The 71,873-nt window shown below is 45.3% G+C and overlaps 2 protein-coding genes across 3 annotated transcripts in view; both read left to right on the top strand.

Annotated features, from left to right (window-relative positions):
• CBY1 (chibby 1, beta catenin antagonist) overlaps positions 1 to 6,790 on the top strand; it is a 28,181-nt gene extending 21,391 nt beyond the window's left edge. For both annotated transcript variants that reach the window (XM_073592525.1, XM_073592526.1), the window contains exons 4-5: positions 2,861 to 2,973; positions 3,890 to 6,790. In XM_073592525.1, the coding sequence (XP_073448626.1) occupies positions 2,861 to 2,973; positions 3,890 to 3,970 (194 nt within the window). In that variant the 3' untranslated portion in view covers positions 3,971 to 6,790. The remainder of the gene's footprint in view (positions 1 to 2,860; positions 2,974 to 3,889) is intronic.
• A 15,728-nt stretch (positions 6,791 to 22,518) lies between these two features.
• On the top strand, positions 22,519 to 63,427 carry TOMM22 (translocase of outer mitochondrial membrane 22). The gene is made up of 4 exons (XM_073592524.1): positions 22,519 to 22,693; positions 35,473 to 35,591; positions 53,575 to 53,692; positions 62,513 to 63,427. Exons 1-4 carry the CDS (start codon positions 22,604 to 22,606, stop codon positions 62,573 to 62,575), a joined length of 390 nt encoding a protein of 129 aa, XP_073448625.1. The 5' UTR covers positions 22,519 to 22,603; the 3' UTR covers positions 62,576 to 63,427.
• Positions 63,428 to 71,873: the final 8,446 nt, after the last annotated feature.

Here is a 71,873-nt window from a genome sequence, read left to right as displayed (position 1 = left end):
TGAACTAGGAGGTGCTGAAACAAGGCGTTTCAGGAGGTAGTAAAGCAGTCGATGCTTTCAGGCAGCAAAGCACCGTGGGATATGTAGCCCTTAAAGATTGAAAGTTGAAGAGGAGAAGCTGCAAAGCATGCAGGGAATCCATAAAGTTGATGAAAAAGATGGCCAGCATACAAGCAGTACTCATAAATGATTTTTCAAGAAAGCTTATTTTGAATTTTCAAACCTAGCTAACATTGCTATTACAATGCTGATAGTATAAAATGAAAGTGTATGCTGTGACCATAGATTTCCTTTAAGTGTATTTAAATTGAAAAAAATAAAATATAAAATAAAAGATTTGCATTGTATTCAATGTGTAGGATTGTAAAAAGTACAGAAATAGTTAAAGTGGTGTTCCGACCGAAATTATACTTTTTAAATAAAAATACCCCTATAATACACGAGCTTAATGTATTCTAGTAAAGTTAGTCTGTAAACTAAGGTCTGTTTTGTTAGTTTATAGCAGTAGTTTGTTATTTTATAAACTTACAGCAGGCTGTGGCCATCTTAAGTGTGGGCATCTGAAGCCAGACTGTATTTCTTCCTGGATCACAAGCAGTGTAATAGGTTTCAGGTCAGGTTTCCATAGCAACGGCAGTGTCAGAGGAAGTTGCCGCCCCTTCCCAGAAGGCATTGCAAACAGGAAATGATGCAATGGGCCACGGCCAGGGAGGAGGAAGTGAAAAATGAATACAGTAGATATACAGTAGGTGCTGAGAAAAATTTTAAAATATCCAATTCGTTTACAGTGCACAGTTTAGTGAGGGATGCTGAAGAGTTGTAAAAGTGGGTGGAACTCCACTTTAAGTGCTGGGGTTTTGAACAGTTTGAATATCTATTGGCTAAAGGCAATCACATTTTGGTCAATGTTTTAAAATGATTGTGAGATACGTAAATTTAAATCGTAAAGCTCAACTCTGGGAATTACAAAAAATGTACCTCTGTACAACCACCCTGTTGGATTTTCCCCAATGGATCAGCGCTGCAGGCTGCTGGTTGAACAAAAAAACTGACTCGTCTATCAGTTATTTCTTGCTCCAACAGGCTCCCTCTATGTGTGGCACTGGTCCCCCAAAGCCTCTTCTATAAGGTGTTGTGGTCACACAATTATATTATCATGTACAATGCAGGACCCGTAGCCCTGAAGTGTACGTGGGGGCCTGCACAAGCCAGTGTCCTATTGTAATTGAATGTTATTAAAAATTACCTTTCCTTTTCAATCTGCAGCGCTGTAGTTTTTTATAAATTGCAATGTAATTTTTTTTTTTTTCCTTTCTTTCTTTCTCTCTTTCTTTTTTTGTATACAGATGGTGTACAGAACACCCTTGAAACTTTATCTAGCACACAGCAGCGCTTTAGTAATTCACATACTATTACCCCTGAAAATGTAATTTGCTGCTTGTGTGATTGATGTACTGATTTCCCCATAATTCTGCACTAAGATCAGATTTTATGGCATCCCGTACATCCTGCACTACTTTGGTCCGACTTTGATCCTACTTCAGCCCATTGAATATCATTGAAGTTGTATCATCGTCTTAACTGATCTGACTTTGGAATGCGACTTGTGCTCTGTGTGTGTATCTTGAAGGGGAACCCCACGCCAAAAAAAAAAAAAAAAAACGGCATAGAGTTTCCCCTCCAACACCATACCAGACCGAAGGGTATGGATTTTAAGGGGAATCCCCATGCCAAAAAAAGGGGGGGTTCCCCCAAAATCCATACCAGTCCCTTAACATACCAGCCCTGCGCTCCCCTACACCAAAGCATCTTGCCCCCATGTTGATGGGGACAAGGGCCTCTCCCCGACAACCCTGGCCGGTGGTTGTCGGGGTCTGCGGGTGGGGAGCTTATCGGAATCTGAAAGCCCCCTTTAGCAAGCAAGGGGGCCTCCAGATCCTGACAAACCCCCCCCCCCCACACACACACACACACCCTATGTGAATGAGTATGGGGTACCCATTCACCAAAAAAAAATGTCAAAAATATAAACATTACACAGGTTTTTGACAAACTAATTTATTAAAGCAGCTCCGGCGTCTCTTCTCCTTCTGATTTCTTCTCCCCTCTGGAAATGTCTTCATCCTCCCGGTTCTTCTCCCTCTGCTGATATCTTCCTCTGGTTCTTCTTTCACTGCCGGTTCTCTCCTCTGCTGTCTTCTCCCTCTGCCGGTCCTCTTCTCTCCTCTGCTGTCTTCTCCCTCTGCCGGTTCTCTTCTCTCCTCTGCTGTCTTCTCCCTCTGCCGGTTCTCTTCTCTCCTCTGCTGTCTTCTCCCTCTGCCGGTTCTCTTCTCTCCTCTGCTGTCTTCTCCCTCTGCCGGTTCTCTTCTCTCCTCTGCTGTCTTCTCTCTCTGATGGTTCTCTTCTCTCCTCTGCTGTCGTAATCTGTTCTTCCTCCGATCTTCTCCCGACTCTCTCTCCCACTGTATTGCTAGGTCCGTTGTGTGCCATAACTTAGCCATGGGGCGTGGCCACCTGGTGACATCATTCGGAGGCCCCGCCCCATGTAACGTCACTATGCATCGGGCGGTGACGTCACAAGGGGGGCCTCCAGATGATGTCACCGGGTGGCCAAACCCATGGCTATATAAGTAATGGCTTACGACAGCATTACAGCAGGAGTGAGCGTCAGGAGAAGATCGGAGGAAGAACAGAGGGAGAAGACAGCTGAGAAAAAGTGCCCGGTATTGAAGTAGTTAAGAGTACAAGACCATGAAGTTGATAGATTATACATGCAGTTTACACTGTTTTCTAGAATTTACTTTCTCCCTGCTGATTAGCTTTGTTCTCTTTTTAGTCTTCTAATATATTCTTATTACAGAATCGGGTGGAACTGGGTCGCAGAAAGAACTCCAACGTCTTCGAAAAAGAAATCTACAGCTGGAGGAAGAAAATAACTTGCTTCGCCTGAAAGTAGACATCTTACTAGACATGGTAAGAGACCGAAAAAAAACCTAAAACATATTTTACATATGTTAGTTCATTTTCCATATCAGACATCTGACCAGTGAATTCACCCACAATTTCAAGGATATGAAGTGCAAAAAATGGTCCTTCTTGCCTTTTACCCTAAGTTTATTTTTGTCCCTGAGGACATGCTTGGCAGGAACTTGGTGTTGTGCTAGTTGTATTCCAGAATGTAGGAAGTGCACTCCTTGCAGTCTTATTGGCATAGTGCATATTGAGTGGCTAATGAAAATATTGGATGCCTGAAAAATACATGTTTCTGTAGGAAAACCAGGATTGCAGCACCTTGATACTGCAGAGGAGGCTGTAGAAATTGACTTTGCAGTAGGAGAGTGAGAGAAGTTCCAGTGTGAACTATTAAATTGTAGTGAGCCAGTCTACTGAACATGCATGATCATGCTTCAGAAGGCGAGGGACCTGGGATACTATTTTCAGCCACAGCCTGAGAAGGCAGGAAATTGGGATCTAGCTTTAAAGGGAAACTTTGGAGGCTGCCACTGTGAAATTCACCCTCTGACAAAGGCTTTAGTAATTTCTGATGCAGACACCTGAAACAAGTATGCAAATTACAAGTTCCTACATCAAATCCTAACTTCCTGATCAGTGTGTTTGTTTTCTGGGGCAGCAACTCAGAAAGTTTTGAAGTCAAGAGATGCTAGAGAACTTTTTTTTTTTTTTTTTTTTTTTTTTTTTTTGGAAGGATAATTTGTCATTTCTATCAATTTTTTTTAGAATATATCTGCACAAGCATTTGAGCGTTCACTGCGATTAATTAACCAGATTTTGAAATGCCAATGTTCTGATCCTTGTGACAATGTCTTCATTTGAGAAAAACGTTACATTTCACAGATTATCTATGTGTGTTATGTCTCTTTTCTAACAGCTCTCCGAGACCACTGCAGAATCGCATCTTAAGGAAAAAGAGCTAGAAGAACTGAAAAGCCTGAGTGGGCGAAGAAAATAAGTAATATGCTGAGAAGATGCCCAAGTGATCAAATTGCATTTGCCATCAGTTAATGTCTGTGTAGCTGGCAAATATGGCATAGTGGACCCACTTTTTATCAGCTTTCTGTCTCAAATATCTTTTTTTTTTTTTTATATATAAAGTTTTCTACAGATTGAACTTCATTTGAAAATGCTAGTTTACACTAGATTTTTTTTTTTTTTTTTTAATTATTTTTTAAAAGAAAATATTTAATGTAAGAATTCTATCGTGTCAAATTCATTCAAGTGTAAGTTCAACTTCAGCAATGTTTTCCAAAAAGCCCCCTATGCAATTCCATGTTCCCCGAATATAAAATCCCAGCACTCTTTAAAATGCTTCACCTGCTCCATTCCACATACAGCTGTAAAATAACGATGACCGCTCAAACTCTGGGCTGTTCAAACTGCAAGCATTTGCAGTTGTGAGTTCCCTCCTTCTCTGGCTCAGTTTAGCTGCTACAGCCAGAGAGGAAGAGAGTGCACTACACTTTTTGTAAAATGTTGATGAAGGTGAACTTGTACTTTTAAGTTTGTCAACTATTTTACACTTTTCTACTCCATGAGAAATCGTCAATAGCAAAAATTGCAGGACATGGGACAATTATGGACAGGAAAAGAGTGGCGCAATATTAACACCTCTAAGACGCCACAATACACACTTTTTGCAGCTCCTTCTACATGTACAAGTTCTATGCTCTTGTTCATATGGACAATTGGCATTAGGTTCTGACTCTTCTCCTGTACCCTTCCATGAATGGTAGTGTACTTGGTCAGTCATCCTTTTGGTGGGCCTGCCTTTGCATTGCGTAGGCCCAAGTGTTGGCTACAATCTTTAGGCAGTGCCTGGCTATTCATTTCTATTGCCTTCTTCATACTTTGAATGCAGATCCAATAACATGGGTACTGGATGGTTTTCTGCATGCAGTGCCTGTGCAAACAAGACTGTAGCCTTTTTAGGCCTTTTGTAATCTTGAGGGGGAGGGGGGTTAAATCAGATGTCAGTGTTTATTATAGGCTATACAAAAGTATAAAATACAAACTAACAATAGCCAAACCACCCCACCCCTTTACCCTTCAAATTGATAGCAAACAGGTATAGCGCCATAAACCTGTCCTTTTTATAGAGCATGTAAACCACAGGTAATTCCAATACCTTGTTGTTGAGGACTAACAAGGAAAGTCGCATACAAAAATATATTGCTCTTATACCCATGTGTATGTAAAAATATCAATGTTGAACCCTTGCACTATTTAGGGGAAAATTAAGACTACTGCACCTTTGGTACACCCCCCTAGTCTGATATTTACCACTGCTGTTATTGCAGCGATCCTCACTGTGCAGCCCTGCTCAGCTGCACGTCCTTTCTTCAGAAAGTATCCTCACTTCATACGTTTCACCCTGTGCCTTTGTGCTGTGGCCCTATTCATTCCCATGGGGACCTGTTCTCATTGTAGTCAACAGCAGTCCTGCAGAATACAGCTCTCACCATAGGAATAATTATGGCCACTGAGTGCATTCGTAAGATCATAAAAGAGTGTGGTGGAAGCTCTTTTTGAAGGATGGTGGTGTTGCTGCAAGCAGGGCTGCCTTAAGGACAAAGTTCATATACTTACCCGTATAGTGGCATTTCGGTATTTGCCTGTAAAGTCTTGCTGTACTGTATATCTGCAGCAGAAAAAAATGTGTTTTAATGTTTTACTTTCTGGACAAAATCACTTATTTCATAAGGCAGTACAAACAGTGGTGGTGTGCTACACATAGTTGTCATATTTCCCTTCGCTGTAGTCAGATCACGCTAAATGGGTTATCTTACTTTCCATCTTCTTTGTTCTTTGGATTCCTTTTCGGAATACATTTAACAGAGATTTTTCCACTTGCTTCATTAGACATTGTAGAGCTTAAAAATAAGTTTTTGCATTTGAACATCTGTTGTATGTATAGCTACTCGTATTGTTTCAGTTAAAAAGCAATTTTTTAATTAAAAATACACTGACCCTGATTTCCTAATGGAGTAGTGCTTGTTTGTTTTGCAAAATAGCTTTTCGCTTATCTTGATGAATAAGGCAAAACAAGGTGAGAATTCTCATTACAAAAAATACACGATCATGTACAAGGAATAGGATTTGCATAGGATTGGATGATTGAAGTCAGCACATGACATGTAAATAAAATTTTTTTTTTATTAAATTTTTGTACATGATTGCATATTCTTTGCAAATTGAATTTTTTAAATTTTGTTTTACCTCATTCACAAAAGTAAACAAAAGTTTCTTTTGCAAATAAAAATTAATTTTAAAAAGTTAACATGCCCTACCCTTTTAATAAAGCCCCTCTGTCTGCTTTGGTTATGAAAGTCAAAGTGTCTTTGCAAAGAGCCTCCCTGACCCCCTTATACACACTTTGCCTCTGTTCTTTTAGCGGTCCTTCCTCTGTCTCAGTCTACCCTAAAAGTGTGGTGACCCAGGGAAGAAGTAAAGTCACTCCCTCAGTCATATGACAGTTGTTCTATTGATTGGCTGCTAGTTCCAAGCAGTGCCAGAGGGCAGGAGCTGACTTGCTCCCCCTTGCCCAGAAGTGCTAGGCAGTGTTGCTGCTGAATTCAACGCATAAAGGGTCAGCAAGAGTGCTCAGGCAAGGTGAGCATGGTGAAGGGGGGGGTGTTTGTGGCGACTGTCAATTTGCTGTGCATAGGCAAGGTGACAGAGTCTCCTTGATGTTTACATTTATTTTTTTTAAAAAGTTTCACGTGTCTATGTATTTATTTTCTGTATACTACTTTTAATATAATGATTGGAATAATATTGTCTGTCTTCCTTTTCATTGTTTTTGTCCTTTTTTTTAATGAGATATCATTCTAGTTGCATTTGAGTTGGTTTATGCAGAACACAAATAAGACTATTTTAGCTGTATATTCCTTGCTATTACCATGACCCACCAGCAAAAAAACACTAAAATTTGTTGTTTTTATCTGTAGTAGGGCCAAGAAACAATAGTGCATGTTTGTTTGTTTTTTTGTTTTTTTAATCCTACCTAAAAAAAACAGTGACCCTGACACTAACCTAGCTTAAACTCTAATCTAGCTATTTTTCTTATTTTATTTTTTTCATACACACTACTAAACTAGAGCAAATAAATGGATCTGGTTACTGGATTCATCCACTGTGTGTTATGTACTCCATTTAACACAACATCTCACATTGCACCCATAACAAAGCCTCATCCAGGGGCGAAACATGTTGGGCTGAGGGATTTTTTTTTTTTTTTTGCTTCTGATTTATTATATTTTATTTTTGTTTCTCATTTTGAACAAGCAATTTTTCATTGGGGAGAAGCAGGCTATGCTGCAGGAGGCTTAAGGGAGATACTTATGTTTTGGCAGAGGTAGTGGACAGCAGGATAGGACAGTATTGCTACCAAGCTGGAATGGGCACTGTGGCATGTTGGGCTTCAGGTAGGCAGTCAAGCCTTCCAGTAGCTACATTAGTTACTTTTTAGGACTAGTCCAAGCCTGTAGTTAGTGGGGGTAGGTGAATACATTGTAATTGTCAACAGCAGCAGAAAACACATATGCTGGCTTGTGATATGTTTTGCTATCTCCCTCTGGATGGAGACACTAGTGCATAACCTCCACTATTATAATATCATGCCCCTGCACTAGACCCATACTTCCCTATAACACACCTGGCAGTTTGGTTTTTTTTTTTACTTCTCTATGCTTCTTATACTATGTGTTTTTATATAGATTCTTAATAAAAGTTTCATGTTTTAGGCCTTGGTGAGTCTGATGCGTGGGTTCTTCACATCCCTGCTGGTTGAGATGTGATGCCGCTCCAGGCATAATGTCCCAAAAGAACGCCCGCCCCACTCAAACCTTCAGGTGCAGGCTCTGCAATCGTGTAGACAATCAAGGAAAATAGCTGAACAGCCGCACTACGAATATACACCTTTTATTTGTGGCAAAACAGAGTTAAAAAAAATCCAAAGCTGTCATGTCATGGTTGTAGTTGGTACAGAAGAAAAGGCTAATGCATTTCACATCATGGTAGATGCTTAGTCATAGCTAGTAACCATAATTTGACTAGAAAGATATATATATATATATAGTGAGATAAAACCAATTGAGGAGACAAAACACTCCCCAAAACGTTTCCCATATCTAATCAAGCTAAACTGGGAACTTGGTGTGCAGAAACATGGACAGCATTTAAAGACAGAGAAATACAGAGTATCAGACTCTGGATTTATGACATATTACTTTTGATCAGGTCAATAAAACTGTTTCACTGTAATAACATGCTGTCTCCTAGCAGATGTAATTGCTGTAAAGTGTTCTAATATAGACTCAATATACACAGTAAAAACATAAAAATACCCTGAACAATGCATTTGAATGTATCTGCAAAGCTTTGTGCAATCAAAATGCCACAGACAACAATAGAGAGAGACGATCACTACAAATTTTTAATAACTGAAGTTCATTTTTGTGATATGAATGTTTGTGGAAATTTGTATCATAGTGTATATATATATATATCTGTATATATACACACTATATATAGTATACGCCAAATATACATGGATATCCTGCCCCAAATACACACATATCACATGCATGAACAACAGCGGTATAGATAGCCACAGCTATCCACGCTCATCAATGCAATATTACATCACATAAAATGAAAAATATGAATAAATGAATAGGGCACCAATATCAATTCAATCCACTTCAATGAAAACTATTCATAAAAATAAGAAATGTCCCAATCAACATTTAAGCCTGCTGGTTTTCTTGTGTGTAAAGTGAATATCCAGTAAACTTACTTTCTACACAAGATGCCAAACTTGTCACCAGCTCTGGGCGTACTTATTTTCTCCATGACAATGCCATGAATGACAAGGCTGGATGTATTTTTATTATGGTGTTGAACTCATTAACTGGCCACGTTGGTAGAGTGGTCTTTTTCTATATCATGTAGGTGATCATATAGACGGTCGCTCAGACTTTGGGTTGTCCTTCCTACATTCTGAATCTGGCATGCGGTGCATGTAATGACATACACCACATAATGTGTATTACAGTTAATAAAGGATCCAATCCCAAAAGATTTGCCTGTGGACAACGAAGTTACATGATCACCTCTTTTAAATCGCGCCACATTTAAAGAGCCCTTAAACTGTAACCAGTGCATGGGTGGTCGCTCACTAGTATACAGGCTAGGTGACAACCATCTGCCTAAAGTGGGCGCTCTTCTTGAAACAACCTGTATCCCATTAGATGAGATCTGTGCATATATGGGGTCATTGGTCAGGACTGGAAGATATTTCTTGATAACTTTTTTTTTATTTTCTCAAACTCTATACTATAGGGGGTTGAAAATACAGGAGTACTAGAGAACTGTGAAGTTTTGAGCATACAACGTTTGTTGCCCGGAGATTTGTTATTCATTAAAATATCCCGTGGGGTGTTCTCAGCAGTGTCTAAGGCCCTGTTGATGATAGAACTGGGATATCCTTTTTCCTTCTGGAGGTCATAAGAATGGCCTCCCTTTTTAAAATCTGATTCTTTGCTGTATAGATGTTTTAGTCTACAGAACTGTCTGACTGGTATGCTCCTAATAGTATGACCTGGATGATTTGAGTCAGCTCTTAGGAGAGTGTTCCCTGCACAGGGCTTCCTATATAGGCTGGACACTATTCGATCTCCATCGGCCGTGAGCATAACATCCAAGAATTCAATCGCTGAGAAATCACTGTGGCCCATGAACCGGAGATTAAGCTGGTTATCATTCATGAAATCCAACCATGTCTCCAAAGTAAAATGTTGCCCAGAAGCAATAAACAACAAGTCGTCTATGTAGCAACAGTATAGCACAGTGCTCGGCGGGGACTATCAGCCCCAAATATGCAGGACCCTTCCCACCATCCCATCTATAAATTGGCAAGGGATGGTGAGAACTTAGCTCCCCTGGAGGCCCCTCACATGTAGAGATAGAAGTCCCTGTCGAACATAAAAAAATTGTGAGGTAAAAGAAACTCTAAACTCCTAATGTTCTTCCTGTGCCTGCGTGAGTTTCCTCCGGGTACTCCAGTTTCCTCCCACAATCCAAAGACATGCTGGTAGGTTAATTGGCTTCTGTCTAAATTGGCCTTAGTATATGAATGTGAGTTAGGGACCTTAGATTGTAAGCTCCTTGAGGGTAGGGACCAATGTGAATGTACAATGTATATGTAAAGCGCTGCTTAAAATTGACGGCGCTATATAAGTACCTTAATAATAATAATAAAAATGAATTCCTGGAGGAAAAGAGAGAATTCACTCGACCTCTTGAGAAAAAAGGACACTGCTTGTAAGCCTAGAGTGTGTGGAATGGAGGAGTAGAGATTGGACACGTTGCAAGTAATCCATCTGTAGTTCTCCTTCCACACAAAATCTCTTAACTGGGATAAAAGATGAGTGGTGTCTTTGAGGAAACCCAGCAGTTCAACAACTAAGGGCTGTAGTTGCTGATCCACCCAGTGGCTTATATGTTCATTAAGAGACCTGATCCCAGCCACAATGGGTCTGCCTGTAAGAGGACTTAACCCTTTATGTACCTTGGGTAGGTGATGAAATACAGGCATGACTGGGAAATCTGGAATTAACATTTCTTTCTCTTTAATTCAATCTTATTTTATTGATAGGCAAAGTATCATTGAAAAAATGTACAGTATACAAATATGTCGTTCAATAACACATAACAAGGATATACATTCGTATATTCGTAAACATTCGTGCAACACTGGTGTCGTACCGTCTCATGGTTTAGATAATTTGTGAGCTTTGGTTGATTGATATAGTATATAAGCCTGTATACCTACAGCGTCTAACCTGGCTTAGTAAGATTAAGTGAGCACCACTATCTACTCAACAAGCGGTGCCCACTCATTACAAGTAGGCTAGGGCTTTTACTTCTGCGCTGAGCACGTTTTCTCTGAGGGGGAAGCTCTGTGTGTGCCACCGTTCCGGTCTAATGAGACTAGAGATTATGATTTAGGTGAGCGTGTAATGCAAACATTTAAAGGGAAAAGAGAAGGGGAAAAAAAGGGAGAGTGGGGATGGAAGGGTCAAGGCAGTAAGGGATGTAGAAATTGAGAGAGAAATTTTCCACTGTGGCTATACAGGTGCGTCGGTGGATTCCTCTGAGGCCCATGAAATAAATTCTGAGGAGTAGCGAAACATAGACCATGAGGTCCAGGTCTTGAAGAATTGCTCCTCCTTACCCATTTCATGCGACAACATTCGTTCCAATCTGTTAATTTGGTCCACTTCAATTGCCCAATCCCCCAGGGAAGGCATGCTCGTCGACTTCCAATGTCTGGGCAGAACTGTTCTAGCAGCCGCCAGAAAGTGACACAAAACGTCTTTTTTGACCGATTTAATCGGTCCAGGGAGCAAAGATAGCAGAACTACCTCAGGAGAGGGTGTGATTGAGGTCGTCATGAGTCTGCAGTACAAGTCGAGGATCTTATGCCAGAACCTCCGCACAGGGGGGCATTCCCACCAAATGTGGAGTAAGGTTCCCTTGGATGCCAAGCAACGCCAGCAGGTATCCGGGAGTGCCGGGTTTATCCAGTGCAAAGTCGAGGGGCATCTGTACCAACGGGTCAACAACTTAAATCCTTTTTCTTGGGCTTTGGAGGCTAAGGATATTTTGTGAGTCAGAATGAAGCACTTTTGCCAGTCTACAGGTGAAATGGGGTGACCCAGATCTTCCTTCCAGGCCTGTGTGTATGGGGGAAGGTCAGGATTATACACCATATGTATGAGAGAATATAGTTGAGAGACCACATGTGTGGGGGGGGGCAGTCTGGAGCAGCATGCTCTCAAAGTCTGTTAAGTCAGCAAGTATATCAGGCAGGGATGGGAAGGTGCGAATGAAGGATATCACCTGTTGCCTCTGCAGCCAATGCGTTGAGGTATGGGAAGATGGGCCGGAGGGCATGTCATGAGTCAGGGAAGAGTCTGATCGCAGGACTTGGGCAAGTTGTCTGTGGTCCTCCTTACACCAAGGTTCAAAACTTGCTCCCTGTAGGGCCGGAGGAAAAGCCGGGGTCCCAAACAGTGGAGTCATGGGTCCTTTCAGAGGAGATAGGGTCTTGGAGGAATTCATTCGGGTCCAAATTTGTATGGTTTGTTGTGTAAGGTCGCTCAGAGGTATCCCTCCTTTCAGGAATTCGGTAGGTTCCACGGTAAGGCGCGGAGATCTATCGAATTGATATGGCTCTCTATTTGTACCCATAATTTGGTGGAGGAATGATGGAACCAGTTAAGTATACGCGTGAGTACTGCTGACTTATAGTATATAGAGGCATCTGGAGCTCCAGCTCCGCCACGAATCTTGGGGAGTGAGAGAGTCTCATAGCGTATCTGAGGACGTGCCCCTCCCCATATAAAGGAGGAGAATAGTTGGCGGAGCTTCTTAAAGAACCAGGAGGGTATGGATATGGGAATTGTCTGAAACAAATAGAGAAACCGAGGGAGAACGTCCATTTTTAGGGCATTCACCCGGCCTAGCCAGGAAAGGCGCTTCTTCGTGTAGTCTGAGAGATCCGTCTTGGTTCTAAGTAGAAGGGGAGCATAGTTCAGAGAGAATAATTGGGATCCTTCTGTGGGTATTTGGATTCCGAGGTAACAGATGGAAGTGGAACCTGTTTTAAAAGGATACTTAGTGGAGACTTGGCAGAGGGCCTCCTGGGACAGTGAGATGTTCAGGATTTCTGACTTAGTATGGTTCACTTTGAAATTGCTCAGCTTCCCAAACCTCGTGAATTCCCGCATTATATGTGGTAAGGATATATGGGGTTGGGTTACAAACATTAGCAGGTCATCCGCAAAGAGAGACAGTTTGGAATGAGTGGGGCCTATTGATACACCTGAAATGTTAGGGTTATTGCGCAAGGCAATTGCCAGGTGTTCCATGACCAGGACATAGAGAAGGGGAGATAGAGGACAGCCTTGTCGTGTCCCGTTGTGGATGGAAAATGTAGGTGACAATGAACCATTCACCCGAATTCTAGCAGAGGGAGAGGAGTAAAGGGACATAATTCGGGATATCATTTTGGGGCCCAGACCTATCTGCTTCAGGGACAGCTGGAGGAATTGCCAGTCGACCCGGTCAAATGCTTTTTCGGCGTCAACCGTCAAAAGGCATAAAGGGACATCGTGGGTGCGGGCATAGTCGATAAGAAGCAGGGTTTTTAGGGTGTTGTCCCTTGCCTCGCTACCACTAACAAAACCCACCTGGTCCAGGTGTATGAGGCGGGGGAGGAGCGGCTGCAATCTAGTGGCTAAAATTTTGGCATATAATTTCAAGTCCACTCCAATTAACGATATGGGCCTATAATTAGCACACAAAGTAGGGTCCTTATCTGGTTTTGGGATAATGGTAATGTGGGCTTCGGGTGTTTGTGGAGGAAACGCTGAGCCTTCCGATAGGGTGTTGAACACCTTAACCAAGAAGGGGGTCAGTTGGGGAGCAAATGTTTTGTAAAATTTAGGGGTGAATCCGTCGGGACCCAGGCTTTTACCGGACGGGGTGGCCGCTATCGCTCCCATTACCTCATCCGCTGTAATTACTTGCTCCAGCTCTTCTACAGTATCGCCATCCAAAGTAGGGAGCTCTGTTTCCTCAATATAAGACAGTCTATCAGGTTCAGGGGCAAGGGTTGGGCCAGGAGAGACGCCAGGCGGTAGATTGTAAAGTGTTTTGGTAGAAATCTCGGAATGTTTGTGATATCTTAGAGGGCTCACTAAGCATTTCTCCAGAAGGGGCCCGAATATGAGGTATGAATGTGGAAGACGTGTTTGGCTGGAGGGTGCGAGCTAACGGTCTACCGCATTTACCTCTAAATCGGTACTGATGTAAGGCAAGTCTGTCCGCATAGGTACGAGCTGAGGCCTCATACAGGTCCTTAAGTTGGGATCGAGCCGTTGAGACCTCTATGAGGGTCTCCACAGTTGGGGCTCGTTTATGTTGTGTCTCAAGGTCTCGAAGCTTTTGAATTGCTGATGTTATTGCAGCTGATCGAGCCTTTTTCACGCGGGTTCCCATCTGAATAAAGATACCTCGCAGGACTGCTTTAAGCGCCTCCCATTGTAAGGGTAGTGAGGTAGTGTCCGAGGCATGGTCTATGAAAAAATTAGAAATTGTTTCTGAAACCTTGTGGGAACAATCAGGTTCCATAAGAAGGGAATCATTCAGCCTCCACGTCCATTCTCTCACCGGCGTGGAAGGGATTGATAGTGTCAAATAGATAGGTGAGTGATCGGACCAGACCATTGAGTCTATCTCGCATTCAGGTGACCAATCCAAGCAGCTATGGTCAAGAAGGCAGTAGTCAATACGACTATAAGAGTGGTGGACCTGTGAGAAGTGGGTATAGTTGCGATTTGTTGGAAACAGAACCCGCCAAATGTCGATTAAACGGAGATCGTAGATAGCCCATTTGAATGCCCTTAGCTTAGTAAAGGAGATGGATGAGCGAGAGGTTGATGAGTCTAAGAGGGGATCCAGAGGGGCGTTAAAATCCCCGCCTATGATTAGTTTACCTTCTGCAAATTCTGACAAAATCCTCATGTACCGCAGAGCAGACGATATTTGATTAGTGTTTGGTAGGTAAAGGTTGGCAATAATGAATTTTGTGCCCCATAAGGAGAACTTTACGAACACATACCTTCCCTGGGGGTCCGAGAGCTGGTCTATCAGGTCAATCGGAAGCGTTTTGTGGAAGGCAATAGATACGCCTTTGGTTTTCTGGGAGGGATTTGTACTGTGGAACCATCTATTAAAGTACCTATTGGAGCAGGAAGGGGTGGAGTTTGTGTGGAAATGAGTTTCCTGTAACAGTAACACATTGACCTGTTGTTTATGCATTTGGTAGAGGATTTGCCCTCTCTTGGATGCAATATTGAGGCCATTTACATTGTATGAACAAGATTTCAGGCGAGGACGAGATAGCACTGTATGAGCCATAGTGGAACGAGAAAAAGAAAGTCAGATTGTAGAGAATAGAGGGGGGAGGAAGAGTGGGGGGAGGGAAAGCTTGTAAGGTAGCAAAGATATACCAGGACAAAAAGGTAGGGAGGACACCTGAATAAGGAGCCTAACAAATCTAAGGGGTCCACTGATACGGGACTCCACGTGAGAAATCACGTAAGAAGGCACAATTCGTGCCCAGCCTATTGGGGGTGGAGGGTTGAGGTGGAGAATCTGAGCCGTGAGCCCAGTAGCAGAACAGGCATATATAGCTTAATTGAGGCACATCAGTGTAACAAAACATTTAAACAGCAGAACACACATCAGATCATCTGTGAAGGAGGGAGGCGGTCTGCGTGGGCAAATATCTCCATACAAGCCCACCCTCCCTCCTCTACAGCGGAGATATCAACCCGTGAGATAATATCATGGGGGGGAAGCATTTCTTTCTCTTTTATAGAAAAAATGCCCACTGAAACTGCTGTCTAAAAGGTTTGAAAGCTCCTTTTTGAAAGGTGAAGTAGGGTCTTTGAGTCTACGATATGTATTAATGTCAGATAGCTGATGTAAAGCCTCATTTTTATATGTAGTAGAATCAAGGACCACTACAGCACCTCCCTTATCTGCATTTCTAACGACTATGGTAGTGTCATTATTCAAACTTTTCAATGACTCCCTTTCTTCAGATGTAAGGTTATCAAGCCCTTTATTAAATGTATGAGTATGTGTTAGGTGTGTTAGATCCCCCTCAACCAATTTCTGGAATAAATCCATATCCTTTCCCCTTGAGGATAAAAAACAGATTTTAATTTAAATGATACCGCTAATGGTTTAGAATATGGGTCAATGGGGAGAGGATTAGATTCATGGACTAGATCTTCAAGATCATAAAGAGCACAGACATCAGAAAAAGATTGAGGAAAGAGAGCTTACTCACCCAGTGTAGTTGATATTGTTCTAATGGTACGGTCTGTTGTATCATCTGGTACTTTAAAATAATGCTTCCTTAAACTTAGGGCTCTTGAAAATTTGTATACATCCAATATTGTGCCAAATAAGCCCTGGTTCACACCTATGCGAATTAGATGTGGCTTACACCGCATCCAAGTCGCAGGACATGTTAAAATACATTCATGTGAATGTATCTGGTTCACATATGTGCGTTGCATTCGCACTGAGCATTGCACAAAAAAGTGTGCGTTTTTTAGGCATTGCGGTGCGAATTACAAGCCCATTACCTCCTATGGGAACGCATCTGATTCGCAGATGCATTACGTTCTGAACAAGGATTTTCTCCTTCTCCTCACTACACCTTCTTCTTTCTCTTTCTCATTACTGTTTCTTTTATTACGGGTCTTTTTCTCTACCACAGACATGGCAGATGGTAGAATGATCGCATGTTTTTTGTAATATTAAACATCATTCCATTTAATTGTAAATTAAATATGTTTGACACAGTATGTATTATGATACGAATTTCCACAAACATTCATATCACAAAAATGAACTTTGGTTATTCGAAATTTGTAGTGATCGTCTCTTTCTATTGTTGTCTGTGGCATTTTGATTGCACAAAGCTTTGCAGATATATTCAAATGCATTGTTCAGTGCAGGGCTTTTTTTCTCAGAGAATAGGTGCAGGAACTCACCCCTTATGAGTCACCCTTCGTCTATGCCCCCCTACCCACTTCCAAGCACTGTCTCTTGGCTCCACCCCCAACCCACCTCCCAGTAACACCCCTTTTTAGAGAATACAGAACCAAGTATCATTTTGTGCTACTAAATTGTATGGAATTTGATAGACCCCACCCAAGCAGCAACAGACCCCACCACAGCAACAATAGATCCCCCCACACACAACGACAGACCTCCCCACAGCAACAATGTATGCCCCGCAATAAAATACCACCCCAGCAACAATAGACCCCCACTAAAAAATAGATCCCCAGTGACAATAGATCCCCCAGCAGTCAGCATCAATTGACTCTCCAGCACACTTTGCCATAGAATGCATTTAGTGTTGGAGGTGCCGGAACTGCATTCCCTCACGTTCCCGCTGAAAAAAATCCCTGGTTCAGTGTATTGTTATGTTTTTATGGTGTATATTGAGTCTATATTAGAACACTTTACAGAAATTACATCTGCTAGGAGACAGCATGTTATTACAGTGAAACAGTTTTATTGACCTGATCAAATTTATTATGTCATATATCCAGACTTTGATACTCTGCATTTCTCTGTCTTTCTGTGCTGTCCATGTTTCTGCACACCAGGTTTCCATTTTAGCTTGATTAGATATTGGAGGAGTTTTGGGGAGTATTTTGTTTCCTCAATTGGTTTTATCTCACTATATATATATATTTCTAGTCAAATTATGCTAGCTGCTCACATTTTGGTAAATTCCCTTCACTACTTCACTATATCTTTTTCTTCTTTCAGAGGAGAAAGAGAGAGTAAAGGGGTGGGTTTTACAGAGAAATCACTGTGATGGACAATTACATGATTTGGAGCTGGTCCTTTCTCCTCTTAATTATGGTATGACCCGCAGCAGGTGACAACTGCTCAGTCTCTGTGATGGGTACATACTACGGATTGCACTTCCTGCACAAACACAGATGTGCTTACAGGGGTTGGACAAAAATATGGAAACCACATGATTTTAAGGTGTGAAAGTGGCGACGTTGAAAGCGGAAGTGATGTAACATGGGGCGACAGGCAGAATAAACTCCAAACATAAAAAGAACACTAGACACACACAATTAACAATGGCCATGGCCATGTTTATTGTTTTTCACAAATATAAACAATGAACAATTCACCATAACTCTTTTAATCAATAAATCCTTAAAAACTGTGAACAAAATTAGTGAGGCGCTCTTCAAATATCCCTCTGGCGGAAGCCCCCCTCAGCTTCCTGCTTAAATAGGGGTCCTGGTATTTTCTGGAATGTTCAGGGGGGTCAGGTGACCTTACATGACCTATCCCAGAGGACCCCCCCACAACATTCCCAATCTGCTGACTTTTTGTGACCTGTCACAAAACATTTACAATCTGCAGCTGAATTTGCATGACAGGAGAGTGTGACCAACTCTCAATGGAACCAGTTCACACAACTTCGGGGCGGCCATGGTCCGCATTAAAGAAGGGTCCTGTGCGTCTTCTGGTCTGCTTCAGGTGCAAGTTCAGTGAACAGGGATGCACCGGACCCCTTGCTGTGAACCGTGAACAAACTGAAGCCTGTGTGAAACAGAACTCAGTCTCTCTAATTAGTCTGATCACCAATGTCACCAGAAGAGAATGTGTGGATAAATCAAAAATTTGGAGCTGCCATAACAAATCAAATGGTAAAAAATAACTGACAACGATTTTCAAGTTGTTCCAAAGGGAAAGATTTTTTACTTTAATGCATTCCCTGCATAAGTTAAAAAAGTTCCAGTACTTGTACTGCTCCCTCAAACCCCTAAATACAATATCTCACAAAAAACGAAATTACACTTTGCTACAATTTAAAGTAGTGAGTGTACAGCTTGTATAACAGTGTAAATTTGCTGTCCCCTCAAAATAACTCAGCACACAGCCATTACTGTCTAAACCGCTGGCAACAAAGGTGAGTACTCCCCTAAGTGAAAATGTCCACATTGGGCCCAAAGTGTCAATATTTTGTGTGGCCACCTTCATTTTCCAGCACTGACTTAACCCTCTTGCGCATGAAGTTCACCAGAGCTTCACAGGTTGCCACTGGAGTCCTCTTCCACTCCTCCATGACGACATCATGGAGCTGGTGGATGTTAGAGATGCCCCACAGATGCTCAAGAGCGTTTAGGTCTGGAGACATGCTTGGCCAGTCCATCACCTTTACCCTCAGCTTCTTTAGCAAGGCAGTGGTTATCTTGGAAGTGTGTTTGGGATCGTTATCATGTTGGAATATTGCCCTGCGGCCCAGTCTCCGAAGGGAGGGGATCATGCTCTGCTTCAGGATCTCACAGTACATGTTGACATACATGGTTCCCTCAATGAACCCCAGTGCCAGCAGCACTCATGCAGCCCCAGACCTTGACACTCCCACCACCATGTTTGACTGTAGGCAAGACACACTTGTCTTTGTACTTCTCACCTGCTTGACACCATCTGAACCAAATAAGTTTATGCTGGTCTCATCAGACCACAGGGCATGGTTCCAGTAATCCATGTCCTTAGTCTGCTTGTCTTCAGCAAACTGTTTGCAGGCTTTCTTGTGCATCATCTTTAGAAGAGGCTTCCTTCTGGGACGACAGCAATGCAGACCAATTTGATTCAGTGTGTGGCGTATGGTCTGAGCACTGACAGGCTGACCCCAACCCCTTCAACCTCTGCAGCAATGCTGGCAGCACTCATACCTCTATTTCCCAAAGACAATCTCTGGATATGATGCTGAGCACGTGCACACAACTTCTTTGGTCGACCATGACGAGGCCTGTTCTGAGTGGAACCTGTCCTGTTAAACTGCTGTATGTTCTTGGCCACCATGCTGCAGCTCAGTTTCAGGGTCTTGGCAATCTTCTTATAGCCTAGGCCATCTTTATGTAGAGCAAGAATTCTTTTTTTCAGAACCTCAGAGAGTTCTTTGCCATGAGGTGCCATGTTGAACTTCCAGTGACCAGTATGAGAGAGTAATGCCGCGTACACACGAGCGGACTTTACGGCAGACTTTGCCCGGCGGACTTTTCGATGGACTTTACAACGGACTTTCTAAATGAAAGGACTTGCCTACACACGATCACACCAAAGTCCGTCGAATTCGTACGTGATGACGTACGACCGGACTAAAATAAGGAAGTTCATAGCCAGCAGCCAATAGCCGCCCTAGCGTGGCTTTTTGTCCATCTAACTAGCATACAAACAAGCGGACTTTTCAACCGGACTCGATTCCGTCGGATAGATTTGAAACATGTTTCAAATCTAAGTCCGTCCAACTTTTGAGAAAACAAAGTCCGCTGGAGCCCACACACGATCGAATTGTACAACGAAATCCCCTCCGCCGGGCAAAGTCTGCCGTAAAGTCCGCTCGTGTGTACGCGGCATAAGAGCGATAACATCAAATTTAACACACCTTCTCCCCATTTACACCTGAGACCTTGTAACACTAACGAGTCACATGACACCGGGGAGGGAAAATGGCTAATTGGGCCCAATGTTGACATTTTCACTTAGGGGTGTACTCACTTTTGTTGCCAGTGGTTTAGACATTAAAGTGATTGTAAAGGTAAAATTAAAAAAAAAAAAAAATAACAAACATATACTTACCTACACTGTGCAGCTCGTTTTGCACAGAGTGGCCCCGAACCTCGTCTTCTGGGGTCCCTCGGCAGCTCTCGCGGCTCCTCCCCACATCTGATAACCCCCTTTGGAGAAGCGCTTCCCCCGAGGGGGTTAACTTGCGGGCGCGCTTTCGAGGATTTGATTGACAGCAGCGGGAGCCAATGGCTGCGCTGCTACCAATCTATCCAATCAACAGCCGAGAAACCCGGGCAGAGAGACAGTGCGTCCCCGTGGGTCAAGTTTGAGGGGTCAGGTAAGTAAAACAAAGGGCCGGTCACTGACAGGTGTTTTTTCACCTTAATGCATGGGATGCATTAAGGTGAAAAAACATGAACCTTTACAACCCCTTTAATGGCTGTGTATTCAGTTATTTTGAGGGGACAGCAAATTTACACTGTTATGCAAGCTGTACACTCACTACTTTACATTGCAGCAAAGTGTCATTTCTTCAGTGTTGTCACATGAAAAGATATAATAAAATATTTACAAAAATGTGAGCGGTGTACTCACTTTTGTGAGACACTGTACTTACCTGAGTTCTCACTCGATCCAGTGCTGTGCCCATCTGCAGCGGTTCTCTCTTCTCTCTCACAGGATAGAGAGGCAGCAGGAGGAGCCATTGGCTCCCACTGCTGTGAATCAAATCCTGTGAGCAGGGGGTGGGGCAGGGCCGAGCTGCACTGTGTGTGTCTATGTGGACACACAGAACAGGAATCAGGAGAGCAGCCGCGCATGCACCACCATAGAAAGTTGACTCTTATGGTGGTGCATGCTGAAGAGGAGGAGCCTAGAGCACCATTGGGGGACCTCAGAAGAGGACGATCGGGGCCAATCTGTGCAAAACCATTGTAAAGAGCAGGTACATATAAACCGGTTTATTATTTTCATTTATTTATGTAGCGCTGGTAGATTTTTATCTACTACTGATAGGTAAATTTAGTGGGTCGCTTATTATAGGAAGTTAGATTTGCCTCTGTTCCAGCTTGGCTGACGTTGCATGCGGTTCCACATTGTGCCGGTGGGTGTCGTTGTCGCCATTGGCAGGTGTTGGAAAAGCAACGTGTTGAAGCGAATGAGTGCTCCTCTGTCCCGGAGATAACTCGGTGGAGGTGGTCTTCCGAGTTGCATTCTGGGAGAGGGTATTTATGGGACAGACGTCATGTTTTAGGGGTCGTCTTTCAGCCACCTGCTGGCCCTCCTGGCCGACGGGTATGCACTAGGAATACCACCTCGTGGTCCTCCGTTCCGGAGGCCCACGTTGCTGCGGCGTGTGGGTGGGCCCAGAAGCCTGTCTGGGGCCTACCACAGCAGCGGAGGAATGGTCCTGACCTGTTTATCCTGAGTGAAGAAGCTGGACAACCTGAGAAGATCCCAGGGGAGGACCCGTCATGGAAGGATCATGCAGAGTGCTGGTCTGGAGAGGGGCCTGGTGACTCGGTTGGAGGACGCATTCCGAAGTAATCTTACAGTATAGTACTGCCGGGTTGGCTTAAATTACTGTATCTGACATTCATCACAAACCAATACATCCTGTGGCAGAGGATCGTACGGGTTTTATTCCAGATAAGTCTGTGGCAGAGACTTTTGTTCGTGCTGCGTGCTGGCTGCTAGGCAAGTGAGAGATCTCTATCCAGGTGGGCAAAGATTAAATCCTACGAAAGGGGGACTATTCAATTACAAGTCTTCAATTGCAAAGAATGTTCTGCAGAAATACAACAGAAAGGTATTTGAGCTTCCCTGCAGCTTTCCTACTACCTCTTTCCTGCTACTTCCCTTGTTCGTTTTATTAAAGCATTGGAAAACCTACTTAAGTGTTTGGTGCTTATATCGTCCAGAGGTAAACTCAACGGAACCCTAGACCCGGTGCCGGTGAAACAGGTATCGAGAGTGAAGGTAACAAGCCCACTTAAACCAGCAGCTCCACCGAGAGTTATTGCTACATTTAAAAAAAAGAAAGTTTACAACCCCCTAACCCTTCAATATGCTTTCCAAAATTTTAAAAAAAGGCGCTTTTGATATACTATATCTACGATCTGATTGAAAAACCCTGCAAAAGAGCTGGAATTGAGGACCAAACTGGAAAATGTACACATACAGTACTTCAAACCAAAAATAAAGTTAATTTCTGACAGATGCAGCGGAGTTGTTCTGCGCACACAGCAGCAGTAGAGGGCGCTACTCTCTCTCTTCTTCGCTCTCTCCCTATGTATTCTGCCTCTATAGTGTTGTGCCTGGCGCTTCCGGTGACGTAGTTCCTGGTGGGTGACCCCTGTGTGTGCCCGCACGTTGGGAAGTCATGTCACTGTCCGACGCTCCCCTGGAAAGCGCTCTCAGCGCGGCTGGAAACCCGGAGATTGAGGATGAGGAAGATGATGATGACGATGAGGTGATTTTCGTTTCAGCAGCTTAGTAGTGGAATTGATGTTTTTCAGTTTACATTGCAGATAGAGCACACTGATCACACCCTGCACCATCCTCCATAGCTGCAGTGGGACCGTAGAAGTATACGTGCTGAGACTTGTTGTTCCACAGCAGATGTAAGACAGAGGAAAGCTGTCTAGTATCTACCCACTTGTCTGAATAAAGCGCACCTGTTAGTGCCATGTAGGCAGAGATCAGGCTGCTGCAGTACATTGAAGGGTGCTGCTCTCCAGCATTGAACGTTGAAGGGGACTTTCGATCGGTCATGCTGGTCTACCTCCCTGGCTCCCAACCCCCTCCTTCTGCAGTTTGTTCCTGAGCAAGAATGACCTGTCCTGCTCTCACAGCACCCTGGCATATCGACATCACCTATCCCAGGAGGCGAACAAACAGCAGAGTAGGAGGAGGGTTACTGGGACCCAGAAGAGGGAGCCCATTCACCATAACACAGGTGGACCAAAATGGTGACGCAGGTCTCGGGCTGTGACCCCTGAGCAGCGGATCGCAGTAGGGCAATGTGGAATCTGTTTGGAAGGTGAGTATGTCAATCGAGGACAATACTACATGACAAGTAAGAGAGGTTAAAAAAAAAGTCTTTAAAGTATCTATACCTTAAAGTGTAAGTTCAACTTTACAAAAAAATCTGTAAGGTGAACTTACACTGGACCCCCAGTCCCGCTGACCTGGAGTCCCGTGATTATCCGCTGTGACACATCGGGTCGCTCATTACCGGTCCAAGGATTTGAAGTCCCCGCGGCTTTCTCTCCTCTTCTCCAGGGCTGACAGGATGGGCTAGGAGGGTCCTGAATGGTCAGCGCCAACCAATTAGGATGCCTCCTATATGTACCTTTACAAGGTATGTTTAGGAGATTAAGTTGCTGGGATTTCACACACCCCGGACCGGTGAAGCAGCGACCCGGTGTGTCCCAGCAGGTCAGCGGGACCAAGGGGGTCCAGTGTAAGTTCACCTTACAGATTTTCTCTCAAGGTGAACTTACCCTTTATTCTAACAAAAAAGTTTAGAGAAGAGCTGTATGATTCTGGACAAAATGAGAATCACAATATTTTTGCTTAGAATAAAGATCATGTTTCTTGCATAACAGCATCTTTCATATTATACAAAAAAAAAAAATGGTCTAACTTTACTGTTTAGTTTTTATTTTTAATTCATCTTTTTTCCAAAAAAAATTGCATTTGAAAGACCGCTGCGCAAATACAGTGTGACATAAAATATTGCAACAGCCTCCATTTTATTCTCTAGGGCCTCTGCTTTAAAAAAAAAAAAAAAAAAACGTAATGTTTGCGGGTTCTAAGTAATTTTCTAGCAAAAAAAAAAAATGATTTCAACTTTGAAACCAACAAGTGTCAAAGGTTTAGTCTTTGAAGTGGTTAAACTTCCCTCATTTACAGACCAAAGTTCATTCCTGTGATCTAAAGAACAAACTGTTACAATGTTTATAGTTAGCTCAGGCTGAGAAATATTGTGAAACTTGGCAGACTGCCTGTTCCTTTTTTTTTTTTTTTTTTTGACAGCTGTCAGCTGAGCAGAGAACTCTGCATAGAATCAGGAAAATGCCTTGTTAAGATCACAAAGGGGGAAAAATCTCAATCCTTAACGATTAATCATGTAGCTCTAGAATAGAGAGAGATTCACTTCCTGTCTGTTAAAAATTGTCTCCAGGACAGAAATCTCTTTAAAACTGAAAATTAGTGGTGCACCGAAATGAAAATTTCAGTACCGAAAATTCAGGATGCACAATATATATTTTAAAAATAATTGTATTATATTCAACTTTTTAATTCATGAATTTAAATTAATATGAATTTATTGTTGGCCATTATCGGCACCTTCTGATGCAGTGTTAAAAATCCTGCTTGCTGCATTTTTGGAACATATTTCGTAAACCACACAAAAAACGCATCTCCCATCGAAAAGCATTAAAGACGTAGGAAGAACGCATAAAAAAATGCAGCCGTGTTGTGTTTTTTGATGCGTTTTTTTTTGAGTCACGTGAACCTATGAAGAACACCCCATAAGCAAGGTAAAATCATGGGCGTTTTCGGCAGCCGTTATCGGCACTATTTTTTTTTTTTGGCTCAACGCAGAAAACCCTATTTTAGGCTTGGCTAAAATTTCGGTGCTTCACTACAAAAAATGCGTTTTTTAAAGTAATAAAAAATAAGAATGAGCTCCAGCATGTTCGCACAGCCCACATACAGAGCCCGCCAGGAAGTCGGCGCTGCGCTAATCACAGACAGTGAGACATTTCCCAATCTCTGCAGCCGCGCATCGGAAAATGTCTCACTGCCTGTGATTAGGGCAGCGCAGTGCCGACTTCCTAGCGGGCTCTGCACGTGGTGTGTGCGAACACGCCGGAGCTCATCCTTAATAAAAAAAAATAACTGCAGTGTAATAAGTTATGTGTTCAGATCTGTATGTCACTTTTAAAGCTGGCCATAGACAGATCAAAATTCAGCCGGCTTCTACTGATCCGTGTATGGGCAGGCTGGTTTTACTGAACTTGATCTGTCAATTGACTTCAGTGCAACCAGCCTGTCTGTTTTTTTTTTAATCACTGCCGGCAGCTGTAGCTGCCTGCAAGCAGTGATCATTTTATTTTGGAGGCTGGGAAACCTCCCGTTGTCAGAGTACAGTAGTTACATGTACATACATACAGTAGTTCCTTCAGCTTGTGGTTAAAGGAAAGAAAATTGCATAATGTATGGCCTGCCTAAGAATGTTTGATTACTGTATTTACACTCATTCAGTGGAAGAACAACTGTGAGTTCTAATACATGGAAGCTGCAGTGTTTGCTGCTCTCTTCCACTGCTTGTTTACCGGACACTTTGCGGAAGATTTACTAAACTGGTGTGCACAGAATCCTCCTCTCCTCCTAGCCTCACGAGTGTCATGAGATGCAGCCTCACCAGTGACTGGTAGCGCAATCTCACGTTTTGACACAGAACTGGATCTAAATCGCCGTGCAGCCGCTGTAACTATGTCCCTCTTCCTAGACCCCCTGTTGTGATAAACGGCACACTGATCCGATTGTCGGGAATCACTGTGCCGTGTGACATCGTTACAAAGGCTGCACGGTGATTCAGATCCACCTCTGTGACACAGCGTGAGATCGCGCTACCAGGCACTGGCGGGCTGCACCTGATGGGCACTGGCGGGGCTGCATCACATGGGCACTGATGAGGCTGCATTGATCTCTTGTACCGTGTCTGCTAGAGGTGCACCAAATGGAAATTTTGCTAATACTATTAGCAATATGTTTAAGTTTAGGTAAGAGATTGCAGACATGATGCAAGAGATGGTCAGAGACGGCAGACTGCATTTTTCTTGAACTTTTCTTGCACTAAAGGTGCCAATAATAGCCAACAATAAATGCATATTAATTGAAATTGATATTAATTAAAAGTGGCATATAATACAATTATATAAAAATATAAATATTAACTGTCATTTTCGGTTTCGGCAACGTGCATCCTGCATGTTCGGTTTTGGCACCAAAATTTCCATTCAGTGCACTCCTAATAATAACCAATCGGCTTCTAACTTCAGCTTGTTCAATTTAAAGTAGAACTATAGGCAACACTTTCTTCTGTTTTTATATTTTGGATAGAGCAAGGGAGGGTGACAACCACTTTCAGGTTCTATTTTGCCATCTGTGTCCCATTGGGGGGGATTTAACTTCACTTCCTGTCCCATAGCCAAACAGGAAGTGAGGAAATCCCTACAAATTAAGGAAATCCCACCAGAACCAGTGTCCCCATTGGAAGAGATCCCCTCTATTACTTTTCTGGGGAAGACCCAAAATTTGGGACTTTCTTTTACTGTTTTCAATGATAATGGTAAACAGACCAAATAGAGAGGGTGAATCTCCGTAATGGGGCACAGACAGCCATAAAAACCTGACAGGTGTTCTAACCCCTCTCCTCTCTATCCAAGACTAAAAAAAAGTTTTGCCCTTAGTTATACTTTAAGCTATGATAAAGTAACCAATCAGCTTCAAAGTTTTAATGCACAGCTGCAACAGATTCTCTGTGCACCAGTGTTAGATCAATTGGCTCCTGCTGCTGTCAATCACAGCCAATGAGCCAATCAGGAGATGGGGGGGGGAGCCACAGCTCCATGTGTGACTGGACACAGAGCAGCGGCTCAGCTCGGGTGCCCCTATAGCAAGCTGCTTGCTGTGGGGGCACCCAGCAGGAGGGAGGGGCCAGGAGCACCAGCGTGGGACCTGAGAAGAGGAGGATCTGGGCTGCTCTGGGCAAAACCACTGCACAGAGCAGCAGAGTATAACATTTTTGTTATTTTTTTTTTAAATAGAAAACAAGACTTTAATATCTGGTACATGATTGGTCTTCAAGTGGTTGTACTGGGATGATGCCTGCAGCTGCAGACATCGCACCGCTACTGTTTTTTAGAGTTGGCAGATGGCTCTCTTGTAATAGCAATCAGAGCAGTTAACTAGCCGCTCAATTGCTATTACAAGCAGCGGGAGGGGACGTGTTCCCAGATTTAAAAAGGGCCATTTTTAACTACTTGCCGCCAGCACTATAGCAGAAAGATGGCTGCAGCGTGGGCCTTAATTGCTGGGAGGGCGTCCATGGGCGTCCTCCCGAGCAGGTGCGCGACCTGCTCTGTGATCACCGAGTCTGAGACTCGGCTGATCACAGATCTGAGTAAGGCCCCTTTCACACTTATACGACTTGTCCCACGATTTTGTACTGCAAAATCGTATGACAAGTCATTCTCCATGATTTTCAATGACTACCATTCATATTGGCACGACTTTTAGCCTGGTTTCACACATATGCGGTGCGAATTGAAGCTCAGGTTTCACTGGGGAGATAATAATCTCCCGTTCAACGGATTCATTGCGTTTTTGCTCAGGATTAGAGAGCAGGGAGAGGGGGAGGGAGGGGGGGGGGGAGAGGGGGAGGTGTAGTGAGGAGAAAGAGAAAATCCTTGTTCAGAACGCAATGCATCTGCGAATCAGATGCGTTCCCATAGGAGATAATAGGCTTGTAGTTCGCACCGCAATGCCCAAAAAACGCACACGTTTTTTGTGCAATGCGCAGTGCGAATGCAACGCACATATGTGAACCAGATACATTCATATGAATGTATTTTAAAATGTCCTGCGAATTAGATGCGGTGTAAGCCGCATCTAATTCGCATAGGTGTGAACCTGGGCTTAAGTCGTGCCGACTTGAAAGTAGTCCCTGCATTACTTTGTTCCAACTTCTATGCGAGTTGTACTCCATAGACCTCAATGTTAAACCCTCAAGTAGCATGCAAATCGTGCCTGAATAATATAGACACGATTTCAGTACGACTTTGTAAGCACAAGCCTGGCTCGCTGATCGGGAAAGGAAAACTTTTTTTCCTTTCGCGATGAGCGACAGGCAGTGCTGACAGCTGTCTGGTATGAATCCTGAGGGGGAACGCTGCGCCAAGTTTTAAATGAAAAAACCGGCGTGGGTTCCCCCCCAGGGGCATGCCAGGCCCTTAGGTCTGGTGTGGATCAAAGGGGATCCCCCTACGCCGAAAAATCGGCGTGGGGTCCCCCCAAAAATCCATACCAGACCCTTATCCGAGCCCGCAGCCCGGCCAGTCAGGAATGGGGGTGGGGACGAGCGAGCGCCCCCCCCCCCCCTCCTGGACCGTACCAGGCCGCATGCCCTCAACATGGGGGGTGGGTGCTTTGGGGCATGGGGGGCGCCCACCCCAAAGCACCTTGTCCCCATGTTGATGAGGACAAGGGCCTCTTCCCAACAACCCTGGCCGTTGGTTGTCGGGGTCTGCGGGCGGGGGGCTTATCGGAATCCGGGAGCCCCCAGATCCCGGCCCCCCACCCTATGTGAACGAGTATGGGGTACATGGTACCCCTACCCATTCACCTAGGGAAAAAAGTGTCAATAAAAAACACAGTACACACGTTTTAAAGTAATTTATTAGGCAGCTCCGGGGTCTGGTATGGATTTTGGGGGGACCCCCACGCTGATTTTTCGGCGTAGGGGGTTCCCCTTACAATCCATACCAGACCTAAGGGCCTGGTCTGCCCCTGGGGGGGAACCCACGCCAGTTTTTTTATTTAAAACTTGGCGTGGAGTTCCCCCTTATGATTCATACCAACTACTGTATGTTTTCATTTGTTAATGCCAAAAATGTGGCAAAGTCGTACAAAGTAGTACTGCTCCCAAATCGCGGCAAATCGCGCGACTTTGAAGTCGTATAAGTGTGAAAGGGGCCTAAGGGGTCGATCCCGGCCACGTGATCAGCTGTCAGCCAATGACAGCTGGTCACGTGATGTAAACAGAAGCTCGGTAATCTGCTTTTTTTTTTCCCCTCGTGCTGAAAGCATGAGGAAAAAATGCTGATCACCGGCTTCTGTCAGAGGGACATCGGTCCCTGACTCATAAAGCCCACTGTGCCACCCATCAATGTCCATCAGTGTCTAATAATCAGTGCCATCTCTCAGTGCCGCCTCATGAGTGCCCATCAGCGCACATCAGTGAAGGAGAAAAAAATTACCTGTTTTCAAAATTTTATAACCAACTATGAAAGTTTTTTGTTTTTTTTTTTTTTTCAAAATTTTGGTCCTTTTTTGTTTTATTTAGCAAAAAAAAAAAAAAAAAACCCAGCAGCAATTAAATGCCACCAAAAGAAAGCTCTATCTGTGTGAAAAAAAATGATAAAAACTTCATTTGGGTAAACTGTAGCATGACCGCGCAATTGTCATTTAAAGAGTGACAGCGCTGAAAGCTGAAAATTGGTCTGGGCAGGAAGGGTAAGTGCTCAGTAAGCAAGTGGTTAAAAACTCAAACGCTTTTAAAAATACAGATCTTGGTGTTTTTAATGCTTTTAAGGAGGAGGAATTTGGGGTCTTAAGCCCAGATCCCTCCATAAAGAGTAATAAGTGAAAAATCTGTTCTGCCCTATGCGGAGGGCCTAGATACAAATGTGTTGTACTTCCTGGTCGGATATTGCACGCCCGCTGCTGCAGCCAACTTGGGGGAGTTCAAAGACCTAAAGCAAGGAAAGAAAGAGAAAGGTGCGTGGCCTGGTGCAATATCCTTGGTGAAAAGTTTTTTTAAAAAACAGAAGTAGGTGGAGTACTCACATTTAGTAACTTATATGTAATGTCATGTATGCTTATCCCCTTCTCTTCAATATATCTTATTTATTTTTGTATAGAAATCTCTCTTGCTTAATACTCACCCCTGAGTAAGGAGATACGTGTACTCCGAAACGCATTGGGTGCAATAGTACTCTGTACTATATGTACACTGGTGGTGATGTTGTAAATGCACTCCCTATGCTACATGTTTTATACTACATATTTAATAAAATAAACTATTTTTGTATTCAAAATACTTTATCTTGTACGTGCCTTAAAAGTCCACCACTAGGGGTTTTGTCTTTTTAGTTTCAAATACTGGATGTGGCACTAAAAAATGCATAAAATTGCCGTTCTACATAAATTTCTTTTAAAGAACTCTTAGAAGAACTATATGATCTTATTCAAGTTACTAAATGTGAGTACTCCACCTACTTCTGTTTTTTAGTAAAACTTTTCACCAAGAATAATGCACCAGGCTATGTGCCTTTCTCTTTCTTTCCTTGCTTTCCCTCCATAAAGAGTACCTGTCGCATGCCTAGTGCTGTCACAAGGATGTTAACATTTCTTGTGACAGCAATAAAAGTGATTAAAAAAATGAAAGCAACAGTGTAAAATTTAAATAAATGAATAATTAAAAAAAAAAAAATTGAAATGTCCCGTTCTTGAGCGCAAAGGTGAACCCATGCGTTGGTTCCATACATATACATAGGTTGAAAAAAGACACCAGTCCATCCAGTTCAAACTGAGTGAGTGTGTCTACAATTGTCCCTATCCCTAAAGATGCTCATCTATTATGTTATTATTTATTTAAGGTACCCATATAGCGCTGTCAATTTTACGCAGCGCTCCACACATATATTGCACACTAGCATCAGTCCCTACCCCGAAGGAGCCCACAATCCAAGGTCCCCAACTCGCATTCATATACTAGGGTCAATTTTGGACAGAAGCCAATTAACCTACCAGCATGTCTTTGAAATGTGGGAGGAAACTGGAGTACCCGGAGGAAACCCACGCAGGCACAGGGAGAACATGCAAACTCCAGGCAGGTAATGTCGTGGTTGGGATTCGAACCAGCAACCCTTTTTACTGACAGGGGAGAGTGCTATCCACTACACCACTGTTCCGCACACAAGCAAGCAGTGGTCAACCCACACACATGAGGTATCACTGTGAGCATCAGATAATGGGCAGTAATTCTAGCACTAGACCTGATCTGTACATCTAAAGTAATAACCGTAATGGTTTTTAAAGTGTTGCCTATGGATAGTAAAATTTTGTCATTTGTTGCCGCTGCACAGGCGTGCCCAATTTTAAAGCATGACGTGTTTGATATCTATTTACTAGGCGTAAAATCATCTTTTATATTTTACAAAATAAATTGGATTATGTATTGTGTTTGGTTTTTTTATTTTTTTTATTTTTTTTTGCATTAAATGTAAAATTTTTTATTTTTCCCCAAAAAATGGGTTTGAAAAACCGCTGCGTAAATACTGTGTGACATAACAAAAATTGCAAAAGCCACCAATTTATTCTCTAGTGCCTCTGCTTTAAAAAAAAAAAATATGTATAATGTTTGGGGGTTCTAGCAAAACTGATTGTTACATGTACACAAAGTACCAGAAAAAGCCTGGTCCTTATGTGGTTAAATAGGATAACACTAGTAGCTCTGTCAGATTTGTATTGTGTTTTTCCCTGTTGCAGATTTTCTCACATTTCCTGTCTGGTAAAAGGTTGTCCCTAGACCAGAAAGTAAGGAGAAATCTGTCGGTGCCCCAGATAGCAGTAAGGTCTGACAAGGGGTACTAACCTTTCTATCCAAAACCCATTTTAATATATCTGTTTTATATTACTGATAGGTTTTCTTTGACAGGTACCTGTCCCCATGATGGAAGTTGCTTTGTATGTTAATCCTTTTCATTCTGGCAACAATGAACACTGATATGTCATATGACAATGATTATTCTTATTCTCACTAGATTAGCAGTTTAAATATTGGCTAAGCCTAGGAGACTACACTATAATCTGCTATGAACAATGTGAGTGTTTAAAGCAATGATTGTGTACCATCATAGTTTTTTCTAGGGTTGCACCGATACCGAGCGTTTGCATGAGTACTTGTACCTGTGCAAATGCTCCGATGCTTAATCCGATATCGGTGTGGCGATGGGGGGCAGTTATAAGCACCAATCTCCCTGTATAGCTTTTAATAAAGCAGTTGACAGCCGCTTCACCTCCTCTCCCTCCCGCGGCTGTCAGCTGCTTTATTGAAAGCTATACAGGGAGATTGGTGCTTATAACTGCTCCCGCCACCGCACTGATCACCCCCGGCTGTCCCCCCGTGTCCTTCTCTGGCTTCCGGTGTCTTCTGGTCCCCCCCACCTCCCAGATGGATGGAGAGCGGAGGAAGTAGTTGGTATATATGTCATTTACTGGCCCCTTCCTTTGCTGAATGAACAGTCAGTGATCACTGACTGTCCATTCATAACTGAGCATCGTAAACTGTGTAAACAATGCTTCACTTTATGAATGAACAGACGCCTCTGTCTTTGTACATTCGTCTTCATTACAGCTGAGGCTGCAGAGAAAGGGACTGGGGAGTCTGTGTCCTCAATCCCTTTCCCTGTCTCAAAAGGGAGATATCAGGGGTCTGTTTAAAAAAACACTGATGCTGTCCACTACCCCCCCCCCCCCCCCCCCAAAAAAAAGTTGTATAAAATAATTACATAAAAAAATGTACACTTAACCGCTTCCCGACCGTCTCGCGCAGATATACTGCGGCAGAAGGGCACGTACAAGCAGATTAACGTACCTTTTATGTTGCCCTTTAAGAGGCAGCTTGTGGGCGTGTGTGCCCCCGCAGGGAGCACCGTGATTGCGGGTCCCACGGACTCGATGTCCATGGGGATACCCGCGATCGTCTCAGTGAGGAAGAACGAGGAGATGCTAATGTAAACAAGCATCTCCCCGTTCTGCCTAATGACACTGTCACTGATCACCGCTCCCTGTAATCAGGAGCGGTGATCAGAGTCATGTCACACACAGCCCCTCCCCCCACAGTTAGAATCACTCCCTAGGACACACTTAACCCCTGCAGCGCCACTTAGTGGTTAACCCCTTCACTGCCAGTCACATTTACACAGTAATCAATGCATTTTTTATCGCACTGATCGCTGTATAAATGTGAATGGTCCCAAAATAGCACCAAAAGTGTCAGATTTGTCCTCCATAATGTCGCAGTCACGATGAAAATCACTGATCGCCACCATTACTAGTAAAAAATAAAATCTATAAAAATGCCATAAAACTATCCCCTATTTTGTAGACGCTATAACTTTTGTGCAAACCAATCAATAAACGCTTATTGTGGTTTTTGTTTTTTTTTTGTTTTTTTTTTTTGTTTTTTTACCAAAATTATGTAGAAGAATACGCATCGGCCTAAACTGAGGAAAAAAGCGTTTCTTTATATATTTTTTGGGGATATTTATTATAGCAAGAATTAAAAAATAATGCATTTTTTCAAAATTGTCGCTATTTTTTTGTTTATAGTGCAAAAAATAAAAACCGCAGAGGTGATCAAATACCACCAAAACAAAGCTCTATTTGTGGGAAAAAAAAGGACGTCAATTTTGTTTGGGAGCCAGGTCGCATGACCGCGCAATTGTCAGTTAAAGCGATGCAGCGCCGAATCACAAAAAGTGCTCTGATCTTTGACCAGCCAAATGGTCCGGGGCTTAAGTGGTTAAAATATCGTGCAACCCTAGTTTTTTCTTTACTATTCCAATGCATTTTTGAAGTTGAAGCTGTTTGAAGCTGTAAGCTGTTACGCATACCATAGACCATTTATTTTGAATGTTTTCAGGTAGATGTAAACCCTGACTGAATGGCATTTAGTGTACTAAAGCCCTGCGTATTGTAACCAGTTTCCGTTTTTTTTTTTTTGTAATTGTTTCACCTTTTTCATATTGCGTTGTTTCTTAGTGCTGCTGAGCTCCTGTAGCCTTTTTGCAGCCACTTCCTGGTTACGTATACCCTGCATAGTATTTACATAGTTAGTAAGGTTGAATAAAGACACCAGTCCATCCAGTTCAACCTAAGTGAGTGTGGGTGTGTGTGTCTACAATTATCCCTATTTTTATTTTAAGGTACTACCCATATAGTGCTGTCAATTTACATAGCGCTCCACACATACATCGCACACTCACATTGGTCCCGACCCTCAAGGAGCCCACAATCCAAGGTTCCCAACTCACATTTATATACTTTTGGACAGAAGCCAATTAACCTACCAGCATGTCTTTGGAGTGTGGGAGGAAACCGGAGTACCCCAAGGAAACCCACGCAAGCACAGGGAGAACATGCAAAGTGTTCGTGGTTGGGATTCAAACCAGCGACCCTTTTTACTGCTAGGCGAGAGTGCTATCCACTACACCACTGTGCCGCCCATCAGGGTGGGTTTTGTGATGTGACAACAGTGTGCATAATATGTGTTGAAAAGACCACTTGTAGTCACTATCTGAAGCCACTGTGACAGGGTAACAAAACTGGAACGCAGTTGAGAAACAGTGTGTCATCACATTATAATTGTAAGTTCCCTTTGGGCAGGATCCCCAGCTATTATTTTATTAAAAGCAGAAGGTTCAGACATAAATACCATATTTATCGGCGTATAACACGCACATTCATTTTAAGAGGGAAGTTTAAGGAAAAAAACTTAAATTTTAAATAAGCACTTTGAAGCAAAATAAGGATCAGTGCCCATCTGCAGCTTCATCATTGCCATCAATGCAGCCTGTTCAGTGCCCATCTGCAGCCTCACAAGTGCCATCAATGCAGCCTCATCAGTCCACATCAAAGCAGCCTCACCATTGCCATCAATGCAGTAGCTTCACCATTGCCTTCAATGCAGCCTGATCAATGCCCATCTGCAGCCTCACAAGTGCCATCAATGCAGCAGCCTCACCATTGCCTTCAATGCAGCCTGATCGATGCCTATCTGCAGCCTACAGGGGACAGGGAGGAGGTGGGATGAGCGCCGACAGATTACATACAGTGAGAATCTCCTATAATAGACAGGACAGTGGTCCAATGGCGGCCCAGGAGACGGGACTTCCTATTACAGAGGCCGCTAAGTAAACAGGAGATTCTCACTGTATGTAATCTGACGTCGCTCATCCTGCCCCGCTCCCTGTCCCCTCTGAGGCAGCTAAAATTGAAGTATTGGCGTATAACAGGCACACGCTATTTGCACCCGATTTTCATGGTGAAAAAGTGAGTGTTATACGCCAATAAATACAGTAATTTTGAAGTGCAAATTTCAGTATGAACTAAATGCTGAGAGTGAGTATCATCCAAAATGGTGTCTGTTCATACCTGTGAAAGACAAAGATCTCTGCTAGACCCCACAGAGTTTGCAGATAGTGACTCCTTGAAAGTCAACTTGCATATTATTAGCAATGTACCCCAGCTGATGCTGCTAATGCAAACAGCTCTGTCACCTTGTAGGGATGAGTACCATCTTTCCCCAAACAGTCTTGGTGGTCAGTTGAGTCACTTTAGAGAATTTTAATCTCATTGTCTTAACTACCGGTAATTGTATTTTTCTAGTTGGATGAGACTTTATCAGAAAGACTTTGGGGGCTGACCGAAATGTTTCCTGACCGTCTGCGTACTGCTTCTGGTGTAACCCTTGACTTCTCCATTTGTGCAGCCAAGAAGCTATATAGGTGGGTAACCAATGTTATAACATAGTAAATCTAGGTGTTTCACAAAGAAAACAGTAAATACTACATGTTGAAGTCTGCATCCAGAATATGTGTGTTAGACTAATTTTATGTTTTTTTCTAGACATTGTTTCATTTAGAAATAGATTTCTTCTAAAAGATTATCAGCTATAAATAAAAGAAAAACATAACTGGAGTAGTTACTGCTGGGACTTTTTATGCTGGTACTATAGACAATTATGGCAGTCCACACTAGTCTCCTGTTATTTATTAACAGTTCATGTTCTTACATACCAAGCCCTCTGTTTTGAATTAAATTAGAACACAGTGTAAGGCTGCATTGGCTCTAGGTGGTCCACACTGCCTAGAAGAATACTGCCTAGAAGAATAATTTGTTTTATGGGGGGGGGGGGGTTATGGGGGGAGAATTAAAGTTCTACTTTAATTTTGGTGAAAGGTTTTGATGGCAAACCAAAACAGTTAAAGATGATGTATGACCATATAACATCCAGTATACTACTTCTTTATTTATTTTAGGGTGAATATAGAAAAAGAAAATGGAGTACAGAATAAATGCCCCTTTAAAATCGCCTTATGAGTTTCTAATGGCCAATAGCAAACTTTACCAAATCTGCCCAGTACAGTTCTTCAGGGGACCCTCCTATATAATGAGGTTCCTCTATGATCCTGGGTAATGCTGCCCTGTCCAACCTGTTCACTTGTAGATTTTCAAGTCTGATCACTATTGTTAAACCTAGACAGACAGGCTTTTGTCATTAGGGTGCTTAAATGCTATATTAAATTTATTATGGCTTGATCCTAAAGACCGCTTTAAAATTCATAATCCCATAACTAAACACTTCTTATCTCTCTGGGATAAACTAAAAACCAAATATCAGTTACAATCTCCACACAATCCTCTCCTTTCTTTTATCAGAAATCCGGCCTTTTATCCGGCATGGATCTACCCAAATTCTTTTAAAGCTTGGACAACATCAGGCATTCAGACACTAAGAGCCCTTGCACACTGGGGCGGGGGGGCGGCGTCGGCGGAAAAACGCCGCTATTATTAGCGGCGTTTTACCGTCGGTATGCGGCCGCTAGCGGGGTTGTTTTACCCCCCGCTAGCGGCCGAGAAAGGGTTAAATACCACCGCAAAGCGCCTCTGCAGAGGCGCATTGCTGGTGGTATAGCCGCGCCGTCCCATTGATTTCAATGGGCAGGAGCGGTAAAGGAGCGGTATACACACCGCTCCGAAGATGCTGCTGGCAGGACTTTTTTTACCGTCCTGCCAGCGCATCGCTCCAGTGTGCAAGCCCTCGGGGCTTTCACACTGGGATGACAGCAGCGGCACTTTCGGGGAGGTTTGCAGGCGCTATTATTAGCGCAATAGCGCCTGCAAACCGCCCCAGTGTGCAAGGGCTCTAAATGACTTCATAGCATCTAAATCATTCCTTTCATTCCCATCGCTTAGAGAAAAATATGATCTACCAAACTCTGAGATATTTAGATATCTCCAAATCAAAAATTTCTATACACCATTCCTAAAGGGGGATGCACCATTATCCCAATTATCCATTTTTGAATCAATCTGTACAAAAGATCCATTTGCTAAAGGTACAATTTCATCACTTTATAATCAATTATATGGAGTAGCAAATCTTAATAGACCCTCTTATGTTCAGAGGTGGGAGGAGGACCTGGGACGAACTTTAGAAGACACGGACTGGTCTAACATATGGCTCACATCTAAGTCATCTTCACCCAACATCTTAGCACTGGAGACAAATTATAAAGTCCTAACTCGCTGGTACCTTGTACCCGCTAGAGTGGCAAAATATTCACCTAATACCTCAGCTCTTTGTTTTCGAGGATGCCCAGAAATAGGCACATATTTACACATATGGTGGACGTGCCCAGTAATCCAAACCTTCTGGAAGGAAGTCTTCGTGATTGCATCTAAAATATTTAAAAAAATAATACAACCAGATCCATATTTAACTTTACTTAATCTAAAACCGGAATGGTTAACACTCTCTCAATTCAAACTTATGATCCAACTAATAACGGCTGCAAAACAAACAGTGGCCAAGGCATGGAAATCTCCTACATTGGTACTAGCAGAAACAATTCACAGAATGAATAATACAATGTCCCATGCTAAGATGGTAGCCATCGATCAAAATCCAAAATTTGAAAAACTTTGGCATCCTTGGATAAAACAACAGTTCCTGTCAAACTTCAATGACTCTGTCCTGTTGCTATGGTAACAGATTAAATGACTTACAGAGACACCCATTCTAAGGCTTCAAAGAGAACTAAAAAGAATAATAAACTGATGAGCGGAACAACCTTGTGGACCATACCTCTACCTTTCAACCCTTTTTCTTCTTTCTCTTTCCTTTTCTCCACCTTACGATTAAAGCTCATTATCAGAATTTATTTGACCTATATACACTCTACTTGTAAACAATATGTATAGTAGGTATAAATCATTTAAATACCTACAAAAGTAACTAAGGAAATGATATATATCTTTAATTTAGGTTTACGTGAACCCAATGTTTAATATTTGAAATTTCATTATATTTACCTATATAAACCCTACTGTAAAACAATGAGCTTACTTTATAGATCCTTGTAAACTTACTTTATGTATCTTTATAACATTGTATACTCAATAAACTTCTTTTGACAAGGAAAATGCTATATTAAAATATTGAACTTTAGGCAGATATTAATTGGCACAAATACTGAATTTTAATGATTTCTGCTTCTTGTCTCACCTTTAGAGCAGCACAAAAAAATGGGAAATTCAGGGACATTACCTTGGGGTAAATCAGATGTCTTGCTTAAGTGTGTTAACACCAGGCTGGTTTTGCTATGAGGTAGGGCTGTGTACATTTAAGGGCTTGATGGACAGAAATGCACATGCTTTTTCTGGTACACCAATTCCCAAATAAATATACATTGTTCCTGTGTGCCTGAAGTTTAGCTTTAAATTGGTAGTAAACGGCAAAAAGAATAAAATAAAAAAAGGGCCCCTGCAGAATGCCAACACTGACAAGACTTCCGTCTTGACCCGGTCTTCATTCCAGGTTCGCAGGCTCCAGCCATTTGGGTGGGCGAGCTACGATGACGTCACTCCTGCCCATGCGCTTGGAGTTACTGGCGCGGCATAGCACATTTTGTCCATTGAGTGCGTTTGTGCCGGTAAAGTCACCGGCTGCTACTAAAGTAAATATGCGCCGTTTAGGATATTTACTGTACCTACAGGTAAACCTTATTATATATGTTTTATATTACCTGTAGGTATAAATCATAACCCATTAAAGGAAACGTTTTAGCTGCAATATTCACATCAAAACTAAAGCTGTCCCCCCCCAGCATACTTACAACATACCCACCCAAACCTGTGACTGGACAGTGAAGCACAGTAATGAGCTCACTTTGCTGTCATTCTGCTTTTTCCTCCTATCTCTATGTTCTTGTAAGTGAACAGATCGGTTGGTTGCTTGCTTGCTTATTTCTCTTACACTCCATCCCTCCTGTACATGGACTGCAAGAGGTCAAATTAGGTCAAATCTTGGTACCTACACTGATTGCATTAAAAAAAAAAAAAAAAAAAAAAATATATAGCGAGAGAGATATATATACATACACACACATACAGTTGTGCTTATAAGTTTACATACCCTGGCAGAATTTATGATTTCTTAGCCATTTTTCTGAGAATATTAATGATAACACAAACTTTTTTTTTTTCACTTGTTAATGTTTGGCTGAAGCCATTTATTATCAATCAACTGTGTTTACTCTTTTTAAATCATATTCACAACAGAAACATACCCCAGTTCTTTATACTTTGTATTACCCACTTTAACATCAATGACAGCTTAAAGTCTTTTGTGCTATTTGTGGATGAGGCTCTTTATCTACTCAGATGGTAAAGCTGCCCATTCCTCTTGCTTAAAAGCCTCCAGTTCCTGTAAACTCTTGGGCTGTCTTGTATGAACTGCACGTTTGAGATCTCCCCAGAGTGTCTCAATGATATTGAGGTCAGGAGACTGAGATGGCCACTCCAGAACCTTCACTTTATTCTGATGTAGCCAATGACAGGTCGACTTGGCCTTGTGTTTTGGTTTGTCATGTTGGAATGTCCAAGTACATCCCATGCGCAGCTTCCTGGCTGATGAATGCAAATGTTCCTCCAGTATTTTTTGATAACATACTGCATTCATCTTACCATCAATTTTGACCAAATTTCCTGCACCTTTGTAGCTCACACATCCCCAAAACATCAGCGATCCACCTCTGTGTTTCACAGTAGGAATGGTGTACCTTTTCACCATAAGCCTTGTTGACTCCTCTCCAAATGAAGCGTTTATGGTTGTGGCCAAAAAGCTCAATTTTGGTCTCATCACTCCAAATGACTTTGTTCCAGAAGGTTTAAGGCTTGTCTCTGTGCTGTTTGGCGTATTGTAAGCGGGATACTTTGTGGCATTTGCGTAGTAAAGGCTTTCTTTTGGCTACTCGACCATGCAGCCCATCTTTTTTTCAAGTGCCTCCTTACTGTGCATCAGAAACAGCCACACCACATGTTTTCAGAGAGTCCTGTATTTCACCTGAAGTTATTTGTGGGTTTTTCTTTGAATCTCAAACAATTTTCCTGGCAGTTGTGGCTAAAACTTAAGTTGGTCTACCTAACCGTGGTTTGGTTTCAGCAGAACCCCTCATTTTCCACTTCTTCTTGATTAGCGTTTTGAATGCTGCTGATTGGCATTCTCAATTCCTTGGATATCTTTTATGATCCCTTTCCTGTTTTATACAGATCAACTACCTTTTCCCGTGGATTCTTTGACAATTCGTTTGCTTTCCCCCATGACTCAGAATCCAGAAACGTCAGTGCAGCACTGGATGAAAGATGCAAGGGTCTGTCAGGAGTCCAGAAACGTATTGACCTTTTATACACACACACACACACACACACACACACTAATTACAAGTAAACAGATCACACGTGAGGATGGTTACTTTTTAATAGCCATTCAAACCCCTTTGTGTCAACTTGTGTGCATGTTATTAGGCCAAAATCACCAGGGTATGTAAACTGATAATAAATGGCTTCAGCCAAACACTAACCATGAGTGAAAGAAAAGTTTTTGTGTTCATATTCATATTATCTGAAAAATGGCCACAACTGTGTGTGTGTATGTATGTGTGTGTATGTATGTATATATAATATTATGGCAGGAAAGTTTTCAAACCCCCTTAAATTTTTCTCTCTGTTATATTGCAGCCATTTGCTAAAATCATTTAAGTTCATTTTTTTTCCTCAATGTACACACAGCACCCCATATTGACAGAAAAACACAGAATTGTTGACATTTTTGCAGATTTATTAAAAAAGAGAGACTGAAATATCACATGGTCCTAAGTATTCAGACCCTTTGCTGTGACACTCATATTTAACTCAGGTGCTGTCCATTTCTTCTGATCATCCTTGAGATGGTTCTACACCTTCATTTGAGTCCAGCTGTGTTTGATTATACTGATTGGACTTGATTAGGAAAGCCACACATCTGTCTATATAAGACCTTACAGCTCACAGTGCATGTCAGAGCAAATGAGAATCATGAGGTCAAAGGAACTGCCTGAAGGGCTCAGAAACAGAATTGTGGCATGGCAAGGCACAGATCTGGCCAAGGGTACAAAGCACAGTGGCCTCCAGAACCCTTCCTAGTAGTGGCCGTCCGGCCAAACTGAGCTATTGGTGGAGAAGAGCCTTGGTAAGAGAGGTGAAGAAGAACCCAAAGATCACTGTGGCTGAGCTCCAGAGATGCAGTTGGGAGATGGGAGAAAGTTGTAGAAATTCAACCATCACGGCAGCCCTCCATCAGTCGGGGCTTTATGGCAGAGTGGCCCGATGGAAGCCTCTCCTCAGTGCAAGACACATGAAAGCCCGCATGGAATTTGCTAAAAAAAAAACACCTGAAGGACTCCAAGATGGTGAGAAATAAGATTCTCTGGTCTGATGAGACCAAGATAGAACTTTTTGGCCTTAATTCTAAGCGGTATGTGTGGAGAAAACCAGGCACTGCTCATCACCTGTCCAATACAGTCCCAACAGTGAAGCATGGTGGTGGCAGCATCATGCTGTGGGGGGTGTTTTTCTCCAGAGTGCTCAGGACCTCAGACTGGGCTGAAGGTTTACCTTCCAACAAGACAATGACCCTAAGCACACAGCTAAAATAACTAAGGAGTGGTTTCACAACAACTCAGTGACTGTTCTTGAATGGCCCAGCCAGAGCCGTGACTTAAACCAGTTTGAGCATCTCTGGAGAGACCTAAAATCCCCAAAACCAGGTGTGAAAAACTTGTTGCATCTTTCCCAAAAAGACTCATGGCTGTATTAGATCAAAAGGGTGCTTCTACTAAATACTGAGCAAAGGGTCTGAATACTTAGGACCATGTGATATTTCAGATTTTTTTTTTCAATAAATCTGCAAAAATGTCAACAATTCTGTGTTTTTCTGTCAATATGGGGTGCTGTGTGTACATTAATGAGGAAAAAAATTAACTTAAATGATTTTAGCAAATGGCTGCAATATAACAAAGAGTGAAACATTTAAGGGGGTCTGAATACTTTCCATCCCCACTGTGTGTGTATGTGTAATAAAAAAAAAAAAATATATATATATATATATATATATATATATATATATATAATTTTTTTTTTTTTTTATTACACATACACACACACAGTGGGGATGGAAAGTATTCAGACCCCCTTAAATTTTATATATATATATATATATATATATATATATATATATATATATATATAGTTCCATTCAGAGGAAGCCTTGAATAGGAAAAAACAGTGCACTGCCAAACAACCTGTGTTTGATAAACGAATGAATCCAACAGCTGCTGCAATCACAGAAAATGTGTGTTCCTCACATCAACTAACATATGTGACGTGCTGCTGTATGAATAAATGTGCAATAAAGAAATTTTGAACTGTGCATCAACAAAAAAAAATATAACAGACTTAAAGGTGACCAGATATCCTCTTAAATGAATGCGAGTAAAGATCCAGATGATGACACATAGGTTGGACTTGTGTCTTTTTTCAACCTCACCTACTATGTAACTACGACTGTCAACACAAACATAGATTTGAATCCTTCCAATGTTCTGTCAATTGACAATTCACAGTGTAATGCAAATTCCTACAATAGCGCTATCCTTATCCTTCAAGGTTATATGCATGCAGATAAACTTATTGGTGGTATAAAGCACCCAAGTCCCCAGTGCTGCAAATAAAAATGGTCTTTTTCACTGTTCCACCACACAGTGAGTTTAGAATGTATCCGTACCTGATTCATAGACCTAGATGATGATGATGATTAGACAGGATTTATATAGTGCCAACAGTTTACGCAGCGCTTTACAACATGAGGCAGACAGTACTCAGTTACAATACAATTGTTCCCCGATATTGGGGGTGATCTGATGTCTGTGATCTTCACCTATAAATATCTCCTTTTGTTCCAGCAGTCACACCCGCTTGTAAATAAGTTCTGTAGATAAGGGCTCAAAACCACAAATAGACCACCATGGTGTAGTATGTTAAAAGACAACCGATTTTATTAAAGGTAAAATATTGCACTCGCATAGCTATCACTTGTACATTGCATTCAGATGAGCAACAATAAATCCAGCATGTAGCATGATCAAACTTGCTGCTATTATTATTCGTCCATGATGTCATCTGGCTCCTACCCACGCGTATCGTCACTAACCACGTGATGTATGTATTGGTAAAGGAAATGGTTCATTTGGTCCAGCTTGGCCCAAACAAACTATTTGAAGTGATAGCAAAGCTGGAGTTAGACTTTAATGCGTGTCTCTTATATCTTCCTAAAGTTTGGCTCACACGTGAGCACTATACTGTCAACAGACTTTCCACTGGACAGTGCAGTTAACAAACTGAAAAACTGAAATTGGCTATTTATATGTGGTAGCTGTGACCAGTCACAGCATCACACAATGTAATCAATGGTTCCAGCTAGCAGCCAGCTTTTACTTCTCACACACCGATCAGTGTGAGAGAGGAAAGGGAGCTTCCTGATCGCTGAACCCAGTGTAAACTGGTGCTTGTGTCATCTAGCCCTCTACAGCCGGGGTCGGCAACCTGTCGATAACGGGCTACCTGTCAACCGTGGGTAGGTGACAGGTAGACCGGGAACAGGTCTCCGCCACCAACCCCCGCCTTCTCTCGCTGCCCTCAGCCTCTCTTGCCGTGCCTTCGGTCCTCCTTTTTCTCCCCATCTGCCTCTGATGCTGTCATCTGAACAGTGGTGAGAGAGCAAGCACAGCTCAGGACGGAGGGTAGGGAGAGGAGCTGGCCAAGTTAACTTTTCATGTTAACCTGCAGATGATGAGTTGCTAGGTCCTAAGCAACCAATCACCAGCTTGTTTATATGAAAAGTCACTCTGCCAGCTCCTGCCCCCTGTGCTGCCTCTCGGTCTCCTGTGTACACAGGTAGGATGCAATGGGAAGGAAGCGGGGGGTTGTGTAAAGGGGGCAGTGGCCACCCCCATAGTGCCCAACCTTATAGCAGTGTCCTCTACCACCCTTCGCATCACCCGAATCCCCCATAACCCCCCCTCGTTCCAAATCCCTGTGTCCACTGCATTTTGTGGTCTTTATTTGGGGTTAACAATGTATCATCACCCTCAGTAGATCATGAAAGGCAGTACGTTTTGAACACGGTGCAGAAAACGCACGTGGAACATGCCTTTCTGGCAATGCATTCTTTGTGAACCGCCCCTTTACGGGACACCGTGCCCGGTGATCTTTGACTTCATCAATGTTCAAGTAAATCTCTCTAAGGTTGCCTACCCCTGCTCTACAGTATATGTTGGCTCCATCCTGTCTCTGATCTGACCTGTATATAACCCTCTCACCACCTTTAGCACATTTAACTTATTCATCTCTATCCTTCTCGCTGTATGTGACATTTACATTAAAGTGTATGTAAACCCGAAATTTTTTTTTTATCATACTGTAGAGTATAAGATTTCCTATCATTTGAGCCCAGTCTTGCCACACAGAGTTAATCCATCTCTGAGCAATCCACTTTTATTGTTCAGTGAGAAAAATCTTGACAAAGGGAGAAAAACTTTGTCAAATACTCCCCCTTGCTGTGAGTGACAGCCTAAGACACAGGCAGTATTTTTTAATTCCCTCCCCCACTCCTTTCTTCAGCAGCTCTGCCAGGATTGGCTGTTCCACACCTCAGCATGATTTGGCATGCTGAAGTCATGTGGTTATTTTCCTGTCTTTTCACTGCATGTTAGAGATCATAGCAGAAGTTCAGTGTTAGAAATACACAGGGGAGTGTAGAGGTGGGCGGGGAGTCTACTGACATCACGACTTCACCCAATGAGCTCCAGACAACAGACCCACCCACAGAATATGCAGTTTTTCGGGTCTAATAACAGACAGAGGGGAGACATACGACAGGTAAAGATACATGTATATCCTTATAGATAACCCCTATGGCAGTAGTTTAGAAAGGATGAGAGTGGGTTTACATCCACTTTAACGCCTTAACCTCTTTTTGTGTATGACAATTTCATGTATCTAGTGCACTGTTACCACACCCTGTGTTTTAACACCCTCAATGCCATCATATTTCTTCATTTCCAAACAAATGTGGCAAACATTTTATTAACTTTGGGGTGTTTACTTTCCAAAATAGGTCATTTGTGGGGTTTGTGTACTGTCCTGGCATTTTTATTTGATTTTTTTTATTGGTTTTAAATTTTGCTTTAAATTTTTTACTGTAACAAAGAGTAAAGAAAAAATGATTTTTCTCAAAATGCTATTCTTTTTATAGTGAAAAAACAGTGGTGATTACCACCAAAGCAAAGCTCTGTCTCTTCAAAATTTATGTAAAATGAATTTGGGTACAGTCATCATCCCCGACTGTCCCCTGTGTCCTCCATTTCCTCATCCATGCTCCTAAGGTCCTCCTCCGCTCCCCCTCCGGGTCCTCCTCCGCTCCCCCTCCGGGTCCTCCTCCGCTCCCCCTCCGGGTCCTCCTCCGCTCCCCCTCCGGGTCCTCTCACCCTCTGCTCACCCTCTGGGTCCTCTCACCCTCTGCTCACCCTCTGGGTCTGCTCACCCTCTGGGTCCTCTCACCCTCTGCTCACCCTCTGGGTCCTCTCACCCTCTGCTCACCCTCTGGGTCCTCTCACCCTCTGGGTCCTCTCACCCTCTGGGTCCTCTCACCCTCTGGGTCCTCTCACCCTCTGCTCACCCTCTGGGTCCTCTCACCCTCTGGGTCCTCTCACCCTCTGCTCACCCTCTGGGTCCTCTCACCCTCTGGGTCCTCTCACCCTCTGGGTCCTCTCACCCTCTGGGTCCTCTCACCCTCTGGGTCCTCTCACCCTCCGCTCACCCTCTGGGTCCTCTCACCCTCTGGGTCCTCTCACCCTCCACTCACCCTCTGGGTCCTCTCACCCTCCACTCACCCTCTGGGTCCTCTCCCCCTCTGCTCACCCTCTGCGTCCTCTCCCCCTCTGGGTCCTCTCCCCCTCTGCTCCCCCTTCTGGGTCCTCTCCCCCTCTGCTCCCCCTTCTGGGTCCTCTCCCCCTCTGGTCCCCTTCTGGGTCCTCTCCCCCTCTGGTCCCCTTCTGGGTCCTCTCCCCCTCTGGTCCCCTTCTGGGTCCTCTCCCCCTCTGGTCCCCTTCTGGGTCCTCTCCCCCTCTGGTCCCCTTCTGGGTCCTCTCCCCCTCTGGTCCCCTTCTGGGTAGTCTCCCCCTCTGGTCCCCTTCTGGGTAGTCTCCCCCTCTGGTCCCCTTCTGGGTAGTCTCCCCCTCTGGTCCCCCTCTGGGTCCTCTGCTCCCCCCCCCTCTGGGTCCTCTGGGTCCTCTGCTCCCCCCCCTCTGGGTCCTCTGCTCCCCCCCCCTCTGGGTCCTCTGCTCCCCCCCCTCTGGGTCCTCTGCTCCCCCCCCTCTGGGTCCTCTGCTCCCCCCCCCTCTGGGTCCTCTGCTCCCCCCCCCTCTGGGTCCTCTGCTCCCCCCCCCTCTGGGTCCTCTGCTCCCCCCCCTCTGGGTCCTCTGCTCCCCCCCCTCTGGGTCCTCTGCTCCCCCCCCTCTGGGTCCTCTGCTCCCCCCCCTCTGGGTCCTCTGCTCCCCCCCCTCTGGGTCCTCTGCTCCCCACCCCCTGGGTCCTCTGCCCACCCCCCTGGGTCCTCTGCTCCCCCCCCCCTCTGGGTCCTCTGCTCCCCCCCCCCCTGGGTCCTCTCCTCCTCCTCCTCTACTCCCCCCCCCCCCTCTGGGTCCTCTCCTCCTCCTCTGCTCCCCCCCCTCTGGGTCCTCTCCTCCTCCTCCTCCTCCTCCTCTGGGTCCTCTCCTCCTCCTCCTCTGCTCCCCCCCCCCCGGGTCCTCTCCTCCTCTGCTCCCCCCCCCCCGGGTCCTCTCCTCCTCTGCTCCCCCCCCCCCCCCGGGTCCTCACCTCCTCTGCTCCCCCCCCCCCCGGGTCCTCTCCTCCTCTGCTCCCCCCCCCCCCCGGGTCCTCTCCTCCTCTGCTCCCCCCCCCCCCGGGTCCTCTCCTCCTCCTCCTCCTCCTCCTCCTCTGCTCCCCCCCCCCCGGGTCCTCTCCTCCTCCTCTGCTCCCCCCCCTCTGGGTCCTCCTCCTCCTCTTCCTCTGCTCCCCCCCCCTCTGGGTCCTCCTCCTCCTCTTCCTCTGCTCCCCCCCCCTCTGGGTCCTCTCCCCCTCCGCTCCCTCTCCCCCTCTGGGTCCGCTCCCTCTCCCCCTCTGGGTCCTCTCCCCCTCCGCTCCCTCTCCCCCTCTGGGTCCTCTCCCCCTCCGCTCCCTCTCCCCCTCTGGGTCCTCTCCCCCTCCGCTCCCCCTCCGCTCCCTCTCCCCCTCTGGGTCCTCTCCCCCTCCGCTCCCTCTCCCCCTCCGCTCCCTCTCCCCCTCTGGGTCCTCTCCCCCTCTGGGTCCTCTCCCCCTCTGGGTCCTCTCCCCCTCTGGGTCCTCTCCCCCTCTGGGTCCTCTCCCCCTCTGCGTCCTCTCCCCCTCTGCGTCCTCTCCCCCTCTGCGTCCTCTCCCCCTCTGCGTCCTCTCCCCCTCTGGGTCCTCTCACCCTCTGCTCACCCTCTGGGTCCTCTCCCCCTCTGGGTCCTCTCACCCTCTGCTCACCCTCTGGGTCCTCTCCCCCTCTGGGTCCTCTCACCTTCTGCTCACCCTCTGGGTCTGCTCCCCCTTTGGGTCCTCTCCCCTTCTGCTCCCCCTTTGGGTCCTCTCCCCCTCTGCTCCCCCTTTGGGTCCTCTCCCCCTCTGCTCACCCTCTGCGTCCTCTCCCCCTCTGGGTCCTCTCCCCCTCTGCTCCCCCCTCTGGGTCCTCTCCCCCTCTGCTCCCCCCTCTGGGTCCTCTCCCCCTCTGCTCCCCCCTCTGGGTCCTCTCCCCCTCTGGTCCCCTTCTGGGTCGTCTCCCCCTCTGGTCCCCTTCTGGGTCGTCTCCCCCTCTGGTCCCCTTCTGGGTCGTCTCCCCCTCTGGTCCCCTTCTGGGTCGTCTCCCCCTCTGGTCCCCTTCTGGGTCGTCTCCCCCTCTGGTCCCCTTCTGGGTAGTCTCCCCCTCTGGTCCCCTTCTGGGTAGTCTCCCCCTCTGGTCCCCTTCTGGGTAGTCTCCCCCTCTGGTCCCCCTCTGGGTCCTCTGCTCCCCCCCCCCCTCTGGGTCCTCTGCTCCCCCCCCCCCTCTGGGTCCTCTGCTCCCCCCCCCTCTGGGTCCTCTGCTCCCCCCCCCCTCTGGGTCCTCTGCTCCCCCCCCTCTGGGTCCTCTGCTCCCCCCCCCTCTGGGTCCTCTGCTCCCCCCCCCTCTGGGTCCTCTGCTCCCCCCCCCTCTGGGTCCTCTGCTCCCCCCCCCTCTGGGTCCTCTGCTCCCCCCCCCCTGGGTCCTCTGCCCACCCCCCTGGGTCCTCTGCTCCCCCCCCTCTGGGTCCTCTGCTCCCCCCCCTCTGGGTCCTCTGCCCCCCCCCCTGGGTCCTCTGCTCCCCCCCCCCCTCTGGGTCCTCTCCTCCTCCTCCTCTGCTCCCCCCCCCTCTGGGTCCTCTCCTCCTCCTCTGCTCCCCCCCCTCTGGGTCCTCTCCTCCTCCTCCTCCTCTGGGTCCTCTCCTCCTCCTCCTCCTCTGCTCCCCCCCCGGGTCCTCTCCTCCTCTGCTCCCCCCCCCCCCGGGTCCTCTCCTCCTCTGCTCCCCCCCCCCGGGTCCTCTCCTCCTCTGCTCCCCCCCCCCCGGGTCCTCTGCTCCCCCCCCCCCCCCGGGTCCTCTCCTCCTCCTCCTCCTCCTCTGCTCCCCCCCCGGGTCCTCTCCTCCTCCTCCTCCTCTTCCTCTGCTCCCCCCCCTCTGGGTCCTCCTCCTCCTCTTCCTCTGCTCCCCCCCCTCTGGGTCCTCTCCCCCTCCGCTCCCTCTCCCCCTCTGGGTCCTCTCCCCCTCCGCTCCCTCTCCCCCTCTGGGTCCTCTCCCCCTCTGGGTCCGCTCCCTCTCCCCCTCTGGGTCCTCTCCCCCTCCGCTCCCTCTCCCCCTCTGGGTCCTCTCCCCCTCCGCTCCCTCTCCCCCTCTGGGTCCTCTCCCCCTCCGCTCCCTCTCCCCCTCTGGGTCCTCTCCCCCTCCGCTCCCTCTCCCCCTCTGGGTCCTCTCCCCCTCCGCTCCCTCTCCCCCTCTGCGTCCTCTCCCCCTCTGGGTCCTCTCACCCTCTGCTCACCCTCTGGGTCCTCTCCCCCTCTGGGTCCTCTCACCCTCTGCTCACCCTCTGGGTCCTCTCCCCCTCTGGGTCCTCTCACCTTCTGCTCACCCTCTGGGTCTGCTCCCCCTTTGGGTCCTCTCCCCTTCTGCTCCCCCTTTGGGTCCTCTCCCCCTCTGCTCACCCTCTGCGTCCTCTCCCCCTCTGGGTCCTCTCCCCCTCTGCTCCCCCCTCTGGGTCCTCTCCCCCTCTGGTCCCCTTCTGGGTAGTCTCCCCCTCTGGTCCCCTTCTGGGTCGTCTCCCCCTCTGGTCCCCTTCTGGGTAGTCTCCCCCTCTGGTCCCCTTCTGGGTCGTCTCCCCCTCTGGTCCCCTTCTGGGTAGTCTCCCCCTCTGGTCCCCTTCTGGGTAGTCTCCCCCTCTGGTCCCCTTCTGGGTAGTCTCCCCCTCTGGTCCCCTTCTGGGTAGTCTCCCCCTCTGGTCCCCTTCTGGGTAGTCTCCCCCTCTGGTCCCCTTCTGGGTAGTCTCCCCCTCTGGTCCCCTTCTGGGTAGTCTCCCCCTCTGGTCCCCTTCTGGGTAGTCTCCCCCTCTGGTCCCCTTCTGGGTAGTCTCCCCCTCTGGTCCCCCTCTGGGTCCTCTGCTCCCCCCCCTCTGGGTCCTCTGCTCCCCCCCTCTGGGTCCTCTGCTCCCCCCCCTCTGGGTCCTCTGCTCACCCCCCTGGGTCCTCTGCTCCCCCCCCTCTGGGTCCTCTGCCCCCCCCCCGGGTCCTCTGCTCCCCCCCCCCTCTGGGTCCTCTCCTCCTCTGCTCCCCCCCCTCTGGGTCCTCTCCTCCTCCTCTGCTCCCCCCCCTCTGGGTCCTCTCCTCCTCCTCCTCTGGGTCCTCTCCTCCTCCTCTGCTCCCCCCCCCCCCCGGGTCCTCTCCTCCTCTGCTCCCCCCCCCCCGGGTCCTCTCCTCCTCTGCTCCCCCCCCCCCGGGTCCTCTCCTCCTCTGCTCCCCCCCCCCGGGTCCTCTCCTCCTCTGCTCCCCCCCCCCGGGTCCTCTCCTCCTCCTCCTCCTCCTCCTCCTCTGCTCCCCCCCCCCCCGGGTCCTCTCCTCCTCCTCCTCCTCCTCTGCTCCCCCCCCTCTGGGTCCTCCTCCTCCTCTTCCTCTGCTCCCCCCCCTCTGGGTCCTCTCCCCCTCCGCTCCCTCTCCCCCTCTGGGTCCTCTCCCCCTCCGCTCCCTCTCCCCCTCTGGGTCCTCTCCCCCTCCATTCCCTCTCCCCCTCTGGGTCCTCTCCCCCTCCGCTCCCTCTCCCCCTCTGGGTCCTCTCCCCCTCCGCTCCCTCTCCCCCTCCGCTCCCTCTCCCCCTCCGCTCCCTCTCCCCCTCTGGGTCCTCTCCCCCTCCGCTCCCTCTCCCCCTCTGGGTCCTCTCCCCCTCTGGGTCCTCTCCCCCTCTGGGTCCTCTCCCCCTCTGGGTCCTCTCCCCCTCTGGGTCCTCTCCCCCTCTGGGTCCTCTCCCCCTCTGGGTCCTCTCCCCCTCCGCTCCCTCTCCCCCTCTGGGTCCTCTCCCCCTCTGGGTCCTCTCCCCCTCTGGGTCCTCTCCCCCTCTGGGTCCTCTCCCCCTCTGGGTCCTCTCCCCCTCTGGGTCCTCTCCCCCTCTGGGTCCTCTCACCCTCTGCTCACCCTCTGGGTCCTCTCCCCCTCTGGGTCCTCTCACCCTCTGCTCACCCTCTGGGTCCTCTCCCCCTCTGGGTCCTCTCACCCTCTGCTCACCCTCTGGGTCCTCTCCCCCTCTGCTCACCCTCTGGGTCCTCTCCCCCTCTGGGTCCTCTCACCCTCTGCTCACCCTCTGGGTCCTCTCCCCCTCTGCTCACCCTCTGGGTCCTCTCCCCCTCTGGGTCCTCTCACCTTCTGCTCACCCTCTGGGTCCGCTCCCCCTCTGGGTCCTCTCCCCCTCTGCTCCCCCTCTGGGTCCTCTCCCCCTCTGCTCCCCCTCTGGGTCCTCTCCCCCTCTGCTCCCCCTCTGGGTCCTCTCCCCCTCTGCTCCCCCTCTGGGTCCTCTCCCCCTCTGCTCCCCCTCTGGGTCCTCTCCCCCTCTGCTCCCCCTCTGGGTCCTCTCCCCCTCTGCTCCCCCTCTGGGTCCTCTCCCCCTCTGCTCCCCCTCTGGGTCCTCTCCCCCTCTGCTCCCCCTCTGGGTCCTCTCCTCCTCTGCTCCCCCTCTGGGTCCTCTCCTCCTCTGCTCCCCCTCTGGGTCCTCTCCCCCTCTGCTCCCCCTCTGGGTCCTCTCCCCCTCTGCTCCCCCCCTGGGTCCTCTCTGGGTCCTCTCCCCCCCCTGGGTCCTCTCTGGGTCCTCTCCCCCCCCTGGGTCCTCCTCTGGGTCCTCTTCCCCCTCTGGGTCCTCTTCCCCCTCTGGGTCCTCTTCCCCCTCTGGGTCCCCTTCCCCCTCTGGGTCCCCCTCTGGGTCCCCTTCCCCCTCTGGGTCCCCCTCTGGGTCCCCTTCCCCCTCTGGGTCCCCCTCTGGGTCCCCTTCCCCCTCTGGGTCTCCCTCTGGGTCCTCTTCCCCCTCTGGGTCCTCTTCCCCCTCTGGGTCCTCTTCCCCCTCTGGGTCCTCTTCCCCCTCTGGGTCCTCTTCCCCCTCTGGGTCCTCCTCTGGGTCCTCTTCCCCCTCTGGGCCCTCCTCTGGGTCCTCTTCCCCCTCTGGGCCCTCCTCTGGGTCCTCTTCCCCCTCTGGGTCCTCCTCTGGGTCCTCGTCCTCCTCTGGGTCCTCTTCCCCCTCTGGGTCCTCCTCTGGGTCCTCTTCCCCCTCTGGGTCCTCCTCTGGGTCCTCTTCCCCCTCTGGGTCCTCCTCTGGGTCCTCTTCCCCCTCTGGGTCCTCCTCTGGGTCCTCGTCCCCCTCTGGGTCCTCCTCTGGGTCCTCGTCCTCCTCTGGGTCCTCGTCCTCCTCTGGGTCCTCGTCCCCCTCTGGGTCCCCCTCTGGGTCCTCCTCTGGGTCCTCGTCCCCCTCTGGGTCCCCCTCTGGGTCCTCGTCCCCCTCTGGGTCCTCCTCTGGGTCCTCGTCCCCCTCTGGGTCCTCCTCTGGGTCCTCGTCCCCCTCTGGGTCCTCCTCTGGGTCCTCGTCCCCCTCTGGGTCCTCCTCTGGGTCCTCTTCCCCCTCTGGGTCCTCCTCTGGGTCCTCTTCCCCCTCTGGGTCCTCCTCTGGGTCCTCTTCCCCCTCTGGGTCCTCCTCTGGGTCCTCTTCCCCCTCTGGGTCCTCCTCTGGGTCCTCTTCCCCCTCTGGGTCCTCCTCTGGGTCCTCTTCCCCCTCTGGGTCCTCTTCCCCCTCTGGGTCCTCTTCCCCCTCTGGGTCCTCTTCCCCCTCTGGGTCCTCTTCCCCCTCTGGGTCCTCTTCCCCCTCTGGGTCCTCCTCCGATTCTCCTCTTGCCGCCCCCCCCCCAGGTCCTCCTCTTGCCCCCCCCCCCCCAGGTCCTCCTCCAGTCTCCCCTGCCCCAGATCTGTCAGGATGGAGAGCGGAGGAAGGAGCCGGTAAATCTATCATTTACCCGCTCCTTCCTTTTCTGAAAGAACAGAGTCAGTGATCACTGACTGTCCATTTATAACTGAACATCGTAACCTGTGTTTACGCTGCTTCAGTTTATGAATGGGGAGGAGCCTCTGTCTCCTGTCCATTCATCTTTTAGTGCAGCTGAGGCTGCATAGAAATGGACTGGAAATCTGTGTCCTTAGTCTCTTTCCCTGCCTCAAAGGGGAGATGTCAGGGGTCTGTTTAGAGCAGGGATCCTCAAACTACGGCCCTCCAGTTGTTGCAGAACTACACATCCCATGAGGCATTGTAAAACTCTGACATTCACAGACATGACTAGGCATGATGGGAATTGTAGTTCCTGAACAACTGGAGGGCCATAGTTTGAAGACCCCTGGTTTAGAGCATTGTAAAAAAAAAATAACAAAAAATATATAAATTATTTTAAAAAATGGTTAAAAATAAAAAACTACTGACACAGTCTACGCCTCATCAGTGCCCATCAGTGTGCATATTAGTGTTGCTGTCAAATGACATACACAGACTTAAAGTGGTATCGGTGCAACCCTAACAGTGATGCATGAGTAATTATCAGTCAAACTATCACACGTTAAAAAAAAAAAAAAAATGGCTGGCCAGGAATGAGTTGTAACGTGGTTGTCCTCAAATGGTTAAACTAGTACTTCTTCTTTTTTTTTTTTTTTTTTTTTTTTTTTGTATACTTTAGTTTTTCCCGGTCAGCACTGTGGATAGGAACCACCTCATTCATGATTCTGGTATTGCCTGTAGTGTTTGAGACAGAAAAATTGCAGATGGAGCAACAGCAGCAACTACAACAGAGACAGGTGAGAATGTAATTGTATTAAAACTTATTGCTGATATTGTAAGGGTTTCCATATCTATACAGTGGGTATAGAAAAGAATCATCCTCTTTAACCAGTTGCCGACCGCCGATGTATGCCGGCAGAATGGCACGGACAGTCAAAAGGACTTACAGGTACGTCCTTGCCTTCCCGCGGGCGGAGGGGTCTGATCGGACCTCCTCGGCTTGGTATTTTCCGTTCCGGCATCAATGTGAGTGCAAAAACACTACACACACAGTAGAACACGCCAAGCATACAGTACACCCCCCATCACCCTCCGTCACACTGACACCAAGTAGTTTTTTTTTTTTTTCTGATTACTGCATTGGTGTCAGTTTGTGACAGTTAGTGTGGTAGGGCAGTTAGGGTTAGCCCCCTTTAGGTCTAGGATACCCCCCTAACCCCCCCCCCCCCATAAAGTTTTAACCCCGTGATCACCCCCCGTCGCCAGTGTCACTAAGCGATCATTAGTGTATTAGTGTTACTGGTGATGCTATTTAGGGAGATAAATATTTAGGTTCGCCGTCAGTGTTTTATAGCGTCAGGGACCCCCATATACTATCTAATAAATGTTTTAACCCCTTGATTGCCCCCTAGTTAACCCCTTCACCAGTGATCACCGTATAACTGTTACGGGTGACGCTGGTTAGTTTATTTTTTATAGTGTCAGGGCAGCCGCCGTTTATTACCGAATAAAGGTTTAGCCCCCTGATCGCCCGGCGGTGATATAACTTAGGTTTTAGGGTCTGCGTCGCCCCAGGCAGCGTCAGGTTAGCGCCAGTACTGCTAACACCTACGTACGCACCGTACACCTCCCTTAGTGGTATAGTATCTGAACGGATCAATATCTGATCCGATCAGATCTATACTAGTGTCCCCAGCAGTTTAGGGTTCCCAAAAAGCAGTGTTAGCGGGATCAGCCCAGATACCTGCTAGCACCTGCGTTTTGCCCCTCTGCCCAGCCCACCCAAGTGCAGTATTGATCGATCACTGACACTTACAAAACATTAAACGCATAACTGCAGCGTTCGCAGAGTCAGGCCTGATCCCTGCGATCGCTAACAGTTTTTTTGGTAGCGTTTTGGTGAACTGGCAAGCACCAGCGGCCTAGTACACCCCGGTCGTAGTCAAACCAGCACTGCAGTAACACGTGGTGATGTGGCGAGTCCCATAAGTGCAGTTCAAGCTGGTGAGGTGGCAAGCACAAGTAGTGTCCCACTGCCACCAAGAATACAAACACAGCCCATCGTGCCCATAATGCCCTTCCTGCTGCATTCGCCAATCCTAATTGGGAACCCACCACTTCTGCAGCACCCGTACTTCCCCCATTCACATCCCCAACCAAATGCAGTCGGCTGCATTAGAGGCATTTTCTTTGTCCTACCGAATACCCCTACCCAACGAACCCCCCCCCCAAAAAAATGTTGTGTCTGCAGCAAGCGTGGATATAGGCGTGACACCCGCTATTATTGTCCCGCCTGTCCTGACAATCCTGGTCTTTGCATTGGTGAATGTTTTGAACACTACCATACACCAGTTGAGTATTAGCGTACAGCATTGCACAGACTAGGCGCACTTTCACAGGGTCTCCCAAGATGCCATCGCATTTTGAGAGACCCGAACCTGGTCGTATTATTTCTCTCTCTGCAATGTTTTATTGTTGTTATTATTATGTTTTATCATGTTTGCTTTTCAGGTATGCAATTTTTTATACTTTACCGTTTACTGTGTTTTATTGTTAACCATTTTTTTGTCTTCAGGTACGCCATTCAGCTGCAGCGCGGATTTATTTATCTTGACAGCAACAGCGTTTGCTCCCACGATATATAAAGCCGTGACTCCAGCGGAGGTGATATATGCCGAAGCATGGGGGCAGCAGGGGCGGAGGAGCGATTTGCTCCTACCTTTTGCGGGAGGATGCCCCCATGCTTCGGCATATATAAACGGTGCATATATGCCCATCATTAGAAGTGGGTGGATGAAGGGAGGTATTCTAATGGTGGGCATCCCCACCGATCAATCCCACAGGCTGCATGAAAAAAAAAAAAAATTAGAATATATGCCCAACAAGGACCAGCAACGTACTGGTATGTTGCTGGACTTTGAGTGGTTATACCAGAATGATGCCTGCCACCCCCCCCCCACCGTCTTCCATGTTTTTCTCTGGCTCTCTTGTCCCAACAGGGAACCTGAGAATGCAGCCGGTGATTCAGCCAGCTGACCATAGAGCTGATCAGAGACCAGAGTGGCTCCAAACATCTCTATGGCCTAAGAAACCGGAAGCTACAAGCATTTCATGACTTAAATTTCGCCGGATGTAAACAGCGCCATTGGGAAATTGGGAAAGCATTTTATCACACCGATCTTGGTGTGGTCAGATCCTTTGAGGGCAGAGGAGAGAGCTAGGGTCTAATAGACCCCAATTTTTTCAAAAAAGAGTACCTGTCACTACCTATTGCTATCATAGGGGATATTTACATTCCCTGAGATAACAATAAAAATGATTTAAAAAAAATTAAAAATGAAAGGAACAGTTTAAAAATAAGATAAAAAAGCAAAAAAAAGTAAAGGGAAAAAAAAAAAGGCACCCCTGTCCCCCCCTGCTCTCGCGCAAAGGCGAATGCAAGTGTCGGTCTGGCGTCAAATGTAAACAGCAATTGCACCATGCATGTGAGGTATTACCGCGAAGGTCAGATCGAGGGCAGTAATTTTAGCAGTAGACCTCCTCTGTAAATCTAAAGTGGTAACCTGTAAAGGCTTTTAAAAATGTATTTAGTTTGTCGCCACTGCACGTTTGTGCGCAATTTTAAAGCATGTCATGTTTGGTATCCATGTACTCGGCCTAAGATCATCTTTTTTATTTCATCAAACATTTGGGCAATATAGTGTGTTTTAGTGCATTAAAATTGAAAAAAGTGTGTTTTTTTTTTCCCCCAAAAAATGCGTTTGAAAAATCGCTGCGCAAATACTGTGTGAAAAAAAAAAAAAAAAAAAAAAAATGAAACACCCACCATTTTAATCTGTAGGGCATTTGCTTTAAAAAAAATATATAATGTTTGGGGGTTCAAAGTAATTTTCTTGCAAAAAAAAAATAATTTTTTCATGTAAACAAAAAGTGTCAGAAAGGGCTTTGTCTTCAAGTGGTTAGAAGAGTGGGTGATGTGTGACATAAGCTTCTAAATGTTGTGCATAAAATGCCAGGACAGTTCAAAACCCCCCCAAATGACCCCATTTTGGAAAGTAGACACCCCAAGCTATTTGCTGAGAGGCATGTCGAGTCCATGGAATATTTTATATTGTGACACAAGTTGCGGGAAAAAGACAAATTTTTTTTTTTTTTTTTTTGCACAAAGTTGTCACTAAATGATATATTGCTCAAACATGCCATGGGAATATGTGACATTACACCCCAAAATACATTCTGTTGCTTCTCCTGAGTATGGGGATACCACATGTGTGAGACTTTTTGGGAGCCTAGCCGCGTACGGGACCCCGAAAACCAAGCACCGCCTTCAGGATTTCTAAGGGCGTACATTTTTGATTTCACTCTTCACTGTCTATCAGTTTCGGAGGCCATGGAATGCCCAGGTGGCACAACCCCCCCCCAAATGATCCTATTTTGGAAAGTAGACACCCCAAGCTATTTGCTGAGAGGTATAGTGAGTATTTTGCAGACCTCACTTTTTGTCAAAGTTTTGAAAATTGAAAAAAGAAAAAAAAAAAAATTTTTTCTTGTCTTTCTTCATTTTCAAAAACAAATGAGAGTTGCAAAATACTCACCATGCCTCTCAGCAAATAGCTTGGGGTGTCTACTTTCCAAAATGGGGTCATTTGGGGGGGGGGTTGCCATCTGGGCATTCCATGGCCTCCGAAACTGTGATGGGCAGTGAAGAGTGAAATCAAAAATTTACGCCCTTAGAAATCTTGAAGGCGGTGATTGGTTTTCGGGGGCCCTGTACGCGGCTAGGCTCCCAAAAAGTCCCACACATGTGGTATCCCCGTAATCAGGAAAAGCAGCTGAATGTATTTTGGGGTACAATTCCACATATGCCCATGGCCTGTGTGAGTAATATATCATTTAGTGACAAGTTTTTGTAATTTTTTTTTTTTTTTTGTTTGTCATTATTCAATCACTTGGGACAAAAAAAATTAATATTCAATGGGCTCAACATGCCTCTCAGCAATTTCCTTGGGGTGTCTACTTTCCAAAATGGGGTGATTTGGGGGGGTTTTGTACTGCCCTGACATTTTAGCACCTCAAGAAATGACATAAGCAGTCATAAATTAAAGGCTGTGTAAATTCCAGAAAATGTCCAGAAAAAGTTAGTAGGCGCTATAACTTTTGCGCAAACCAATAAATATACACTTATTGACATTTTTTTACCAAATACATTTTGGCCTAAATGTATGACTAAAATTGAGTTTATTGGATTTTTTTTTTATAACAAAAAGTAGAAAATATCATTTTTTTTTTTTTCAAAATTTTCGGTCTTTTTCCGTTTGTATCGCAAAAAATAAAAACAGCAGATACCATCAAAAGAAAGTTCTATTTGTGGGAAGAAAAGGACGCAAATTTCGTTTGGGTACAGCATTGCATGACCCCGCAATTAGCAGTTAAAGCGACGCAGTGCCAAATTGTAAAAAGTGCTCTGGTTAGGAAGGGGGTAAATCTTTCCGGGGCTGAAGTGGTTAAAATAATCACATTTTGTTACTTTGTTTAAGGATAGCAATCACATGAAGCCATTTATTATCGCAAAGTTTTTTGGATCCTTTTAAAATCATAATAACAGAAATCACCTAAATGGCCCCGATAAAAAGTTTACATACCCTGGAATGTTTGGTCTTGGTAGAGACACAGAAGGTGGCACACGGGTTAAAATGGCAATTTAAATGCTAATTTCCCACATTTGTGGCTTTTTAAATCACAATTAGTGTCTGTGTATAAATAGTCAGTTTGTTGGCTCTCACGTGGATGCACTAAACAGGCTAATCACTTATTAAGAAGTGGAAAATTAGGGGCTCTTTTGATGCCATGGTCAGGTAGACCAAGAAAGATTGCAGCCACAACTGGTGGAAGAATTGCTAAAGATACAAAGAAAACCCACAGGTAACCGCAGGGGAAATACAGGCTGCTCTCCAAAAAGATGGTGTGGTTGTTTTTAAGGCGCATAATTCAACGATACTCAAACAAAAAAGAGCTGCATGGTTGAGCTGCCAGAAAGAAGCCTTTACTGCGCCAATGCCACAAAAAAGCCAATGAGGCATGTCAAGGTGGTGTTGGGCATATTGTACCAGGCTTTTTTGTGGAACATGTACACTAAAGGCTTCTTTCTGGTAACTTTTTGTTCAAGTATCCTCATATTGTGCTTAAAAATAACCACACCATCTTTTTTCCAGAGCAGCCTGTATTTCTTCTGAGGTTACCTGTGGGTTTTTCTTTGTATCCTGAACAGTTCCTGTGGCAGTTGTGGCTGAAATCTTTCTTCATCTACCTGACCTTGGCTTGGTATTAAGAGATCCCCAAATTGAACAGTACTGACTGGCATATTCAAGGCTTTGGATATCTTTTTATCTCCTTTTCCATCTTTGTAAAGTTTCATTACCTTGTTGCGCAGGTCTTTTGACTGTTCTTTTCTACCTCCTCATGGCTCAGTGTCTAGCCATGTGAGAGCTAACAAACTAATTGACTATTTATACACAGACACTAATTGTGATTTAAAAAGCCACAGATGTGGGAAGTTAACCTTTTAAATTGCCATTTTAACCCACGTGTGCCACCTTCTGTGTCTGTACCAAAGCCAAACATTCCAGGGGATGTAAACTTTTTATCAGGGCTATTTGGGTGATTTCTGTTATGATTTCAAAAGGATCCAAAAAACGATGTGATAATCTGATTGCTTTTCTTTAAATAAAAGACAGTTTTTTGGCATGATCAGTCATATTTTCAATATTAACCACTTCAATACCACACAGTCCTTGACTTTGTGCGGGGATATCTGAATGATGCCTGCAGCTACAGGCATCATTCAGATATCATCCTTTCCAGCCCGCGATTCAGTGCACGATAAGAACAATCATCGCGGCAGTTCCAGCGCTTGATTGTTCTTATAGGCGACGGGAGGGGACCCTCCCGCCGTCATCCGGTGCTTCTCCGGGCTCTCCTGTGCCATCGGGGGCCCGAAGAAAGAATCGGCCAGGGTCAGATGACGACGACAGAGATTTCCGATGACCAGATGGTCACCAGTCATCTCTATGACCATCGGAGGCCCAGGCGCGACTTTATGACGTCACGCCCTGGTTCCCGGATGTAAATAAAGCCGCGATCGCGGCTGTCAGCATGAGATCGGAGAATTTTTTTTTTCTCAATCTCATGCTTTCCAGCCTGGAGGAGAGATGAGGGTCTTATTGACCCCACATCTCTCCATAAAGAGGACCTGTCACAATGGATTCCTATTACAAGGGATGTTTACATTCCTTGTAATAGGAATAAAAGTGATCAAAAAGATAAAAATGTAAAAAAAAGTGTAAAAATAAAAATTAGGTGAAATAAAAAAAAAATACATTTTTTAAAACGCCCCTGTCCCCGGTAGCTTGCGCTCAGAAGCAAACGCACACGCAAGTCCCGCCCACATATGTAAACGCCGTTCAAACCACACATGTAAGGTATCGCCGCGTGTGTTAGAGCGCAAGCAACAATTCTAGCACTAGACCTCCTCTGTAACTCTAAACTGGTAACCTGTAAAAATTTTCAAAGCGTCGCCTATGAAGATTTTTAAGTACCGATGTTTGGCACTATTCCATGAGTGTGTGTAATTTTAAAGCATGACATGTTAGGTGTCTATTTACTCGGCGTAACATCATCTTTCACATTATACAAAAAAATTGGGCTAACTTTACAGTTTTGTTATTTTTAATTAATTAATGAAACTAATGAAAATTAATGTTTGAAAAATTATTGCGCAAATACTGTGCAATGACCGCCATTTTATTCCCTAGGGTGTCTGCTAAAAAACATATATAATATTTGGGGATTCTGAGTAATTTTCTAGCCAAAAAAGAATGATTTTTACATGTAGGAGAGAAGTGCCAGAATAGGCCCGGTATTGAAGTGGTTAATGCCAAAATGTCACAATTTCTGCCAGGGTATGCAAACTTCTGAGCACAACTGTATATTCACATCTGTCCCTGCCCTCAAGGAGCTTACAATCTAAGGTCCCTAACTCACATTCACACATACACATACTAGGGTCCATTTAGAAAGGAGCCAATTTGGAGTGTGGGAGGAAACTCATGCAAACGCAGGGAGAACATGCAAACTCCAGGCAGGTAGTTTTGTGGTTGGGATTTGACCGGCGACCCTAGTGCTGCTAGGCGGAAGTGCTAACTAGAGGTCGACCGATATGGGTTTTTCTCTGGCCGATGCTGATGCCAATATTTAGAAATCGCGGTGGCCGATGGCCGATATGTGATGCCTATTTTTTTGGGCCGATATATTAGGCCGATTTTTTTTTTTTTTTTTTTTTTCCTTCATCTCATAAAATTTAAGTTAGACCCCTTTCACACTGGGGCGTTTTTCAGGCGCTTTTGGGCTAAAAATAGCGCCTGTAAAGTGCCTGTAAAACGGCTCCCCTGCAGTCTGTGTGAAAGCCCGAGTGCTTTCACACTGAGGCGATGCGCTGGCAGGATGTTAAAAAAAAGTCCTGCAAGCGGCATCTTTGGAGCGGTGTATACCACCACTCCTGCCCATTGAAATGAATGCGAACCGCTGCCAACGCGCCTGCAAAGCGTTTCGGCAGCGGCGCTTCAGGGGCGCATTTAACCCCTTCCTCGGCTGCTAGCTGGGTTATAAGCTCCCTGCTAGCAGCCGAATAGCACCGCTAAAACGACGGTAAAGCGCCGCTAAAACTAGCAGCGTTTTACCGTCAACGCATGCCCGCTCCAGTGTGAAAGCAGCCTTAAGTGATACAGAAAATTTTTTACATTTAAACATTTATTAAACAAAACAAACCTCCAATCAGTTCACTTGTATGTAGAATTTAGATTAAAAAAAATATAAAAAAAAAACTATCTTAAAAATAAATACACAAAAACAGGTAATCAAAACTTTTGGACAAAAAAAAATGGGCTAACTTTACTGCTTAGTTTTTTTTTAAAAATTTATTAGTGTATTTTTTTTTTTTAAATTGCGTTTGAAAGACTGCTGCGCAAATACCGTGTCACATAAAATATTGCAACAACCGCTATTTTATTCCCTAGGGTCTCTGCTAAAAAAAATATATAATGTTTGGGGGGTTCTAAGTGATTTTCTAGGAGAAAATACAGGATTTTTACTTGTAAGCAACAAATGTCAGAAAAGATTTAGTCTTTAAATGGTTAAACTGAGAACTTCTACACATGGAGCTCAGTCCATTCATAAGTGTAAACATTGTATCAATTCAGGTTCTTTTTATCAGATTTGGCAGGCTGCCCAGAGAGGGGAGAGAAGTGCTTCACAGAAGAATAAAGGCAACTTGTATTGACTTCAGAAGTCATTTGCAAGTCACGCTGAGTTATATGGGCCTTTTTTATCAGCACAATCCGCCGATGCCGATTAAGAAAAAAACACCAAATATCGGCCGATATATCGGTCGACCTCTAGTGCTAACCACATAGTCACTGTGCTGCCCAGTACCATTGTTATTTGCTGTAGATTCTGAAAAGTTAGACATTTTCAGTAACTTAAAGTGATTAGATTTTTTTTCAAAAAGTTTTGTTGTATACTGATTTATAGTGTGTGTGTTTTTTTGTTTTTTTCCCTAACAGATACTTCTAGGCCCATCTACAGGAATGTCTGGTTCCCTCCCTCCACTCCCTGGAAAAGTATAATTTTCAATTAGTCCTTGAAAAATGTTGATTCTATTGACTGGGGAACATGGAATTAGAAGACCAATGCTTTCTTGGCCATCTGCCTCCTTCAGCGCTCTGCATGGAACATTTGCTCTACCACTAGTATGCAATGCTATCATCTGCAGACAAGGGAGCTTGAGCAGCGCCTGGTTTTTCTGGTATGAGTATTGTTAAGGGAAAAATTCTAAAAAGTTTCCTTGGACAGTTCATCTGTTACACATCGGCCAATCATTCCACAACCGCATTGGGACAGACTTGATTACGTGTGCTGATACTGACCTGGTGAAATTGTAAAAATCTGTATAATGTATGTGGATTATATGCAGGTGTGTTTTCAAGGTTTAAATAAATGTTTTAGCCCCCCTAATCACACATAGTACTGACTGTAATGATCTTTAAAGCAGATTATATGTGCCTCCAGAAATCTAGTCTTTGCCTTTGTAAAGAGAGGTTTCTATACAATATGTCAATTATGATAAATTTTAATTTTTGTATTTGTAATATTTCTGTTTACTGATTATGAGGCCACTAAATTCCTGCCTACAGTTGGGCACATGGGAAAAAAAAATCTTGAATAATCTCCCATCCAAAAGAAACTGCAGCATACTGTTCACTTACTCTCTCTGCAAGAATGTCATCATGGTATTGCCACTGTTTGACCCAGACAAGAAGGTCCATTTATTTACTGTTTTATTTATATAGCTGTAGAAACTCCATCAATCTGCAAGACTTTTAAAGCTGAAGTGATGACTTACTGTAGTTAAATAGTTTAAGATCTTTTGTGTTTTCTATTTTATTTTCAAAACATAAAACTACAATGAACAAAGATAATTTGGTGTCTGTTTTTTTTTTTTTTTTTCTTTTTTATTAAGGCAGTTGTGGTAATGGTCTGTAGAACATATAAAGGTATGCTTGGATTATAGAACTAACAGAAGAAATGCAACACAATATGAGATGCGGCAGGACTGCATTTGGCATTTTTCCAGGGCAGTCCCATCGCATGGTATTGCAAACTTCCTTGTCTCCGGTGTGCCGGTTCACATCGCTGCGTTGTGGTGGTGTGTGGGCAGTGTGTGCTAAAAAAAAAAGTACTGCATGCAGCCATGATCTGGTATAACCACTTGCTGTCCAGGACATTTTTTATACATATACTGCATGGCAAGTGGTTAATAAACTCCAAGAAATTGATGGGTACTGCTTGGACTTGGAAGAAGGGGGAAATACCCCGAAAGCTTGTCCTGAAAAATTGTATGTTAATGAAGATTAAAAAAAAGTATCACGGACAATACATTGTTTCTGTTGCGAAGTACAAAAATCCTATTTTCTTTCTCTTGTTTCTGTAAAATTCTTTTTATTGAGTTTAATAGAACATACTGTAGAAAAGTGACTCTGCACAACACCGAGCCACACATATGGCCAACAATTACAATAACATTCAGACTAACAGAAGTTCTAACTAGACATTTATTGACTGTATTTTACTCTCCCTCCCTCCCCGCACCAACTTAAGACTCAGTTCATCAACACTCCTCTCAGAGACCTTCAATCCGGACCTTAATGCACCTGGTACTCAATACATATCTCCAAGAGTATTCGTGCAGTGCCGAATTACCTCCCAGTATTTTTACACATACAACAATTATGGCTGAAGTCCCCAACAATATAAGCAAACTAGAGTACATTGAGCCTCAGATACCTTCCATCCCCAACTAGGACAGTAAGAGGATGTACAATTAATAGTGGTCTAGTTCACTAGGACTCCTACCCCACTGTGACATCTGAGTTCTACCACGCCTGCCACACCCTATCAAATTTCTTCCCACATCCCCTTGACGGGTATATCGCTTTATAATAGGGCATCATTGAATTTACCAACCCTTTCCAAAAGGGCAAGGATGGGGCCTCCGGTTTCTTCCAGTGTAGCAATATGGCCTTCCTACCATAAAACAATAGGATATTTATCAGGGTTCTGTGAGCCCGAGATGGGACCACCTCTTTAACCAATCCCAGGAGACACACTCTAATTGTCTGAGGGACGGGGACCACCAGAACCTCTGCTATGCAGGAGGTAACCTCAGTCCAAAACTGTTAGATCTGAGGGCACCCCCAGAGGATATGGTTGGCAGCCGCCAGCGAAAAAGTATGCCGGCAAAAAAGTACACCGCCAACATTCCGCCTGAACATTCGGGTATATGGCAGCTAGTCTAGCTGGAGTATAATAAACTTTATGCAAGAAGTTAAATTGGATCATCCTGTCCCTCGCCGCTACCAAGTGCTGAAAGGGGTGATCCCAAATGTCATCCCACTCCTCGCTCTATATGTCAGAGACCTCTACTTCCCACCTTTCCCTACATTTAACCACTGCCAATGGTAATTTTTTTAAAAACTCCTTGTATGTAACTGAAAGTGTTTTGGGAAGTTCGTCAGATGTGAGCAGGTTTTCTATGGCTCTGTCTTTAAACTGGGCCTGGAAGGCGTGACGCAGCTGGAGAAATCTGAAGTAGTGCGAATTGGGAAGGTCATGTCTACATTTGAGCTGGTCAAATGTCAGTAATTCCCCCTCTAGTAATGTCTTTGAGTAGTTTAATCCCCCTAGATACCCACACCATGGGGTCCTCAAAAGAATAGAAGTGAGACAATTTGGGATTCATCCACAAGGGGGTTGTAGGAGAAAAGCCCGGATGATTAGGGCAGGCCAGTCCTACCGCCCCTTCTTATGCCTTGATGATGGCTTTCATAGAGATCGTAAGGGGAAGATCCGACTTGGTACCTCTATGAATGGCCAATCTTAGAGTCATGTGATCCCAGGTGTGCCGCCTCTAATACTGTGGCCGAGTCCCCAGCATCAGAAATCAGGCAGTGGTGAGCAAACGCCATCTGGCTCGCTATGTAGTATTTCCTCCAATCTGGCAAGGCTACACCTCCCTGACCCCAGGGTTCCTGAAGTAACTTCAGTCCTATCCTGGGTGATTTAGGGGACCATAGAAATGAACTGGTGATGCTATACAACTTTTTAAAGAATGATTTAGGTATCCATATTGGTGTGTGTCTTAGAAAATATAAAATAACCGGGAGAATGTTCATCTTTAGCAGGGTAATCATCCCTATTAATGATAATGGAAGTTTTTGCCATGCTTGGGCCTTCTGTTTAAAGAGAGTCAGTAAGGGTGTCAGATTAAGGGGCACATAGTCGGCAGTATTTGCTGTGACTTTGACTCTATGTAATTGTGGACACCCATTTCAATGGCAAATTAGGGTCCTGTAACGAGCCCCTGCTCGCTCGGTTCCACTCTCCCGACACTCCTCTGCGGCTATAGAATCAGACTACAGATCGCAACATCTGATGGTTCGGTCATCCGATGCTCCAGGACTAGAACTACAGCTATATGCCGTTCTAATCCAGTTGTGTAGCTCAGGACAAACACCAGGCAGGCTGTATGTAAGTTCAACCAGGAATCTCTCTTTATTGACAGGAATACAGTCTCTTTTATACAGGAAAGAGGAGGTGCAGACCTCCTGCTCATATTACTCTAACAATACAGCTGTAACCTAATTAACATGAGCTAATTAACTAATCCTTTTAGACAGCCTAGATGACTCAGACATGACCTTTAGGCCAGACTGGCTGTCTTGTAGCTCAGAAAACCCAATCAACATTATCACAATAGCAGAGTTAATTAACACAAACAACAATGGGGATCTAATGACTTTTAGATCCCATACTAGAGACTTATTTACAATACACATTCTAGCAGGCAACAGACAGACAGGTGTCTGGAATTGACATCAGCATCTCCAAACGGTATTTGTCCCAGCATTATGAATCAGCCACTATTTCTAATATGGCAAATCCAGGGTCCCCAGAGTCTGTGTGTCCTGGGGGACCAGGACCCAAATCCACAGTAATACCACCTCAAGGGTCCCCAGGCACACAGCTCACAAAGAGCACCGTTCCCCCAAAGGCCAGGGCCCACGATCGATCGGCAAGAGGCTAGCATTCAGTCCCCTCCAAAAGTCTCTCTCCCGGCTAGCTCTGTCACAGGTCCACTGCCTCTCTTGCACCTGGACCCAGTGGCAGGATAGATGATTTGTTCCAGTTAACAAACCCGAGAAAGTAATGATTTTATTCATAATCTGCAAAGCCGCTGTCAGCGATTCCCTCGGGTCCTGTAGGAACAGCAACAAATCATCAGCACAGAGCGCCAGACGTTCATCAATGGTACCTACTCTGATCGCCCCAATCTTTGATGACAATCTTATAGCAATCGCCAGTGGCTCCCTCATGAGAGCAAATAGGCAACTCTACCTTGGTGCCTGTACACACCGTAAAGAAAGGGGACGTATTAATGCCCTACCGTATCGCTACCTTGGGGTTGCTATAGAGAAGTGACAAAAGAGGGACACGAGGGAGGGGGGAAAAAAAAGTGATGCTCACCCCTATTGCTAGAAATAAAAATAAAAATAGGAAGAGGGATTTCCCCAGGTGGGGTTTTTAGGCAGCTGGGTTTAAGATATCAAACCAATGTTGTATAAAAGGGATTGTATTTTATTGTACAAAAAATAATTTAACACAGAGGTTAAAAAATGAGCTCTATTAAGAGTGTTTACAAGTCTAATGAAATCAGACACGCATTATACAGACATATTTTCATAATGACATTGTACAAATATACTCAATATCAGAAAAAATAGACCTGATGCGTTTCAACCTATATGTTCAAGGTCTTCTTCAGAGGTCAGTCTGTTTTAAAGAAATATACAAAAAGAATGCACATATAAGAACTTAATTACGTATAATAAGGATAATATACCATATTCCATATAACATAGTTACCCAATGATGCGTGTCCTGAAAACGACAAGCTTCCTATACGAGAGTCCCCTTTTAAAATCAAAAATGCCTGCTCACTTCCCCAAGGGGTCCTATAACGCCTCCACTGGCAACAGAGCAGTATCCAACGATGTGGCTTACAAGAGGTCACACTGAAAATTGCCCCCCATACCCGGCCACGCAATCGGTCGGGGAGGAGGCAACACCTGCAGTAGAGACCCAAAAGAAACACCTTTAGGGGTCACACTCCCGATATATATCGAAGCATTTATATTGAGGAATTTTTTCTTCATTGAATAATAAAGTAGAAGCCTCAGTCTATATGCATACCTCATATGCAGACTGTAGCCTTGCAATGATAAATATATGTGTATATAAAAGTAATGGAACATGCTTGAAGTGTGACTAGAAACCAAAAAGGTAAAGTAGAAAAGAATAAAGCCAAGTGGTATTCATCAGCTGATTAGAATGGTGTGATTAGGGGTGAGTTAAAAGAACATAGTGTTTAGATGGTGAGGGTGCTTTGACTATGGGGATGAAAGCAAGTACATGCTGTACGTACTGCTCGTGCTACGTGGCAAGCAAAAATAATGAAGGTGCAATGTGAAAGTAAAATGAACATAAATAATAATAAAAGTGCCCACAAAAACCGTGACAATTGTACTAAAGTGTGTTACCTTTGCCAATGTGCAATCAAGTATGGGACTGCACTCTATCGCCCCGTATATTTGAACTCAATTGTGACCTAACCCGGGCTTGGTCACAGAGTTTGTCAGGCTCGGTGGATGCTCATCCAAACAGAGTTGACAAGCCTGAAAATATGTACAAAGAGTAATATTATGAAAATTGTAAAACGTATATATGTTTGTCTATGATCAGTATGGTAAACCGATCGTTCAAATGGGGCTGAGACAGTGCAGAAACATATTGCTAAACAGTGTACTTACATAGTGAGAGCTGCAGCAAGGTCAAAGCAGCCAAATGGAAAGATTACCAGTGTCTGTGCTGTGAAAGTATATATATCATTGTTTGTAGGCGTGTAATTGTCAGGAGTGGATTGACTGCAGGTGTAAGTACCTTCCCCCCACATCGCCGACCCGAGAGACCAGCCCGGAGACCATGGCCGCCATTCGGGCAGCCTTGTGTGACCTCCCCGGCATTCGGGACGAGCCGAAGCCCCGTCACTGACGTCATCCTCGTCGTAATGACGCGTCACGTGGCACGCGCGGGGCCCCGCGCATGCGCAGTGACCGGAAGCGTCCGAGGATGTCCCCGAATGCCGCCGGCAAGGCAGGAAGTATCCCCAGCGTGGTAGCCAGGACCAGCCTGGGTGTCCAATGGGGAGAGGGGGCGGAGGAGTCAGCAACACGGTGGCCCCACCCCCCCCTTGCCGGGAAGGCACATCGAAGGAGAGGCCCCGGTCCAGCGGCAGCAGAGCCGTCAGACCTTAATGAGAGAGAGAGCAAGCAGAGAAGGGGAAATGTAGTGATCATTTGTATTTACTTAAAATCAACAAAAATAAATATGTGAAGGACTGGTGGTCCATAGCATACATAGGTATGCTATCCCAAGCCCACATACTCATTGGTTTTAAATGTACATACATATGAGTCATCAATGTGTGCAGGGAAAAATCGCATATCTTGGTAAATCAATAAAAACTAAAGGAAAGGGAGAAGGGAAAAATGAGAAAAGTGCATATGTATATACAAAAAAGAGATACAATCAGAATGACTCCAAATCATGAATACACCTAAAAGAAAAAGAAATAACTATCAAAAAGGAGGAACAGGGGAGGGCCTACTGTGAACAAGAGGTTCTTTATTGTTCAGGAAAAATCAAGGGAGCTCTACTGGGTCTTTCCAGAGACTAACCCTTTTAAAAATGGGGCGAATGAGATGGCTTCATTCAGTCCCGGGAACGAGGTGGCGTTCAGTTTGAATATCCACCTCTGTTCGTGTTGTAACAATATTTTGTTCCAATCACCGCCTCGATTTGGTATATGTATCCGATCAAGTGCGGTGAAGGACACTTTGGGCATCTTGTAATTGTGTGCTGTCACAATGTGTCGTCCTAGTGGTAGATAGTAATTACCGATCTGCATATGGTAGATGTGCTTAGACATCTGGCGATGGAATTCTTGTTTGATTTTACCAACATAATATGCACCGCATTCACAAGACATGAGGTATACTATGCCTTGTGTCTGACAAAAAGAACAGTGTCCACATGGAAACGATCCAAGGATTGAACAGTGTTTAGATCTTTTTTGTTCATCCTTGAATTCACTTTGAACTAATTTGTCTTTTAGCGAGGTGGCACGTCTAAAAGTGATTGATGGGTTATTGGAAATAAAACTGCGAAGTTTCGGATCATCCATTCTTTTTGTCAATACATAAGACGGGATCAAATATTCTGCCTTCCGGACGGGACATTGTTCAAGCCCAAGCATTTTACCAACTGTCAGACACGAGGGATAGTGTTGCTGACTCCCCCCCCCCCCTCCCCATTGGACACCCAGGCTGGTCCTGGCTACCACATTGGGGATACTTCCTGCCTTGCCGGCGGCGTTCGGGGACATCCTCGGACATTCCCGGTCACTGCTCATGCGCGGGGCCCCGCACGTGCCACGTGACGCGGGCGCGTCGCGTCATTACAACGAGGATGACGTCAGTGACGGGGCTTCGGCGAGTCCCAAATGCCGGGGAAGTCACACGAGGCTGCCCGAATGACGGCCATGTCCTCCGGGCTGGTCTCACGGGTCGGCGATGTGGGGGGGGGGGGTACTTACACCTGCAGTCAATCCACTCCTGACAATTACACGCCTACAAACAATGATGTATATACTTTCACAGCACAGACACTGGTAATCTTTCCATTTGGCTGGTTTGACCTTGCTGCAGCTCTCACTATGTAAGTACACTGTTTAGCAATATGTTTCTGCACTGTCGCAGCCCCATTTGAACGATCGGTTTACCATACTGATCATAGACAAACATATACATTTTACAATTTTCATAATATTACTCTTTGTACATATTTTCAGGCTTGTCGACTCTGTTTGGATGAGCATCCACCGAGCCTGACAAACTCTGTGACCAATCCCGGGTTAGGTCACAACTGAGTTTAAATATATGGGGCGATAGAGTGCAGTCCCATACTTGCTTGCATATTGGCAAAGGTAACACACTTTAGTACAATTGTCACGTTTTTTTGTGGGCACTTTTATTATTATTATTTATGTTCATTTTACTTTCACATTTTTACTTTTTGAGTGACACTCCTTGCACCTTCATTATCTTTGCTTGCCACGTAGCACGAGCAGTACGTACAGCATGTACTTGCTTTCATCCCCATAGTCAAAGCACCCTCACCATCTAAACACTATGTTTTTTTAACTCACCCCTAATCACACCATTCTAATCAGCTGATGAATACCACTTGGCTTTATTCTTTTCTACTTTACCTTTTTGGTTTCTAGTCACACTTCAAGCATGTTCCATTACTTTTATATACACATATATTTATCATTGCAAGGCTACAGTCTGCATATGAGGTATGCATATAGACTGAGGCCTCTACTTTATTATTCAATAAGAAAAAAATCCTCAATATAAATGCTTCGATATATATCGGGAGTGTGACCCCTAAAGGTGTTTCTTTTGGGTCTCTACTGCAGGTGTTGCCTCCTCCCCGACCAATTGCGTGGCCGGGTATGGGGGGGCAATTTTCAGTGTGACCTCTTGTAAGCCACATCGTTGGATACTGCTCTGTTGCCGGTGGAGGTGTTATAGGATCCCTTGGGGAAGTGAGCAGGCATTTTTGATTTTAAAAGGGGACTCTCGTATAGGAAGCTTGTCGTTTTCAGGACACGCATCATTGGGTAACTATGTTATATGGAATATGGTATATTATCCTTATTATAGGTAATGAAGTTCTTATATGTGTATTCTTTTTGTATATTTCTTTAAAACAGACTGACCTCTGAAGAAGACCTTGAACATATAGGTTGAAACGCATCAGGTCTATTTTTTCTGATATTGAGTATATTTGTACAATGTCATTATGAAAATATGTCTGTATAATGCGTGTCTGATTTCATTAGACTTGTAAACACTCTTAATAGAGCTCGTTTTTTAACCTCTGTGTTAAATTATTTTTTGTACAATAAAATACAATCCCTTTTATACAACATTGGTTTGATATCTTAAACCCAGCTGCCTAAAAACCCCACCTGGGGAAATCCCTCTTCCTATAGCTATAGAGAAGTGAAATCCATGTTCTGAAGACTGCCGAAGCACATTTTCTCCAGAACTGTGAGCATATATTGCCAGTCTATTGAATCGAAGGCCTTTTCAATACCGATAGAAACTATGATTCTAGTAGGGGAGTCCAGGTTAGGTAGTTGTATGTGCGTAAAGAGTCTTTGCAGGTTTGTGTCAGTAG

This window comes from Aquarana catesbeiana, linkage group LG07 (assembly GCF_042186555.1).
Source record: "Aquarana catesbeiana isolate 2022-GZ linkage group LG07, ASM4218655v1, whole genome shotgun sequence".
NCBI classification, from domain to species: domain Eukaryota; kingdom Metazoa; phylum Chordata; class Amphibia; order Anura; family Ranidae; genus Aquarana; species Aquarana catesbeiana.
The sequence above is the reverse complement of the archived record's forward strand: the minus strand, read 5'-3'. Positions and strand labels throughout refer to the sequence as shown.

Excerpts from the sequence above, each read along its gene's own strand:
- TOMM22 (XM_073592524.1), top strand. The coding sequence starts at position 22,604 with ATGTCACTGTCCGACGCTCCCCTGGAAAGCGCTCTCAGCGCGGCTGGA. Across the intron at positions 22,694-35,472 it reads AAGATGATGATGACGATGAG|TTGGATGAGACTTTATCAGA; the intron begins GTGATTTTCGTT and ends GTATTTTTCTAG. Across the intron at positions 35,592-53,574 it reads GCAGCCAAGAAGCTATATAG|TTTTTCCCGGTCAGCACTGT; the intron begins GTGGGTAACCAA and ends TGTATACTTTAG.